The sequence below is a fragment of the Ictalurus furcatus genome, chromosome 6 (assembly GCF_023375685.1).
Source record: "Ictalurus furcatus strain D&B chromosome 6, Billie_1.0, whole genome shotgun sequence".
Taxonomy (NCBI): Eukaryota; Metazoa; Chordata; class Actinopteri; order Siluriformes; family Ictaluridae; genus Ictalurus; species Ictalurus furcatus.
Window position 1 is genome coordinate 9,515,660 of NC_071260.1, and position 60,948 is coordinate 9,576,607.

Sequence of the window (60,948 nt, forward strand, 5' to 3'; positions counted from 1 at the left end):
CTATGCAGTATTGAATACTGGATGGTAATATGAATGTTATTAAATGTATTTTGTGTAGTGGAATGCAATTAAAAATGGCTTTTGATATTTGACATAATCTTTTGTATCTTCCATGATATCAGGCTGCATATGTGCAAGCTCTATATTGATTAACCCTTTGAATGACTCTAAAAACCACATGACATTATAGCATGAAGACAGTGTGTTTTCAATACGTTGCTTTTCAAGGTATATTTCCGACTCTTGATGCTTGACTGAGTTTAAGCCATTACGAACGGTTATCAGCAGTGTGAAGTGTTTTCATTGCACAAAAGATTTGCCAGCAGCTTCAGTGACCTGCACGTAATTTCACTTGTCACACTGATGACTTAATGCACACTTGGGGGGAGAAGCCTCTTTATGTCTGCCATGGCTGACACTTTAGCTGCAGTAGATCTGTGCAGGCAGCTGCCTCCTCTAAAAATAAGCAGTGGTTGCCTGTGAATATGAATACAGGATTTCCATATCTCTGCAACTCCCCTTTACAATGCATCAATCACATCTGACTTGAGTTTTAACCATGCTTCCCTGTAGAATCAGGATCCTTGAATGAACAAGTAGGGAATTTCCAGCTCAAATACAGGTGAGGGTAATGATGCTTTGCAAGAAAATGTGTGTGTGTCTGTGTTTATAGATTCACACCTGCTGCTATGTTGAACGTGCATTTACTGGATCTTCCCGTATCTATAAAGACAACATAAAAGTGATTGACTGGATATTTATTTAGAGGAACAGGTTATGCTTCTCAGCAGTACATCACTGAACACACTGCCTTTATGAATTTTATATCTCACAGTCTGACTCTTAGTGTTGCTGTATTAGCATATTGAGGTGCTTGAGAGGGCTGCATCTCATTACACTTCTAATTCTTGCTTTGGCCTGATCACTTTATCTAGGGAGAGAGTCCCGAAGGACCCAGTTCACCTGAAGTTAAAGTTGATCTGCATTAGTATCTGTGTAACTATATATGCACTTATGCAAATTTATATTCAATTCAAGTGCACCTAATTGAACTTGATCACATAACCGAATAGATGTGGACAGTAGAAATACACTATATGGTCAACAGTTTCTGGAGACCTGACCATCAAACCTACATGTGTTCCTTACCCAAAATGTTGCCACAAAGCTGGAAGCACACAATTGTATAGGATGTCTATGTATACTGTAGCATTACAATTTCCCTTCCCTGGAACTAAGAGAACAATGCCCCTGTGCACAAAGCGAGTTCCATGAAGACATGGATTGCCAAGATTGGAGTAAAAACTGTAGTGGCCTGCACTGACCTGCATTGACCTCAACCTCACTCAACACCTTTGGAATGAAGAGGAATGGTAAGTGAGCTCCAGACATCCTCAGCCAACATCAGTGCCTGACCTCACTAATGTTCTTGTAGCTTAATGGACACAAATTCCCACAGCCAGTTTCCAATCTCTAATGGAAAGCCTTCCCAGAAGAGTTACTTACATACTCAATCCTCATACTTAATAAGGCTATTTCTTCCCAGAAGTATGGAGGTTATTATATATTTTAAATAAACAAAACATTAGCTCTTAATATTGACTATTTCCCCACTGATAGCAAAATGACAGTTGCCACTGTTTCTAAAGAGCTGTTTAGTTTAATACATTTGTTGTAGCTAACTGAGCCATTGACAAAATTTATGTTCCAGTAGTTAAATGTCCTTTGGTGCAGTGCTACACAGCAAAATCCACAGTGATAAATTAATGTTCAGTTGGACACAAATTACCTCTAAAAGAGTTAAAGCAACACTGTAGGAGTTAATTCAGCACTGTGGATTTTGCTGTGTACACTTGCTGGATGAATGGTTTTGTTTCCTAAGAGACAAGCAGTGGTCATATTACTATTATTATTATTATTATTATTATTATTATTATTATTATTATTGTTGTTGTTGTTGTTGTTGTTGTTGTTGTTATTTTTCATCTTCCTCTTCTACTTATTATTATTCTTATTTCAAATGGGATCTGGGTTCAAACTATGCAGAGTGAACTCCAGTCAGTCTGAAGATGTAAAAATATAAGAACAGGAAAAACCCTAGTGTTACACTCCCACCGGCAGATGGCACTGCGGCGTCGACATGCACGAGCGGCTTTAGAGAGTGCTTGTGCACGAGACTCTTGTATATGGACACGCGCCTTTGTTTGTTTTGGTTCTCCCCCTGTTTAAGCACTGTTTGATGTTCGAGGGTGTGTCTTGATTTACTCCAGGTGTCGGTGCTTTAGTTTGATTGTAGTTGTTATTTAAACTCCTTGTGTTGCTGTGCACTTTGCGCAGTATTGTTTGAATGTAATGGTGAATGCATTACGCATGCTAAGCGGTCTTCTTTTCGTGTCCTGTTCTGTTCCCTGCCTCGCATCCAGTTTCTTGTTTTAACCTCGTTAATCTTGCTCAGTATAGACCGCGTTTCCTGTGTTTCGTCTGCTGTGTAAAAATAAAGACGTTGATCTGCATCTGCTCCCGCTTCCAGTCCTGTTTCGTTACACCAAGTTCATAGCCAAATGAATGTGACTGATAGTAAATATTAAGACATTCCCTGAAAATGATGAACTCACTGGGTTTTGGAGTTATATGATGTTTGCTTGGCTCTATCTGAAGGTTGACACTATAAGCCTTAGATAAAGCAGCTTATCCAATCTGATATTGTTAGAGATATGCTAATTTTCATTGAATTATTCTCCTATATACTAATCGGTACAAAAGCACCAATATATCAGCATGCAGAAAGTTGAGACAACTCATTAAAGAGTTTTAATATACTGTAGCAACCCAAGTCAACCCAAGCAGCAATAATTGGTCAAAAACAAGAGCCTGGATAGAGTTATTCTTTGCAATGCAATATTGTGCTAGAAAAGAGCAGTTCACTCAGATATCCTGGAGCAATTATACAGTTTCAGTCATTATAATGGTGGTTTATGAGGCCAGAATACCAAATATGTGTAAGAAGTGATTCATCATAGTGTGTCAGTGTCCATCCATCCATCTTCTACCACTTAATTGCAGGGCACAATCACATACACACTCACACACCCATTCATACACTACGGACACGCCAATCAGCCTACCATTACATTTATATACATTTAAACCTATACATTTAATGGAGTGAAGAAATTTATAATGGCATGAAGAGAAATTAGCATATCTCTAACAACATCAGATAGGATAAACTGCTTTATTTAAGGCTTATAGTATTCTCTGTTTCTTCCTACTTCTCTAAAACATGCCAGTAAGTGGATTGGCCAACGGACTGACATCCCATCCTGCATGCATTCCCAGTGTTTCCAAGATAAGGCTGCAGTTTTGTAATCAGAAGCTAACCAGAAGCTATTGTTCTCATAATGGAGATCCAGATGTCTGTATACTTTAAAAGCAACTATAACTATTTGTTGGTTCATTTATAGAAAACAAGTTCCAATCCAACATTAAAAAGAGGTTTTTGCTATGCTCTTAAGATGGGCTTACACTTTATGTCTTGGCATGGTTTATATACAATTTATGTTCACACGTGGTACAGTGCAAGCAGGAAAGATTTCATGTAGCATTTCCTAGTTCTTTGGTTAGTCTTAAGAACCATTCAACACGGTGTTTCCCCTTTTAGAGAAGGCTCCAAGTAGAAACACTTTAGAAGGTCTAGAACACTTGACCAAGGACAAGCTGAAGAATACTAAAATGGATTTTAATAATGGCGGTGTCTGTGTCTTGCTCAGCAGATTTTGAAGGAATTTTTAAAAAATTAGAGTGATTTTGTTGGAGATTATATGAATGAAGGTTTAAGAAATTCTCTGTTCACTGACCCAGCCCATTAATTGTAATGCTTCTGAATTATATAAGAATATTTCATATATTGATATATGTGAATTCTAATGAATTTGCAATTTTAGACTTTATTGGATAGTTGGGATAGCGCAGAGGAACACTTATATCCATCGTTTTTCTACAAAAAGTGGTTTAAAATGATGTGACTAAGTTTAACTGTCAATTTACAGTATACCTAGGTATATCAATATGATTTTGTGGTGTTATTTTTATACTTTTATACACACTGGGCCTCATTTATGAATCAGAATATTAACAAAAGTATTAGTAAATCATTCACATATGCACAAGATATGGGGTATTCAAGTTTGTATCCTACAAAAGCTGCTGAGTTTGTGTAAATTTATGTGTAAGGAGACTCACCCTGACTGATAGACTTTAAATTGTATAATTGGTGATGAGTTCCTGCAATTTTATTTATGGAATTAAGAAAAGTCGGTGAAACTTTCAAATTAATCACTTGAAAGAAAGCAATCCAGAACAAAGCCATAAATTAATAGCAAGAATAGTAGCCATTCAATTCAGACAAAATAGCGATCTATAAAAACAAGGAAGTTAATGTGTTAGTTACAGTTAGTGTGTGTCTTTTGTGGCTGAACTGCTTAACTGGAAGATTTCGAATATTTAGGAGGCGCTCCCCATTTCACCGTTTAGTTGTCATTTTGTCATTACCAGCTCTGTGTGAGCTTTGCCTTTTATAGAATTTTAGCAGCGTCCCTAAATTAAAAATCAGCAGTGCTGTGAACAAGCTTGGTAATTTTGATTCATGATTGGTATTCTTCAACATTTGTGCAGGGGGGAGGAAATTAGTGTTAGTGGAAAATAAATAGTTCATTTTGAAATTTTAGTTCACTTTGACTGTGAAAACATTTACACACAGCTTTAGTAAAATATTGAGAAATGAGACCCATTCTTTGACAACACAATGAGGTAATTCACTGTTTTATTAAGAAGTTGTACTGGTTTTTAATTGCTTTATGAATTAGTTTTCTTAAATGGTGGCTGGGCAAGCCTAAAATTCCTGGACGCTTTGCATTTCTGAATATTAAACAGGTTTATTACACAATAGCAACTTTAAACTGTGATCCTGACCCCTTTACTGCATGCCTGATGGCATTATTTTGTGTTGAGTGAATATTCATTTTATTACTATAGTGTATCTCCTGCAGCATTGAACATCCATTAGGTACATGATACAAACTTTCTTGACTAATCATGAACTTTGTTAGCAAAAATATATATATCTAAAACCACAGTAGTCTGTCTGAGTGGTCCTGTTCATCTCAGTTGTGGCTAATTATGTAATTTTCACCAAAAATTGTGTACTTATCTTCAAAAACATCCAATAACACAAAACAGTGGGTCAACATGAACTGATTGCTTTGACCACATGTAGCTAAAAATCCCACTGGTGTAATCAGTGCCATGACATGAGAAGTCTTTACTGAAAACAATAAGACCATTCCTGGCCATCTTACTGTACCCAGAAAGCAATTTAAGATGAAATAGATTTCCTCTTAACAATGATTATAATTGCTTGATGCCAAGCCTCCTTTCTTCATAAATGCACAATTAACTTCTGCTACGTTGAGAATCTATGCCATCTCTTGTTTTCTTTATTGCAACTTTAATCAGCCTGATGCAATTTCTAAGCAATGCTAGAGCTGCTTATGGGGTTAACTTAAAAAGTAAACTGCTCCAGTTGATGTAGATGATGACTTGGTAGAAAACACCACCCACCCCCATGTGTCCTGATAACCATTATTATTTGCAGAAGAGAATTCACTGCAGGAAAGGTGTTCAGTCTTCAGAGGTCTGAGTTAGGTACTACTGATAATACCTTATATATTAAAAGCATTTGTTTACAATAAATAAGCTGGATCATAGTCAGAAAAAGGAACATCCACAAAAGCAATTTAATCCGTTGCTGTTGCCACAAGAGACAAAAGCAAAAGAAGACACGTTATGCATACCATGTTCCCCAGCACTAATGGTATTTCTTTTCAGAAGAATGAATTAAAATGGTCCAAGTGGTGAACCGCAGAGAGCTAATGCTGTTTCCTCTTCACTCTCTGATCTGCTTTGGCATTGCTCCTCTGAAACAGAGCGCCACTATAATCAAGGACACTTTTAGCAGAAATTGAGTGTAAATGAGGTTTCTCAAGGAGCGCTCTTAATAGCAAAAATTCATGAGTACATCTTGAGTGGCTCAGTGATAGATAGTGAAATGGTGAAGGAAACACTGCGAAGATTAGAATTATTTAGAAGGCACTAAAGGTCACAAGGGTCATACAGTAGATGTTCTCTAATCTAGAGACACAATTGTTCAGGCTTTTCCATGTGCTTTTTATCAAAGTGAACTTTCCAGTGGACATATTTCACCTTTCACTGTTTTCTTCAAGCTAACTGGAATGTGCATCTGAAAATAAGTGCAGGATGTTACAGAAAAAGTTAAATGTCCTTTATTTTAGATGTAAGTACAGACAGTGCAATCGCCTACATTTGAAACACAAATGAAGGGTTGAGTTTGAAATATTCTTTATGATTGATGGATGAATGGATGGACAGATGGACGGATAAATTGACTTTCACTGGTGGACAGGGTTGTTAGGTCTAAGTAAAATTCCCACCTACCTCAAACTAGACAAAAATGTCAGCATTGAAGAAGAGAAACATATTTTACTTCTTTATGGAAAGCAAATATTTGCATGAAACAAGTTCACTACTAAAACAAGCAAATTTCTGAATTGCTGAAAATTTCTGACAAACAAGCCCAATTTGTAGTAAAACAAAAATGTCAACCCTGCTGGTGTGACACTGGATAACTGCTCTGTATATTGTTGACTCTCAACTGCCTATTACAAGTTACTCCAAAATTTCACTCCCTAGTAGCATATAGTGTAAATCAAGTGTGATAGCCTCTCAAAATTATGTTTGAGGCTATGTCATTATTAATGTTGGCCTGTCCCAATAAAATCTATGGCCACAAGCCACTGCTGCATCTCATGTAGTATAAGCAATATTTTATTTTATTATTGAATGTATTGTCACTGTCGAATGTATTGTTCAGTACACAGACATAGTATAGAACTGAGCCTTGTATCGAACAATATTCGAATAACAATTGTAACAAATAACATATTGTTACACACTTTTGGATGGATGGATGGGTGAATCCTGTAAAGGAAATTGCTTTATTACCTACATTAACCAAGAAATACAATATAAATGCTGTGCAGGTACAACAAATTGCACTCATGCTGACCTACAAAGTCAAAAACTGTCACTTATCACACCCTGCCCTGTACAACGCTCCCCTTGAGCCTCTAGCACAGCTTGACCAGACCCACAATCCTTCATGGTACAAGATATATATGTATAAAGATTGTTCTTTATGCTGGCACCCAGGTGGTGGAATGAATTTCGTCTGGCTGTCCGAACAGCTGAGTCTCTGACAGTCTTCAAACGAAGACTAAAGATCTATCTTCACCAACTTGAATTAGCACTTATTTAAGCTACTAAAAAAGTTTTCTTTTCTTGCTGTACTAGCCTCCCCTAACAGGGTATAACTTGATGGCATTCACTGACCATGCCATTGAACTAGCATGTTAAGTGCAGATAATAAAAAGTCAGACAGAATTCATTTGCCAATAACTGGTATCAATAAATGCAAAAAAAAAAAAAAAAAAAGTATATCAATATTTAATTGCCTTAAATGTAAATGTGTTGTATGATGTATGATGATGTATTTGTACTTGTTCATTAGCACACCAAGACAGAGGATTTCCTCTAGAAACAGACTGATATTACTGTCCAATTCTGGATTTACATGAGATGTATTGTAAAGCCTAAAATCAGTCAGTAGAAATGGTTTCTTATCCCACACATTGTTACACCATAGTGAGGTTGGACGAGCCCATTATTGAAGCTACTTCTCAAATTGACAAGCACCCCATGTAGAGTGTGGAAGACATTGTCTATAGCAAAGTTTCCATCCACTTTTTTTTGCACTTTTCTGTTATCGACAAAGTGAAAAAAAAAAATAATTTTGAGAAATTTGCTGTCTCTCAACTGTTTACATTCAATTGGTCGTTTACTGATAAAAGGGTGTGCATCATGATGTCATCCTTAAAAAAACAAACAGTTCCATAAGTTTTGGTGTATCGCAAAAGAAATCTCCCCTTTAACTGTTTCCATAAATAGTTTGGTGTATATTGTAAATTGTGTACCTTTTGCATCCCACGTGTCCTTAAATGTTTGTAAAATGGAGATAATATTGAGACAATTAATTGACACTGGCCAGCTTACTGTCATTTTAATTTCACAAATAATAGCAATTGTACGAAATATCAGAAAATGACATCAGAATGGAGTAGTTGCTCGTCTGATAGGGTTCCAAGTAACTGCCCTTATGTGATGAAGCCACTCAGTAGAGAGACACTTCACAGAAAGTTTCTGGCTGCAACATTTTAGAATGTCACGGCCCACATTTGAGATGCTGTGCCAATTAATTGGTTCTGATGTTGCGCCCATCGCAGGTTGCCATCGACCACCAGTTCACTACCGCCCTGTTCAAGCTGAGAACCTGCGCCAAGTACGGAGTAGTAGGGTTAGTAAAACGACCGTCCATCAATGTGTATATGCTGTGAGCACAGCTATGAAAGAAAAAATAACGCAGTGTTATATCAGGCTGCTGAACGTAGTGGAGACCAATGAAATTGCATACCGTAATATCTTGGCGCATCTTGTGAATCAGGTTTATGGTGCGCTGGATGGCAAACACATCCCTGACGGATGGATAAATTCTGTTATGTGACCCTTTTTGAGTGTATGCCATTTTTCTCGACTGTTTCCAAACTATTTTTTTCAAAACATTTGAAGTATTGACATAGAAATTATGTGTTAAAGTTAAATAAAAAAAAAGATGTCAACACTTTGCAGTTTGCATATAATTTGCATTTCCATCAGCTATATTGGTAAATATTTCAATGCAATAAACCTTTTTTTTTTGTGCAAAAAACAAAAGTCCTTGAATGGAAAAATAGCTTATGAGAGTTATCTATTTGGATACAAGTCTAATTTGCAGCACTTCCATAAAGTCTTGATTCAACCTAATGACACAACTGGACTTAATGAGTATTTAGCAAGTTAGTCTCTTCACTTTTTATTTATTTACTTCAGCAGACCACAGCATAGAAAATGCCACTTGCTCGCAGAGAGTTATGAACCATCTGGTGCAACTTACAGCAATACGTTCAAAGAGAGAGAGAGAGAGAGAGAGAGAGAGAGAGAGAGAAAGAGAGAGAGAATAATTTCATTCTCTTTCTGTACCTCCATTCTAGTGTCCATTGTTTAAATGTAAATTTGGAATTTGACCCTCACTGCCAATTTTCTCAGCAAACTATATATTTTTTCTGAACCACACTATTTTTTTTAGAAGGCAATAATGCATGGTGGTAGGTGTATCATAACTCTTGCATGATTTATGAGTATGGACATCAATGTCTTTTCCATATACTTTTAAGGGGGCATACTGCAACTCGTCGTTTCTATAAAAAGCCTCAAGTGCTGGCTGTGGCATTTTACCTTCTGAAAGAATCTATGAATCACCCAACCCAAACAAATAATCCAGTGGCAGAACAACATCACGTCACTGTTCATGATCCCATACCATTATCTAATCTGCAAAAATATGAAACTGTTTGAAGCTCTCTTGAAGTAGCCAAAGCCTCCTGGAAAACTCCAGCAGAGGAAACTACAGCCATTCAAGATGAAGACCGACTGCAACTCACATCACATTAGTCAGGAAGCCACATGCATGGAGACATCCAAACACCGCTTGTGTAGGGGTGGATTTGTTTCTTTCCTTAAGTGGGCCGTTTGCATCTGTCATATATAATTTAAATCCCCTTTGTCAAAAAACTTGTGCTTATTATAGAGCACATACCTGGGTATTATTACATTTGCTAAGCTTGCTTTGTTAGAAGTTGGAATTTTTCATTTGGAGGAGGCGAAGCTAACACGCATTGTGTCAAAAAATCCATAATGACACATTGACGGCCCCCCGGCGCTCCTCCAGCTGTAGAAACAGGTCTGGAACCGGCAAAGGTTCATTACTCACACACTCAACACCGCAGGAGGAGATGAGAGCTGAATATCAAGCTAGTGTGAAAAAAAAAAGATAGCGTTTACCCAGCACCCTCTGGCTCCTGTCTTCTCACCCAGAGGGGAAGCGGTCTGTTCCTTTTGCTGCAGACGTGGCTGACGAAGGTCATGTCCTTTGGCAAATATTTTTGCCTAGACAGTGTTTACTTGGCACTGATGAACAATATGATGTAATTGGGCTGAAAAATGAACAATCTTACATGACACACACAAATACATTATTTAGCACATCATGCAGGCAAACTATCCATACTCTGCAAACATGTCATGTGTCATCGTCCATGATTGAAAGAAGCAGGCAGATTAAATAGATTATTTATTTATTGGTTTGGACATTAGTAGTATTGCCCCCTGCAGGATTGGAGATGTGCAATGGAGATATCCATCTGACGCTGAAGGGTGTTTCTGAGCTTGTTGTATGCTGAAGTCTTAAAAACACAAACAAAGGGTTTTACCTCCTACAACTTCAGAAGTACTTTGCTTTTCTGTTACTTTTTACACAACAAAACCTTGTTTACTACCCCAGAATATTTTCCGCATATTTATCACCCTGAATTGAAGTCTGAGTGGGTGTTAGGAGATAATGTATAGAGAGAATGAGAGGGCTGTGTGTGTGTGTGTGTGTGTATGAGGGTGCATGTGAGAGTGTGTGGGTGGGTAGGTGGAATGTGAGCCATCAACCCATTGTGTCAGTCAATATATTGAACACATGAACTTACAACAGGGTCAAACATCTTCATGTTGAAGCTATTAGACCCAAATTCCCTACATGCCTACTGTACCCACGGCCTACAGATATACAGCAAATGTTTAAAACACGAATCTGTAACTTGAATCTGTAACCTCTCTCAAATAGAGTTTATGCAAAAGGCTGGCCATTAAAAACATCAGACAAAGCAATGCTGACACCAAGTGCTCAAAGGTGGATGTGCAGATCAGTATCTTCAAAACATGTCTATTATTATTTAGATATTGTCCAGTTTGATATACACTGAGAAGTTCGTAGAAAGCAAAATCATCAAAAACTCTTCCAACTGTTCCTTTTGGATGGACATTAAAACTTTTGAGACAGGAAATAAATCTCCAGTGGCTTTGAGCTTTGCTAGCCTGCTATAACTAGCCAGATTTCTTTACCGGTATCATTTCACTGCATCCATCTGGGCTTGGGACATTGTATTATCCCGGGTGGCATCTCAATTTTTATCTATCTGGGATGAGATTTTGAGCTTTTCGAGCTCTATTTGTTTCAACAAAGTGTGACTCTTTGATTTACTGTATCTAATTAGCTCATACTCATAAATTGAATCAGATGGTGCCGTTTATGGTTGGAGCATCTGTCTGTGGATGCAGTGGCCCTGGAGATCCCAGGCCCGAAATCGCTAGAGGCCACAGGATTAGTTTCCTTTTTTCCCTAGCAGATGGTAAGGGAGATTGTCGTCTCTTTGTTCCTCATCACTTTGTGCTTCTCTGAGATGGAAAATGTCCAAACCAATAAATAGCGCTCATTACTCTGCCATGGTATTACCATTGCATAGACACAGTCACACTGAATTAACATATTTGTCTTTTGTCAAAAGACTTGAGAGTTTTAACTCTTTGCCCTTGCTCTATTATTCTGTTATTCATTTTAAAGCATATTCACTACTATTTCAGTAATTGCATTAATACTAGTTGAAAAGATATGTAATTATGATCCTTTACTAATGAACTTTACATATAATGATAATGAGTTTGTTACAGAAAAATATCACAAAGTATGCTCCATCCATTCAGCACAATGCACAATGTCAACTGAAACTTAAATGTGGATAATGCTTTTGACCTTGAAAAGAGCACGAGTTGTTTTGATCCTCTCTTTGGTTATACAAAAAAAACTTCAAATATCTTTATCGTTTGTTCCACGAAATCAATGCAGACTACATTTTCTTTGAGCAGCCTTCTCCAAGCAGCCCAGCACGTATGACAGAGTTGTTATCTTATTACACGCACAGTGATTTCTTGCGATTGCCCTTGCACGTGAGTGCTTTCAAATTAAGATATCAAACACATAAGCAGAACCGGAAGATTCATTTGTTTCATTCTCCAGCTTCAAATGTACCGTGTTCAATGAGGACTTGATATGAGGAAGTGATATCATTGTTACAGGGAAATCCTTTAGTACCTGATTTTAATGGTGATGAGGTTGTTGTTGGTGATTTAGAAAACAACTTAAAACCACACTCTCTTCACACTCCCACTGAATACAGCCATGTATGTTTTCAACATTTGGCATTCAAATAAGATAAATAAGCAAGGTCTTGCTCTTGCCAGTATGAGATCTTGTGAAATAAATATCCACATTATAATTCATTATAATAAATCATCTCATGGAGCTAATTCTTCTATCTAATTACTTTATTCAAGTGTGAGTGCTATTTATGACTTTATACATGCACATTTTGGAATTAAAAACAATTCCTTTTCAAATTCTTGGAAGTCATTGATCAAACAGTTCTGCAGAGCTGGAAGGCCGCTAGCGGGCTTAGGATAATCAACAAATGTTTGTTGTTCATCAAAGAACATCTAACGGAGAGCACTTTTCAAATACTCATCAGGGGGCATGAAAGGCGAAGCAGCATTTGATCTCTGATTGCTACGGCAATTGCTCTCCAAGATCGATATGTTTGCACATGGAGGGGACAAGAAAAAAAAGCTTGGCTCCATCAGTAGCAGTTCATCACTTTGACATTGCTACAATTCCATAAATTCCTTTTTACCCTTTCAGGAGAGGTGTGACAATATGTGGACATGAGAATATGGAGGAAACATGGAAAGAGTTATATTGAGGTTATATTGATAACATCTAATGCATAATTTAGATTGCAATGCTCACAAGCACTCTAGCAGCTGTAATGCTTTGGTTTAAAAAAGACAGGTATTTGCGGATGTAATATTTCCTCTTTATAGCAAATGTAATGCACTAATTCATGCACATAATGGGTTAAGAGCTTCAGTTAATGTTCACATCAAACAAGGGAAGAATTGTGATCACAGTACCTGTGGAATGATTGTGGGTGCCGGATGGGTTGGTTTGAGTATTTGAGAAACCGCTGAACTTCGCATACAACATTCTCTCGAGTTTACACAAAATGGTGTGGTAAAAAAAACAACAACATACAGTGAGCGGTGGTTCTGCGGTGGTAAAAGCTTGTTGATGAGAGAGGTCAGAGGAAAAAGGCAAGGTTTTTTCAGGTTGCTCTGTCTACTTCAAAACTAATGGAACAAATCATACATCAGTCTAAGAATCTGATCTTAACCAGCCATGCTCTTTTTACTGGAAGGTTGGAACTCGCAAAATACTGCATTATGTACACTGCATATCCATACTTTTTAAAAGAACATTTAAAAGAACGAGAAAGGGTAGAAGAAAAAAATGTGAACACGAAGTCCTTCTGTCCATAAACATGCAGGTAGGCGGATTGATTATGTTAAATTTCCCCAAGTGTCAGCGAGTGTGTGAATGTGTGTGTGATTGGTGTCCTGCAATGAACGGGATGCATGACAAGCTTAGCGACTAAAATGCAAGGCTACTTGAGGCCCTTTTTTCCAGAGGGGATCAATAATGATTAATTATAAATGCGTTCATTAACTGAGCTCTTTAAGGTGAGAGAGTGTTTCTGCACTGCATGAAATTTCGACTGTTCTAACACTGCATCAGCATACAGTATATTGTCGCAATATAAAACTGATATCTGTGCAATAGCATATATATATATATATATATATATATATATATATATATATATATATATATATATATACTGTATGTCTTTGGGTACTGATCAGAGGGGGTTCTATTTACTATATAGTTGTTCTTGTTTTCTTCTGTTTTGTTTGCTTCTTTTTTTCTCAAACAGGGTGCCTAGTTTTAAAGAACAGTAGACTCACAGTGAAGCATTGTGGTGGTAGCATCATGTACACAGTTACACAGTGATTGGTTTCTCCAGTACTAACTTATGGGGTTTCACACCAACAACGGTGAATACTCATGTAATCAAACTTTTCTTTACTTATTTGTAAATCATTTTTCAAGCTTCAGTTAAATGAATGTTATGGGCTGTTTGGAGTTTTCATAACATCTCTGGTAGGTTCATGACATATAATCTTTTTTTCAGTTTAAGGTTCTAACACATGTGGAAAAGTTCAAGGGAATGAATACTCATGCAAGGCACTGTATACTGTATTATTCTGAAAATTATGATGTGTACTATATGGTTATCATTCTGAGAATATTTCACAATTTTTGGACACTTTTTGAGGACATATTTTGTAATAAAATCATGTTTGCATGAATTCATAAGCAGTAGCTTTTATTACAAGTCCATGGCAAAATCCAATTTGTAAAAGTAGAATTGACCTTCTTTTATGAAAAGCCAAGAGGCTCAGGGAAACAAGGCAGTTTGTGACGTGCTCAAGGCACGCACAGCTGGCTACAACTCTGCACTCATTTCCGGGAACATGAACAAGTATAAGAAGGCATCCTATGCACAAGGAGTCGTCTAAGCAGTGCTACAGGGATAAATTGGACTGTCAATTCCAACAGCATGACACCAGGGACATGTGAAGAGGGCTGAGAACAATCACGGACTGTAAGAAACAGACTGCGCACATGTTGGGGGCTGATATTTCTCTGGCAGAGTATTTAAACTGCATGCAAGGATTTTCTCTGTGTGGTTTAATGCTGAGTACTAGCATTAGTGATTGCACTAGCACTAGCCATCAAGCTAAAGCAGTGGAATGGAGATTGTCCATGGAAGATGCTGCTGCTGTAACAGGAGAAAGTCTGGCAAGAGTCAAAAAATGTGTTGCCAGGAGAGCGTTCAGGAGGGTGAATATATGGAAAGCCAGGCCTGAATTCAAGGACGTGTCTTTAAGCACTGACCAGTTAGCTGCCACGTTCAACCCGTCCACCGGTTCAACAAGCTTCCAGGGCTGGGGTTTAATTCTAAAGATATGTGTTGTAAGCTGATTGGCATCTCTAAATTGTCCATAGTGTATGAATGGGAGTTTGTGTGTGATTGTACCCTGTGATTGGTTGGCACCCCATCCAGGGTGTCCCACATCTCATACCCCGAGACCCCTGGGCTAGGCTACAGGCTCCCCGTGACCCTGTGTAGGATAAGCGGTAAAGAAAATGGATGGATGGATCCATCCGTCCATGAATGTACACAATGTGTACAGCACATATCAGACACACTTGCATGTTGCAATGTGCATTCTCTTCTAGAATATTTCTTATTTATTGTTTATTGCACTGTATTATCCTGTCTTAAATGTCCTATACATAATGTTTGCACAGTTTGGGTAAACGTTTTTAGGTAAAAACACAGTTTATTAAACTTTTTAAGAAGTTCACTGCAAGAATTATACACTGTTACTCTCTTTACATCACAAATAAAGAACTTGAACTACCAGGGTACTTCTGAACAGTAAACTGGTAATCAGTACAGGATAAAAAAAAATGACAAAAAAAAATTCCTGTAAAACGACCATGGCCAAGGCCCATCACTAGAGGGAGACAGGAAGCTGCCTCCCAGCAACTAGGGTAAGCCGGCTCCACCTGCATCTAGCCTATTTAAGGGCTACTTACAGGTTCTGCAAATGCTCAGCCTTGAGTTCAACCTGTGAGGGCAAGACTAAGTCTAGATTGATATTTTGAAAATGGGCCTTTCTATTGTGCCGCGTTGCCCTCACCATGTCAACCTAGCCATCCTCTCAAGGCTCCATCTGTTGGGGAGGGGAAAAAACTTTTGTTTCCTGGTTAGCTGTCTGTAGTAAGTAATCAGAGGTCCTCCCGTGATGGTTTTAAGTTTATGCCTTTAGTTTCTACTTTGTTCTCATTTTCACTTGCTCATCTGGGTTTTTGTTTTGGTTTGCTGTTGGGTGAGTCTCAGACCTCATACCTCTAAAGCCTAGCTCCCCTTTTAATTTTAGTCTTCCTTGTGATGCATTGGTAATGCATTTGCTTTCTAACCCAGAAGTCATGAGTTTGACTCCAATAGCAAGCAATCTTTATTTTGTGCATTTTTGGAGAATACTTTTTCAGTTTGCAACATTCCTCCATAACCACTGCAGAGTATGTTGGCTTGAGCTTAATATATCTTTCCCTTTTTTCTGGTTTCTGTTCAGCCTCCTTATCTGATCTGCACTTGGGTTCTATCTATTAAGTTTTGGTTGTGGCTCACTCAGTTTGCTCAGGTCTCCAGTATACTGTGGCCTGGGTTGAATCTGGTGTGGGGTGAGTCACCACATCACGCATACACAATGACAAAGAAATCAATGTTAAATCACTGATTTGTACAGAAACTTGTTTTGCAATAGCCTCTGGTATTCCAATTACATTAATATTGTGATGCATTTATGTATCTTTTAAATAGGCTTTTCCTGAAGAACTGAAAGACTGAGTTTTCTAGGACTTTGTTTGGATTCACGCTGAAATTGCCTGTAATTTTTTATATAATGTTAAGAGCTGCAAACAATAAGCAGAAAAGTTAGTCTCTACAAGACCATATTGTGCTTGTTACTGAAGAGTAACATTTGTATATGCTAATGTTAATTAGCTGAAAGTTTCTTTATGCAGGATGTCTTGTATGTTAATGCTTGTTGCAGTTAAGTTTGATGTGGCGCAACCCCCATCCCTCCCCCCCTCCCCCCTTTTTTTTTTTTTTTTTTTAAGAGAACTGATGCTATTGCAGAAGCTGAAGTGTAGTAAGTAATATGTAATAAGATCATTTTAGGAACTTGGTAAATTAACTATTAAAAATAAAGGTGTGACTTTAGTACTGCCCATTCATTTGGTCTTGTTTCATTGGCCACTTGCATAGAAACCCTGCTGCTTAGATCTCTCAATGAGATTTAAAACACCAGGAAGTGATTAGTAAGAATTGGTGCTAACCAGGACATTGAGTTTCTAGAGACCTCTAGAGGGCATGATGTTTATTACCATGTGCTGATGTGACACAGTGTGAACACAGTGTGAAGTCTCCTTTGCCCAGTTTATTGTGAAGATGATTGCACACAGTAAAAAGGCTCTTGCTGTGTAATAGTGGTGCTTTGCCTTAATGACACTGTGTGTCTCCTTGTTTTCAGAGGGGCTGCTTAATTATACACGAAGACATCAATCGGGGTCTTTAAGGAAACAGCTGAATGGTGCTTCTATGCCAGACGTCATGTCTATCCATGGTCTTTACTGACGTGTCAGCCAGACACAGAATGTGTTCTTCCTGATAATGAGTGGTGGTGTGAGCTAGAGGGACTTGCTGTGTATTTAAAAATTGTGGCCTTCGAATGTGTGTAATGAAAGTGTAAAGTTAGCTATATAACTTTGTGATGTACACCCATGAGTCATAACTGTTTAACATTTGGTCCTCCACTATGCTTGTTAAACCTGGTACTATACTAGCTACTATAGACTAATTGGGCACATGCAGTATGGTAATTAATCACTGGTCAAAAACTAATTACATGCATCTTTGCTGATGAACATTGTTTATTCAGTGTGACATGCTGTCAGTGTATAAGATGAAGCATTTTTAAAAGTATTTATGTAAAATCCCACCCCCTCCTAAAAGAAATGAATATTTTTTTCAATAACACTTAATAAAAAAAAATACTTTCCTTTAATGGCCAAACAGATTAAACATGTAAACAAGAACAGTATTTAAAACCTTCTGTACAATAATGATTCATTGCATGTTAATGCTAATTTGTATTGTATGCACTGCTACCTTTGAGAATAAATGTAATGTACTATGTAACCCTGAAGTATATGGATTTTTATCGTATACGTGTGGAAACTCAACTGTATTGCATCTGAAAATGTTTCTTCTACTTCGAATCATTTACTTGATAAAATCATTTACTTATTACATGAGTATCCAAAAAAAATCTTCAGTCTCTATTTTTGCATAAATATTGGAAGTGGCTCATCACCCTTACAGTAGAGGTCCAACCAAAAGTCCACCACCACCATTTGTTTTATTGCTAATCAAAAATGGATACAAACTTTTTTTCAGTTGGTGCTTAAAATTTCAGAATAGATTATATGAAACTGAATATTTTAGCTGTTTAAAAAGTCCAAAAACAACCCTGTGTTCTTATTTCAGTAAGAACACCTGTATACATAAATTAATGTTGAAGAATATAAGAATCTATAGGAATCTTGTATGGTTTAATAGTTATAAAATCAATTATGAATAACTGATAGATTTCTAAACAGTTCTTGATAGCTTACTTGGTAATGCTTGTTTGGCCTAGTTTTTACCATGTGCGTTTGTTATTAACCATACCATTAAAAAATTAAACTCAAGTATGCATTCAAATCTGTCATAAAAGAAATGTACAGTGTAAAAGCTTGGTGTCTCTCATTTACTGTCTTCTAAAACAAATTTCAAAGCATATTATGAAATAAGTAAGCTAAGGTACACATTCTTATGAAGAGGATCCACCATGTGATGCTCCATATTTTGGGGGCAAACCACTCAGTGATGTAAATCACTCTGAAAAAGGTAACATGAGAATGCTGCAAGTTAAAATTTATTTGGACTTTGAATGGTAATTCCAAATTAATTACAGCACTATATTTGACATACTTGGGCCTGGTTTCATGCTCTATTTCTGTCAAATCTGTGGTTTTCAGGGTCGTGGGTGATATTGATGTTATTGTGGCTATCCTGAAAGTTGTTAAGGTGCTCATTGTCAGTGGTTGAGTAGTCGTCTCAAGCAGAGAACAATGCTGCTCTTCTTCTGTGGAAAAAAAAAAAAAGTTCCATTTAAGAATGGAAACTTTAATCTCTCAAATCAAAGACTACATGTGAAAAACATTTCAGTGTACTGAAGGTTAATCTGACCCCTAGAAGAAATGTTAATGTTGGCTTGACGGAGACTCTATAATGTTACATTTTTAAAATGCTAAAACACTGTTAATGTTAATATAAAGTAATGATACAATGTTAAAATGCTACAAGGTGAAATCATTAGGAAGTTGCCATATGGTGTATATTTTATGTGGTTGAGAAGGTGGTACTAGGTGGTGGCTATGAAATTTCAAGTGGTTGCTAGGTGGCTGGTAGGCAGTTGCAGGTAATTTCAAGTGGTTTAAGTGTGTTGTTAGATGATTTGCTATTTCATTCCAAGTGGTTGGTATTGATTTCCTAGGTGGTTTCTTGGTTGTAACTGAGCAGTAGTCCAGGAATCGCAGATGGTTGCTAGCATGCTCCAGGGAGAGGCTAAGGTGTTTGTAGGCAGAGTAATGCAGTTTTAACTGCCTCAATTATATATGAATTAGCACGGCCTCAAATCATGTGATTGCAAAACCAGTAAAAAAAAAAAAAAAATTGGAGTGTTGCTACACGGCAACAGTAATTTCGATATTTCCTCAAACATACAAGCACCCCATTCTCGAATGGGATCTACATCTCTGACAAATTTTTCTGGTTCTACGCAAAAAACTGTGACCTGTGGAAATGATACAAATTTGCAAATAGAAGAAGATCGAAGAAGATAAAGATCGGAATATTGCTTCTATCAGGCCAACATAATTAAGATATTGTGGTTACATTCAATGAAAATGTTCACAGAGCTACATGACACTGGAAAAGTATTTCATTGCAACTGACAAACCTACATAAACATTTATAAAGGCATATTCCAACATGGCAGCTGTACTAGACTGCGTTTATTAAGTCTGATATCAAGTTGACTTAACACTTGCGTCAACAGACAGCATCTGTCTGATACAAGGTTATGTTCTGATATTCATCCTGCTGACTTTTGCTAGAATATGAATATTTAGTATGACAAATTAACATAACCCCGCTGATGATGTGACAACCATGACAACTCTGTCATTACAGTGGCAAAACATTTTCATAAGTAGTCACTAAAATTGGACTTTTTATATTTCTCGTTATAACCTTTATACTGTGTAATCTTATATTGAACATGTAATAAAGGTATCCTGGTGTACATTCATATTTGATTCAAGTTTAATAAATAAATTACTTGTTAATATATTTTTTGTAATATAGAATGGTATTTAAAAACTAAACTAAATCCATTTGAGCAGAAATCATTTAATATGGTGACACCTTACAGTTTATTAGGAGGGCTTTTTTCAGAGAAAACCTTTCCACTCAAAATGGAATATTAATCTATATACAATCCCAGCAGTTAACTGAGTGGAAAAAAAAAATGTGAAATGTGAAAAAATAAGTACACCCCATGGAAATTGTTGGCTTTTTTGGACAAGCAAACATTTCATCATCCTTGAAACAGTGCCCTTTAATAAAGTTGATATACTTGAATGAAACCACAAGGAAAAATATCTTTTTCAATCATTTATTCAGCAGAAATATGTGATATAAAGATGTGATATTCTTCTGTGGAAAAAGTAAGCACACCCTTGGAATAACTTCTTGTAGGCGTTCTGCATAATTGTCCACCAGTCTCTGACATTGGCTTGCTGGAATTTCTGACAACTCTTCCATGCAATATTCTTTCAGTTGCAGGATGTTTGAGGATTTTCTTGCATGTACTGCCCGTTTCAAATCTCCCCACAACATTTCAATGGGATTCAGATCTGGGCTTTGACTAGGCCATTCCAAACCCCCCATTTCTTCTTTTTGAGCCATTCCTTGGTGGATTTGTTCGTGTGATTAGGATCATTATCCTGTTGAAATGTTCACTTTCGGTTCAATTTCAATTTTTGGACAGATGGCCTGAAATTATCTTCAAGCACTGTTTGATATGATGCAGAATTCATAGTTGAATCAATGATTGCAAGCTGTCTACCCTGAGGTGGTGAAGCAACCCTTAACCATAACATTTCCACCACTGTGCTTCACAGTTGGTATGGGTTGCTTCTTCTGAAAATCTGTCTTTGATCTGTGCCAAACATGTCTGCGGTTACTGTGGCCAAACAACTCCTATCTTTGATCAGTCTGTCCAGAGCACATTATTCCAAAAGGCCTTTGTGCAATCACTTTCTGATTGTAGATGCATGCACTTTGACAACAACAATTTCAAGACTGATTAATGGATCCTGTGATGAACTTTAGGGGTTCTCTGAGACTTCTTTTTGCATTAGATGGTTCTTGGGCTGAATTTGCTGGGATGGCCAGTCCTGGACATATTGACAAATTGGTCACTTGAAATCTGTGCCAGTTGTAGATTATTTTCCTTACAGTGGAATGATGTATTTCAAATAATTTGGGGATCTTTTTTAAATCCCCTGCCAGACTCATAGGCACCCACAACCTTTTTTTTCTGAAAGCTTTATAGAACTCTTTAGATCTTGGTATGATGACACCACACACCTCAGTAGCATTGGGAATCAGTTTTTTTGTCAACTTAAACTGTGAAAATTACTACAAAATGTACATTTTATGTCATTTGATAGAGTGTATCAGCTTTATTAATAGGCACTGCTTCAAAGAGGATCAAATGTTTACTTGTCCAAATATGTAATAATAATAATAATAATAATAATAATAAAAATACAATTCGAAAAATAAAAATTCCATCGCTTGTATAGAGTATAGAGGAGGTGCAAAGTAGAAAATGAAGTTTCCATGATCTTTTGGGAGTTCAGACATTTTTCACTCTCATACCTACATATATATAGATGCTGAGAAAATCTGGAGTCATTAATAAATAACATTAAAAGATATAATTAAAAGATAATAATAATAATTGCTTAAGAATTATTAAGTTTCAGAAAAACCTAAAACTGACTCTAGTAGTACACTCCTGTTACAAATCAATGCTTTCCAGAACAAGAACAAACATTTACACATATTTCTCAAACAAGTCCCCCCCCCCCCCCATTTTCCACCAAAACATTATTCAAAATTATATTACTTTCTGATAACTGATAAGATAAAAACCAGTTCTTGATGATGGACTCATCAGTTTTGTCCCTACTACATTATACTGAATCTGAAGAAAGTCAGCCTACCTGCAGATATGATTAATTTAGTCCACTTAGTGTATGATCACCTGCAACTAAATACAAACGGTACTATAACATGCTTAAAATGTAATGTTGAGTCACCTGTATATGGCATGACTCATTGTTTTCTATGAAAAGCAGAAGAACTAACATCATTTTTGAGACCACTTGCTCATTTCAGATGCTGCTAAATGAGGCTTCAGGTATAGCAAGGACAAAAAAAGACACTTAAAATTCAGACACCTTCCTGTTCTTAAATGTAAGGTCAGCAGTGTTGTGGCAACCCAATTTCACACAGGAAACAGATTCACATGCAAATAATCTTTAAAAGACTGAACCTTGAAGTGCTTTATCTATTCAGTAGTTAGACAGTCTATCACAGAAATGGACTTACTCAACACTTGTGGTTGAAGATCAAGTAAAGAAATATACCTAATGACCAGTGTGTTGTGAGGTTAAATATACAGTGGATATAAAAAGTCTACACACCCCTGTTAAAATTGCAGCCTTTTGTAATGAAAAATTAAGCCAAGATAAATGAAACCAAGTTAAATCATGTGATGTATTTTTCTACCTTTAATGCGATGACAGCCAATAAAATTCGAATGAAAAACAAATAGCAACATTTTAGAAAACAAACAAGACAAAGAAAAAGAAAAACAACATCCAGTAACCTGGTTGAATGAGTACACATAGCTTTTTTATAGTGGGGTATGTGAATGCTCATAATTAAGCAATCACATTCTCAGTCACACAACTCATGTTCAAAAGGAATAATCATACACCGGTAATCAATTAAGTGATTCTGATTAACCATAAATAAAGATCAGCTCTTTCTGTAGGATTTTCATGACATCTTCTTGTTTTTATCTGACTGCTGAAGCCATGATCCACAAAGAGCTTGCAAAGCATGAATGGAAACTCATTGTTGAAAGGTATTGATCAGAGGGGTAGAAAAGAATTTCCAAAACAATAGATGTACCACAGAACACTTTGACATTACCAAGAAACAGATGTCCCTCAAAAATATACAAAAAGAGAAGAAGAAAACTCCTCAGGGAGACTGCCAAGAGACTTATGGCAGCATTAAAAGGGCTGCAGTAATATTTGGCAACTCCTGACCACTCCCTACATGTGATCACAAACTCTCATTTTCTTCACATATCTGGGCTATGGGGTAAGGTGGCTAGACAGAAGTCCTTTGTCAAAAAAAAAAAAAAAAACTGAGAAAAAAAAGCATCCAAGAATGCCAAAATCACCCCAAATCATGTCTCAAAATTTGTTGTGGTCTGATGAGACCAAAGTAGAACTTTGGGCATAATTCTAAAAGATACAGCATGTTTGAAACAAAAACAGACAGCTTATCACCCAAAGAACACCATGGTAAAGCATGGTGGTGGCATGATCATGCTATGAGGCTGCTTTTCTTCAGCTAGGACTGAGAAATACCATATTTCTGAATGGCCCAGCTAGAGTCCTTATATAAATCCTATTGAAAACCTGTGGAATGACTTGAAGAGGACTGTGCACAGGACATCCTCTCGCAATTTGATAGATTGGGAGCATTTTTGTATGGAAGAGTGGAATAAAATTGCCAAATCTTACCCAAAAAGACTGAGTGCTATATTATGCTTTAATAATGTGATGAAACAGGACTGAGTGGATGCAGGCGCAGATCAAAGTCTTTATTAATAAACCAAGCAAGCAAACAAACACAAGGAAACACGGTCTAGCCAATCTGGCTTTAAACATGAACACTGGAAACGAGAGCAAACATGACACTAAGACCGCTAGCATGCTAAACGCTATGATGTTCACACATTTACCAATCTTCTTCGTCAACGTAACATCAATACTGCGTAACGTGCACAGCAACACAAGGGGTTTAAACAGCCAACCTAATTAAACTAATACAATGACACCTGGATTAAAATAAAGACATCCTCAAACAGAAACTAATACTCCGGCAGGAAGCGAATGAACCAAAACCAAGTCACGTATACACCCTCTGCCGTCAGTGGCATAACAAATAAAGTATTAGTTAAGGGATGTGCACACTTTTGTAAGTAGATTATTGTATTTTATCCCCATTTTATTGGTTGTGATATCACATTAAAAGTGGGGAAAGATCTGAATGGAACAAACTTGGTTTAATTTTTTTTACATTAAAAAAACCTGCCATTTTAACAGTGGTGTGGAAACTTAACCCACCTTTTCTTACCAATTTTATTAAGACATAAATATCTAAATAACAGTAAAATACAGAAACAGAAAATCTTCACTGTACAAATATGGTGTTATCTTCACTATGTAAAAATGTATGGTGATATTTTATTATGATATAATCAGTATAAGTTTTGTATAGAACAATATGTCTTATTTAGCATAAAGTCCCATTGCATTTTGTTTCTATAAAGAACATGCTATAAGAAGCGTAAAATATATTATTCAATAACTACTCTGAATTGTTCAGTGAAACTGAAAGGCTTGCAGTGTGGAATATATGTTGGGAATAAAAGTCCTGAAAACATAAAAGTTTCACATAATATTATAGAAAAAAGGAAAAAATGTCTTATATCACACCTACTTTAAAAGATTATATTCCAATCAGTCTGTATTGTTACACAGAGACAATGATTAATGGATGATTAAGGTTTATGATTAATGAATGTCTTTTCAAAGATTTTGAATGACATCTAGTGGGCATGTTGTGGCAGCTCAAGGCCTATAACTCCATTTACTTGGAAGTTTCTTATGACTCAGTGACCAGGATGAGAAAGATCACAGTACCATCACCCTGCCTCAGGCTGTGGATTGTGTTATGTTGGACATATCTATGTGTAATGTGTTGTAATAGTAAGAACTATTTCAGAAACAGGAAAATATTTTTGTTCTTACTGCTAAGAACACTCATTGCTGGAATCTTATGACAATATTATCAGTGTGTGAATTACATATGAACATTTTTTTTGGGGGTGGGTGGGTGGGTGGGGGGGGCTGTCAGCTTTTTTCAGTTTTTCACATTTCAGTAACTCACACCCTGAATCTTATATGACAAACCTGTAATAGAATATATTAACTAATTAAATATGCACAGTACACTTGATAGTGAACTGATAGTGAACAATAATTTTGGATCAGACCATAAAAGAAAAGAAGCTAATGAATGATTATTTTCACTTAAATTGTGGTTTTCAATATACACTCACCATCCACTTTAATAGGAACACCTGTACACCTGCTCGTTTATGCAGTTATCCAATCAGCCAATCATGTGGCAACGAAATCATGCAGATACTGGTCAAGAGCCTCAGTTGATGGTCAAATCAAACAAACCAATGAAGATCTCTGTGTGTGAGCTCTGTGACTTTAACCGTGGCTATGTTGTTCATGCCAGATGGGCTGGTTTGAGTATTTCAAAAACTGCTGATCTCCTGGGACTTTCACACAGAACAAGAGTTCACAAGACAAGAGGTGTCTCTAGAATTTACACAGAATGGTAAAAAAAAAAAAAAAAACAAGAATTCTGATGTTTCATATCAACATTAACTGAAGCTCTTGACCTGTATCTGCATGTGTTTTCCACTGTGCTGCCACATGATTGACTGATTAGATAACAGCATAAATGAGCAGGTGTACAGGTGTTCCTAATAAAGTGGATAGTGAGTGTGTTCATGAAAAGAGTCCAATGAAGTGGTAGATTTATATCATGTTTATACTGTGATTGTTACTGGAGTACCATAAAAAAAAAAAAAATTAAATAAATAAATTAAAAAAATTCTAATATAAACTCATTCAGACCAAAGGGAAAATCAACAAACATTCCATGTGCATTTAAACAATGGAAATTATTTGGAATAATGACTGGAATAATAAATAATGAAGACTATTATCTGTCTATGAAAATTATGTTTATACATCTTGACTTCTCTAAGCATCAAAACACAAGAAACCTCACAAAATATCTGTCATATATTATATATATATATATATATATATATATATATATATATATATATAATTATATATATAATTATATATATAATTATATATATATAATTTATTCATTCATTCAACTTCAGTGAACACTTTATTCTGGTTTATGCTCATCCGCAGCCTATCCCAGGAACACTGTCAGTTGGGTGGGAATACACCCTGGTTGGGACTCCAGTCTATGGCAGAGCACTATGCACACACAAATTCACACCTAATAGTAATTCAATCCACCCACTGACATATTTTTGTACATTAGGAGGACACTGGAGCACCCAAACAAAACCATGAAGACAATGAGAGGGAAAATGTGAAACGTCAGCTCATGGTTTCTTGATAAAAAGTATTCAGCATTTTTACTATGCACCCAACCATCCACTATTTCTATGCACTATTTCTATGTATGGCATATTATATGTAAGAGCCTATTGAAACCATTTCGTTTCAATTTCTGTTTATTTGCTTCATGTCCACTAGAGAGCACTATAGATATTATTAATGCATTATTTTAAAAAGGGCTTTAATTACATTTGACAACATAAACTAAGACAGAAGAGAAAGTTATTATAGGTTTCACTATTTCAGTAGATCACTCTTGAGGTGTTTATGGGCCATGTATTAAGTCGTATAAGACTATTTAAATAAATTGTACAAGAGTTTCTAAACCTCATTTGAAAATGGAAATTGTGATTTTGTTGTAAATCATGTCATGCATTATTTTGCATTATATATGAAGACAGAAATGGTGTTAATGTTTTAGACGTACGTCTACATTATATATAATAGGTTCCCATTAGTGAATAAAGTATTATATCTTTTTAAATACATTTATATATATATATATATATATATATATATATATATATATATATATATATATATATATATATATATATATATAGTGTGTGTGTGTGTGTGTGTGTGTATGGCAGGAGTGGGCGAGGCATACACCGGTTAAACTGTCAATCACTTTTGTCGCCAACCAATCATGTAGCTTCAAGTCTGAACGTGAGGAGTAGCAGCGGAGATGTTTGTACTTGTATCAGCTGAACGGCGCGTCTCTCTGTGTCTCCTGGTGATATTTACCTGAAAAGTGGAATTTGAAAAAGTGAGTGAACTTCTCTCTCTCTCAGTTTCATATTTAACTTTTAATCCGGCTGTTATTGTTCTTAGCGCATTTGTAATAGTGTATAAATGCTGGGTGTGTGTTGGTTTTATGTTGTTGCGCTCGCGAGCTGCTGATGCTGTTTTACTAGACAAAGCAAAAGTGTTGAAATCATGCAGGTAGAGTTTTACACAAGTCTAAACTTTACACCGTGAAATTTCAATTCAAGGTGTAGGTGTGCAGTCAACAATGGAAAAGTTACTGCTGGTAAATTACTGTTCCTCATGAATAGACTACCTTATGAAGTGAATATAATGTGGATTATGATTTTATAAAATAATTTATTGTGTAAAAGAAAATCTGAGAGCAGTAAAACATGCCATTGTATCATGCTTAAATTTTTTTTACAAAGCTTTTATGTTAATGTTAACCTGCACAATGAGTTTAAAAGACTTGAAAACTTAAAGAGCGTATTAGTTTGTTTGTTTGTTTGTTTAAGTGCTGTTTGTTAACTGTGCTGGGGGGGGGGGGGAAACAATAGATAGCCTCATAGAAGTTGTAATGGTTTTAATGGTTATAATGGGTATTGTATTGGTTTTAATGGAAGTGTTGTAATGTAATGTAGTGGTTCCTGTGGGCCTCTACTGGTCATTTGTTCCCTTCGATTGGTGGTATGTTACATCTAGTGGATACTATTAAGGACCAATACTGGTAATGGTTTTAATAGTTAGCTGATGGTTTGTAATGGTGTTTGTAGTGGAAACCATAAGGATTTCTGTGATGGTTTCTATTGTTTTGTTTTGTTTTCAGCAGGGAAGCTGCATATGATAACCATACAACCTGATATCACAAACGTCATGTAACCATGCAGTGGCAATGATGTTCGTGGATGTCCACTTCTCGGTTGGTCCGCAACGCTTCCAGTCTTTTTGAATATGTTAATACGTTTGGCAGCAGTGTCGTGTGTGTGATCTGCTCGCCATGTTTCCTGTTAAAGTCCATCGCAATCGTGCAACAGCTTCTTGATTCAGCCATGAGAATGATTTATGAATATCTATGTTCTTCAAAGAGAAAGAAATTGAAAGTAATATTTGCACCTGCTTTCATCACACTTTATACAATAGACATGAACAGAACATAGTAAATTTATACCTCATTATATTTTGTACAGGCTAATTGCACCTAAACGTTAATATTTTGATTTTGCATTTTATGTGTGTGTATTTAGTTTTTTGGAGAGGTGGAAATCTTTTCAGCGGGTAAGAGCGATTCACCCGTTATAACTGTGCGATGGCACGAGAGTAGAGCTTTCAGGAACTCATCACAAAGGCATTTCCTCTGTGTTTTCCTGCCACTTATCCATTCATTCAGACTGCAGACTGTCTCTTTTATTTACATTCCCCTGTCACTGTACTTTATTATTAAATGTATGCTTTTTGTGTTGGATTGGAAGTCAGATCTCCTGGAGCTGACCTTTTCATGATTGCAGGTAATAAATAGCATTCAGACTTTCACTGGGGCATCATGATTTCTAGCAAATGGCTGCCTGTAAGGCTGAGATCTGTTTCCCAGCTTCGCAAAATAAATTTTCACCACTGCCAGTCATTCTAAAGTGAAATCTACGCTTCATAGAACACCATAATGTTGCCTTTTGAAAGAGAAACCAGTTTGTAATGAAATCAAAAGTAACTATTCGATGTTTTGTTTGCATCATGTAGTGCTCCTACTAATGCTGCTATTAATTCTAATAATACTTCTATTAATGACAGTAGTGCATTTCATTTATGCTACATTGTGTAAGTATGATATCAATGCTTGAGCTGGTTTCATAAATCATTTTATGAACAGACACACATATCATTTGCAAATCCACAGTGTTGACTGAGTAGTAGTTTTCTCAACACACAGTTGTATGTAAATTAGGAGTGGAAATGTATATTGATGATAAATGTATATTGATTGATACAGTAACTGAACAACCCAATATCACAGTTTTTGGTATATTGCGGGACTTTTATGTCATAAAGTCACTGATGTTACCATGCAAGGATTAGTCAGTTAGGAAAACAGTTAGGAAATGATTTCATTTCAGTAGTTTATTAAGACAAAACAGAAATGCAGTTTTCTCTGACTTTCATGACTGCACCACTATTTCAGATTTTGTCATCACAGTACTGTATACTGCCACAGTGGTATATTATCAAAGCGCTTTCTCAAAATATGTTTCTTCAGATTGTGATAATTAAGAGAAACAATTTCTTAACATTCCTAAAACCCAAAGTCTCCTTTTTATCAGGGTACTCCTTCATATGGGAGGAAATCCTGTCAATCTAAGGAGAACTGCTTGATTGATGGGCTTTAAACTGGCTTTAAAGAGATTAGCAGCTCTAGTTTTTTCGATCATATGATTTAATGTTCTGTTGCACAACTTCGGAGAGTCCTTTCTCATTTAGATAGTTAGCACTGGATAAGAGCAAATGAAGAGAAACAATGGTGTCAGCCTAGCAGCTTTAATTATTCTCAGATATGGCACATGCTCATATTTTCATAATCAATTAGTTGACCTATTATTATTATTATTATTATTATTATTATTTTTATTATTATCCCCCCCGATTAATCGGGGATGGGGGGTGGGGGCAAACTTTCAGTACCATTTCTTGTTTATTTTAAATAAAATACACAAACTGAGTGTTACACATATAAACTTCAGACTAAAATTTTTCAGAACTATTTGTCCAATTATATAAGACTGAAAAGAACCCAAACCACACAGACACACACCAGAATGTATATTATTAATTAAGGACTGTAGTTTAATTCAGTGCTTTTTGTGCATCCATAAAAATAATGCATAAATACTTATATATAATATAAACTAACATATAAGTTTATATTATATAATAGTATTTATGCATTACTTTCTATTAAAGGTAATGTTGACATAAACAGCAAACTGAAGAAAGTCATTGTTGGTGACTCTGGGTATCTGCTAAAGCTAGCGGCATCACATTAAGTGCGTATGACATCATGCGCCGTCGACTAGGAAGTGGCTTATACCTGTAGTGTTGCATTTGAGATGATATTACCTTTCTAAAATTCATACACTAGACAGTAGAGTACGTAGTGCATAAGTGTAAGTGCACAGTACGTCATTTGGAACACTACTTTCGTATTTACTCTCCGAAGCATGTTTTCGGAACAGAAGTAACATAATAAGTAAACGTACCCCGTGCCGCGTGCAGATCAACTAATCGATAATGAGATGTCGTTGACGATTTTCATAATCGATTATTATCGAATTTCTCGATTAGTTTTTGCAGCTCTACATATTTTCAAACGCATTAAACAGACAGTATATATAGTATAATTTTTTTACATTCTAGTGCTTTGACAATATGCCCAGGCTTTGGGAGTAACGGAATACATTTAATGGCGTTATGTAATCAGGATAGAAAAAACTGGTGACTGTAATCCGTTGCAGTTACCTCAAAAAACTGACACCATTTTGAACGCTATTAAGACACGGAAAAAAAAATGTGTCTAACCAACTTTTGTGATGTAATGTTACCCACATGAGGGACAGTGATATTTTATTTATTCATTTTCTTAAAACAAATCGAAATATTGAACATGTTTTTAATCTCTAAAATAAGCTCCAAATAAAAGTATTTAAGATCATGTTGCTTTTCTCTTGACTTTATTTACATATGTGACCTTGAAGTACTCCAAAAGTTATCAGATTACATTACTTTATTGTGATACTTGGGTTACGTTACTGATTTTTTATTAAGTAATTTGTAACTGCAACAGAATACACTTTTAAAGTAACCCTCCTAATCATGCCTATGCCATTGTCTTACATATGCGTATGACCTGAAATACAACTAACCCAGTACAGTATACAGTACTTTACTTGCAACAAATGGTTTCAAAGCATTTTTTTTTTTATTTCAACAATCTTCCACATATTTGTGCATCTCTTGCCCTCTAAGTTCAAGAGGCTTAATCTGTGTCAATGAAACTTGCCTATACAGTTACAGAGCGTGCAAAGAAATAATAAAAGTGTGTTTGTGCGAGTCCTTCACACTGCTACACTCGGGTATTTCTCTGATGGTCCTCTCATAGAGATGTCTTTCCTCAGCGAGGCGGTACCCATGGAAACTGTCGACATGTGCTTCTGAAGAGCTTGCTGAATCTGTGATCAGGTTTAAGAGGACACTACCTTACATCTCAATCATTTCGCTTACATTTGTAGCTGTTATTACTTTGTAGTTCAGTGGTAATGTATTTTTTCAGGATATACTTAAAGCTTTTGTTTTCGATGCACCACTGATAATAACATGGTGTCTTTCAGTTTCTTGTAACACTGTTGTACAATACAGTTGGTCTAACCCATGAAATTTGAAGTTTGTGTTGCATTCTTCCTTCACTGGCTGTATTATTCTCACAGTGGTGTGAATGTAGGGGTTTTCGCCATGGTTCTGCATACCTCTGCGGTTGTTATACGCAACTTGCCCTCTAACTCGAGCTGCAATATAGTGTAGAGAAAAAAACGATGGCACATGGTCATTTCCAATAGTTTCCCCTGCTTTCTGATCTGTGTTCACTGTATATTTTGTTAGCCAGTTTGTGCAATGCTCTTGTGAGTAAATGTGGACAAATTTTCGCATCCACGTTTGAAAATCTAGTGGAAGGTCTTCCCAGAAGAGTGGAGGCTGTTGTTAAAAGTTGTGTGGCTGTTTAAATTGCCATCAGCCCCAATGAAAAAGCATGTAGATAAGATGTAAAAATCAAGGCTTTGTGGTTTGGGTAAAATCACACTGTTATTATAGCTGTTAATGAGAATTTAAATATTAGGGAAAGCTTAAGTATCAATATCAAATCTCTAATAAATTATGGTTGTCATGTCATGATCCTGCAACAAAACAGGGACTAGGCAGCGACGTCATTTGAAAGCTAGAGATGATTCAGAAGGCTTTTGTTCCTGTTCCAGTGCAATCGTGAATTTCAGGAATGAGCCAAGGAAACTTGCTTGGACATGGGCATGCATTTTTTCCCTTACTGTGTTTTAGCCCACGACATGTCACGACAGAACATCACACCATTCGTGGTTATGGCGCAAACAGCATTGCCTTATGCAATAATAGTGCAGGTTTGTTTATGGGGTTTTTTTGGAGGTGGGGTTCTTTCAACTTTGACTGTTAGAATTTTTACAACTGAAAAGTCTATTTCAAAATGTTGTTTTGTAACCACATTGCTGAATATCACAAAAAAAATATCACAGAACATTGTTTTGAATCTTTTTTTTTTCAGTTGTAGAATGCCAACTGTATCATTTTACACCAATAGTTTTAAACACACTGGAAGATATCCAGGCATCTGTATTTGCTTGCACTGGGTGTAGTCAGTTCACTGAACCATGCACAGTTTGATGAGCAGTGTGCGACAGTGATTAGTCATTGATCTTGGTGGCAGTTTCACAGATATATATATAGGTTATATATACATATATAGCGTTTTTTTTTCAGTGTAATGGGACAAGCCTAATGTGTTAGTTTAATGGGATTATGTGACAATATTACTAACTTCACCATAAGAATTTGCTAATAATCGTGTGGAATATCTCAATTGAGTTAGATCTAGAACAGGGGTGCAAAACATACGGCCTGATGATTCCATGGGGCCCGTAGGCCAAGTAACGGAAATGTAATGCGGCAATGTAATGGAAATGTAAAGAATTATCTACACAAAGATTCAGTTATTTATATATCCACTAGAGGTCCTCTTGTTGGCATCCTTAGGATATACGTGCCTACTGTTGCTAATGGTTACTTGTAATTTTTGGGTATTTCCAACGTAACTTGATACCGTGGGTATGTGAAAAATGTCTCTTTCTAAAAGCAGAAGATGGATTCTGAATGCCGTATATGCCAAGAAAAATGGACAGCAGAATATTTATTTTGGGAAATGAATAAATATTTGAATATATGAATATATGAATAATTATAATTAAAAATTTATTTAATTTGCTCCCAGCAAGTGGCAGTCCTCAAAGAATTTAATATTCAACGGCATTACGATACAAATCGTGCAAAGAAGTACAGCCATCATACTGGCCAGGCAAGGACAGACAAGGTAATGAGTTGGTTGCAGCACTTAAAAAGTCTGTTGTCTTCCTCTTTTCCTTGAAATTAAAATTTCTTGAAAATTGAGGATGAAGTACTTTTGAATTGTGATGAAATGATCAGTCTGGTCTTGTATCAGTTATGTCCTTAATATTGTCTGTTAGCCTAATCCTGCCTATTATGGCTATTATATGAAAATGTACCTCACAATTCAATTTTTTTGGTGATAAATAAGTGTCAACTTCAGTTTTAATTGTTCTGATTGTTCTTGGCCTGCCTAAGGTGATATTTTATCCAATGTGGCCCCCTACCCCAGATGAGTTTCCCACCCCTGATCTAGAAGATAGTACAGTCCTGAATTCTGAATTTAAACTTTTCATGGGAGTTTCTGGTGGGATACACATTTTAAAGGAGACCTGTTATACCTTTTTTCAAGTTAATATGAGTCTCAGGTGTCCCCAGAATGTGTCTGTGAAGTTTCAGCTCAAAATACCCCACAGATCATTTATTATACCATGCTGTAAATGCCCCTTTTTGGGTGGAAGCAAAAACATGCTGTTTTTGTGTTTGTCTTTTTAAATGAAAATGAGCTGCTGCTCCCCGGCCCCTTTCCGGAAGCTAGTGCTTCGGATACTACATTAGCCCTCGAATCTTCTAACAAGCTCATTCACAAAGAGTCTGGTGTAAAATGATTCGCACAAAACGTACACAGTTTTCAAAAAGACAATTACCTTATTGTATTGTGCATAATAAAGGTGTGGGTACGAATTATACAGACAGTAAGCATTTTCGGGATTAAAACAAAAATGATGACATAGCTCTGGTCTCCGTGAATACAGTCAGAGACAATGATAACTTTAGCCACATTAGCCGTGGAATCTGCTAACAAATGCATTCGGAAAGACGATTAACAAATATTCACAAAATATAAAGTTCGATGCTTACATCTTCTGGATATAAAGCTGGATCACAAACAGTTAGTACTGATCCAGGCTTGAGAATCAAATTTTTAGCAAATCCTGCTTTATATTGACCCTCGTTCACAAAGCAGTCTGGTGTAAAATGATTCGCACAAACATACATGAATTTAGCTATTTTGGGGGGCACATTTCCTTCAAAAAATAAAACTTCTCCACAGCATCTTGTGTGGCTCTGATGCCGTGAGTACTTGAAGACTCTTATGTTAATTTTTACAGCCAACAACAGAACATTTACAAAGCTTATGAAGCTGAGGCATTCTTCTTATCATTATAGCTGGTAATGTGTGATAACACACATTTGTGTTCAAACACCTTGTAAAAGTGAAATAGGTTCCCTTTAAGCCAAAACAACACTATAGCCAATAAATATCTGGCCTTTTTTTTTGTTTGTTTCCCAAGCAGATCGAATGAAAAGCTTCTGTTCACAGTTGGGATGTGAAGATGGATCACACTTCTTGACAGAGAAAGGAAATATGCTGCAGGAAAACTAAGCATGGCTGCCCATCGAATTCGAACAACTAATAACAACAATGCAATACCTCGCTGCAAGTCTGAGGGAACACTTATTGAACTAAGTTCTGGAGTGTCAGAAGCCACCCTCTCTGATGTTAAAGGTTTCTCTCATGTTTTTCTACCCTGCATAGAGTGATTAGAACATGAGTATTTTCTAAGCATTTTTTTTTTTGTATTGACTTAATTCACTCTTTTTTTTTTTTTTTTGCAGTGCCTAGCCCAAGCACTTTACGACTGGAAGCTACTGCTTCAATTGAAGCTGCAAGAGAAGTCATTGCCATTAAAGATTATTGTCCATCAAACTTCACCACCCTAAAGTTTTGTAAGGGAGACCATCTTTATGTTCTTGACACATCTGGTGGGGAGTGGTGGTATGCCCATAATAACACAGAGATGGGATACATCCCAGCAGCCTATGTCCAGCCTGTCACGCATCGAGAATCTTTATCCTGTGACAGTGGCATGATTGACAGCCTAGGAGACATTTCTAATGATGGGTCCAAAGTGCTAGATCAACGTGGAGAGTGGTCAGAGCACAGAACACCTACAGTTCCTCAAAACGGAAACCCTTTTGTAATGAAGCGGATGTCTCTCAACCCATTCCTTGATGGCTCCTTGCTAACTGATCAAAACAGTATCCAGAGTTCAACAGACCGCCTTGGTTTCAATATGTCCTCCTCTCCAGACTCAAAAAACAGCAGCAGTATTAACTTCAATAAGTTTGGAAGTAATGTTTTGGATACATATTGCTTAAGCCCTGGCACAGAGAAAGGTCCAGTTCTTAGAAGGAACAATCCATTTTATAGGAGCAAGCGTTGTTACAGTTTGTCCGAATTGTCCATCTTGCAATCACAGGCAGATGCACCTCCAGAATTCTCTGGTTTTTTTAATAGCTTGAAAGCCCCTACACCTGAGCAGTTTCAGAGTAGAGAAGACTTCAAAAATGCCTGGTTGAACCACCGCAAGTTTACAAGGTCCTGCCATGACCTAGATTCCATTGGCCAAAATCCTGGATGGGGTCAAACACAACCAATAGAGACCAATATTGTGTGCAAACTGGACAGCTCAGGTGGTGCTGTTCAGTTACCCGACACTAGTATCAGCATCCTTGTACCTGAGGGCCATGTTGCACCAGATGACACTCAGCAGATATCTTTAAAGGCCTTGCTGGACCCACCATTGGAGCTTAACAATGACAAATGTACTACTGTGAGCCCAGTGGTGGAGATTAAGCTTAGTAATATGGAAACTAAAACCACTGTAACATTAGAGATGAAAGTATCTGTTGTAGTCAAGATGGAGAGTCGACAAACGGCAGAAGTGATCTGTGTCCGCAGTGACTGCAAGGATGGACCCTATGTTCCAGTTCCTCATGTTTATATGTATGGAGATACAGTCCAGGTAACCTTGGACAATTTAGAGCCATGCATGTATGTATCCGTTGTAGCTCAGGCCCAAGTTGTAACTCCATATAGCACAGTCTGGGAGCATGTTGTAAAGAAAGTTGCACTTGGCGTATATGGTCCCAAGCATATCCATCCATCCTTTAAGACAGTTGTTGCCATGTTTGGCCATGATTGTGCCCCAAAAACATTATTAGTAAGTGAGGCTAAAATGCAGTCACGCTGTATTCCACCAGTATCCCTCCAACTCTGGGGAAAACACCAGTTTGTACTTGCAAAGCCTCAAGATCTTAAGGTTGGTGTGTATTCCAACATCTCAAATTTTGATGTGAAAATTAGTGAGCAGACAAGAGTGGTGAGGAGTTTTCAGCTGAAACTTGGCAAAGTATCACACCTCATCTACATGATATCTGCTCGAGATCCGGACAGCATCTCAGACTTTACTTTGCGCATTCAGGTTAAAGATGACCAGGACTGCATCCTTGCCCAGTTCTGTGTTCAGACACCACCTCCTCCACCGAAGGTTGAAGCAAGCTCGGTGCAGAGGCGCTTTCTAAAGAAAAAGGAAATGCACAAATCTATACTGTCACCTCTCATCGGAGTCACAAAATACCCTGTGTTTCAGGACAGACCAGTCAAAAATATCAAGTTTGGAAAGCTGCTGAAAACTGTCCTTAGACAGACAAAGAGACAGTATTTGTTGGAGTATGTGAAAGGGGATGTTGTGGCACTTCTAAGTGAAGAAAAACTCAAACTAAAAGGGCATCTTTGGACCAAGGAGTGGTACATTGGATACTATCAAGGCAGGATTGGATTGGTACATGCCAAGAACATTCTTATAATGGGAAAAGTCAAACCAGTTAATTTCAAGGGGGCTGAGCTTACCTCTAGTGTTCTTCTAGACCAAATTCTAATCCCTTGCAAATGTCTCACTTACATGTATGCCTCATTGAGGACTATACTGATGGAAAATGTAAATAGTTGGAGAGCATTTGCTGATGCCTTGGGCTATGTCAACCTTCCTTTGGCACACTTTTGTCGTGTAGAGCCAAACGGTGAGGCAGAAAAAGTGGCCTGTGTTCTTGAGAAGCTTAAAGAAGACTGCAACACATCTGAAGTAAAGCAAAGGAAGTCTTTCCAAAAGGAGCTCCTTATGGTACGTAATAATTAAGTGTTTTAAAATCAAAATGTGAATGTATAATTTGATTTGAATTAAAGGTCCTGCACAGTATTTCGTTTTATTTTTACTCAAAGTCTTAAAGCTGCTAGATTTAAGATTTTAGAATGTTGCCCTCTCTGGTAGAAAAATGCTATTGTAAGCTACTTGCAGAAGAACATATTGTAGCATGTTGGTGTTGGCCTTTCTGTACCAGATGGATCAATATCCACTATGCAAATTAAAAAAGGCAGTATACATTCGGAGAGAAATCAAAGCTTTATCCCAAACTAATGGTGTACTGACAAACTATTTAGTATGGTCGTATGCAATTTTGGACATGGCCCAAGTTTTTATGACTCCAAGGATATAACATCTGCTACAGCTGTTGTCGTTTCCACACCATTACAGAGACTTTATGAGAATTAAAATGCTCTGTTATGCACATCAGTGTGACGGTCACATTTATTGAGTACCAGTAAAAGAGAAGAACTGCTTGTTTTCAAGAGAAGCTTGTATTTTAGCTTTTATCATCTGGTTAGCATACTCTGTGACACTGCTGATTCTGCTGCAGTCTGCCCATGCAGTGTAACTGTGCTTGTTCTGCTTGTTCTGCTTGTTCTGATGAATGCTGTAGCTGCCTAATTTTAACTTGCAAGCTAAAACATAAGCTCTAGTTGAATGGGAAAGGGATTGCTTTTCACTAAGCTCTGTGTATCTCTCAGGCGAATAGATGCTATCTAGCTGGCTAGCTAAAATACAGTGTAGAAAGCATAGCTTACAAGCTCCATCAGTCTCGCTATGCCTGACAGTGTAGGCAGGATTACAATTTGAGATGGCACACAGTTACAGACTCTAATTTTTGGATAATTCTAGTAAATTAGTTTTGTCAATCTCATCACTTTTGTGTTTCATAATATACATACAGGAGAGAGGTGTAATAGGAAAGTTAAATACAGGTGATAAAATCATGATGGTCTGAGTCCATAGGACAACCATCTTAAGGAGATATAGTAACAAATATAGAATCATGATATTTGAAGACATTTTCACAATACATAATACGTATCACAAGTTTAATTTATTTGAGGTTGCATTGTAAGTGTTCACGCTGTGACATTTAGCAAAACATTTATAAAACAGTGGTACAAAGAGTATATCAATGCTGGAATGGATCTGGATTGATTATTTTCAGTTTCCTTCAATAGAAACTGCTTTTAAATGTAAAATTATGTACATGAAATAAATAAACTTGAAAACTTCATTTTTCATTCAAATAACACTTAGTATTTTATTTAGATTTAATACAAAATAAGTTCTTCTCCTCAACCAAATATTTCCTACCTTTTTGCATGCAAACTGGTTTGTGTGACTTCTTACAAATTGCTTATAAAAATAAAAATAAAAACCTTGGGACTTTGTTGTGATAACACTGAATATTAGTCTCCTAATTAAGAATTAATAATAATTGATGGTATAAGTGAATGATATATTAATAAATGTAACCTAACAGATCATTCTAAATGAACAGCAGCAAGAAATTTTGAATCGATATGTTATATAACAGTAGAGGCTAGATGAGCACACGCCATTGTCTTGCTTTGAAAAATTTTGTAAGATCTCACTAAGATCAGACATTTTAGGTCAGTTGCAATTCATCAGCTGACATCCATATGGAGATTTCATAATCGACATGTTCTGAATTTCTTCACCAAAACCAAGGGAGCATATTTGAGTGCATGACCAGCCCAGGCCAGCTACTGATTAGTATTCTGTTCCGTATTGGTGGAAGATGGAAGAAGGCCAGGGTGTGTCAACTTGGCTCAACAGATGTTTCCTTTTTTATTGTTTGCATCTAAACAGGAGGGCTGCGAGCACAGCAGGAGACGCCCCTTGTTCAAACACACAGTTGTATTTGGACCAGGCCAAGACACACAGAGCCATTAAGTTCATCTTAATGACCATCTTCAGTTCACTTTTTAGTAATGGATGGTCTTATTGATCCAGGTCATCCCTTTAGTGTTTACAGAACACAGGGTTTAAATATAGCCATGTGTTCCAGCTGTATGGGTGTTCCAACCCTTAGTGAAATAGCACTGGAAACAAATGTCTTGCCAGCCATCTCTGGGCCACGATTAGGACTCTGCAGCTTGGATACTGAATTCTGTCCAACATGCATATAATCAGCTAGCAACAACGTATAGTACATTGTGAGGGCAGTTGTGGGGCAGCGCATCCTGTCCCAGCAGACTACTATAATGTGTTGACTTGGTATTGGCAAAGAGGTCCACCTGTGACTTGCTAAAACTTCCCTAAAGCTGGGAACATCACTTCTGAATACAGACATAGCTGGTTGACGTGTTCTGATCTCCTGTGAGCCTGTGGCACCGCACTGTTCCCAAGCGAGTTAGGGAAGTGTCACTAATGGCATTTTAAAATGAAAACGATCCGCATCCACACTGGCGTTTCCGCCGTGTTTCAGAAATGATCTCTGTCCACACTACATGACCGAAAGCGCATTTCACATGACCATTCATGCACACTGGGCATGCACATACAAGTAAACAGGAAGTTGGTTGCTAGTCCAAACCTGGCGTTCCATGTAGGGCTTACACCGCTTGAAATGAGATTTGTTGCCGATTGCTCTAATCATAGTTTGCCTCTTGTGCATGTAGGCAGCTGCAGTATTATAAAATACAGAATTTAACTGCACAGTGGCTGCTAAGAATTACAACAAAGCCAGCAAAGCTTGTGGTTCAGTCTCCATGTTGTATTCAATCAAGCTATTGTAATGGTCATATGGTAGGGGCTTGACGAATCAGGGAAGGATACCCAATGATCCAGAAGACCCAATCAGGGAGCAAATGTGGGTAGCCACACCTTCATTTTCAAAAGTCTTCATTTTTCAGAGTTCTTTGGAGTTTTCAAACTAAAACGTGGCGTTTGGCAGTTTCCAAAAGTCTCGAGGGTCGAAAACGCCAGAGTAGTGTAGACAACAGGCATAACCGTAGCAAAAGTAATGCATTATAAAATGAAAACGCACTAATGTATCAGGGGCTCAGTGTGTGTGTGAGGTGTGTGGAGGGTGGATATCTCCTGAATGGCCAGCTCCTTGGTGGGGGAACAAGGATCAAGTTGTCTTAGTACCAGTAGTATCCTGATATTGCAGGCCATCATGCATCTTGAAAACACATGTGGCACTAAAGAGAGACCCAAGGATAAAAGTGAAGAATTTTGAGTTGGAATGCCTGACCTTGGAAAGCAATCATTGATAAGCATCTGTGTTCTGGGGAGATGTGAACAGGAAAATAGGCATTGCACAGATCTACCTATGGTATGTGAACCAGTCCAGTGGTGAGACAGGATGAAATACACCGTATAACCTTAATAACCAGGTCTTTAGTAACCAGTTTGCCCCCCTCAAATCTACAATTGGATGGAATCCACTATCCTTCTTGTGAACAAGGAAGTAAGTGGAGTAGAAACCTTTTTGATCATGCCTTTGTCTAACTACTTGGATCTGAGCAACAACTTTGTTTAGGTGTGATATTAATGAGTTTATGAGCCATGAGAATTTTGGAAAATGGAGTGGTGTGACACTCCTTGCCTGAGAGTTGCACAAGGTGCAAGGAACCTTGGTGGTCATTAGAATATAAAGCACTGATCTAAAAGTGAAGTGCTGCGCAGATAGAATTTGGCCATGATAGTGTTGTGATTCTGAAACCTGTGCTGGGACTTCCCTAAACCTTTTCATGGGTAATGAACATCTTAGAAACCCCAACACAAAATGGGGATCCACAGTGTTAGCACAGTTCAGCAGGAAGTGGTGGAGATCATGATGAACCTTATCCCGTATTCATACAGGATGCTCAACACACACTGTATACACTATTGGCATGACAGTGTGCTTCATTTTTATCAAGATAAGTAATGTCCAAATTTACAGATAAACATGTCAGACGGGGCAGCCAGCGGTATTTACAGCATAGGTTCATAAAAACATGATTATAAGAGTAAGACAGTGAATGAATATCTAAATGAAATTAATCTTATTACTGTTAGTACCCACACTTATTACTAACACAGTGGAAAGGGATGTCGGTAGGGAAAAAATCAGAAGAGCCAGTTTCCTATGATTATGTTTTGTTGTAAATTGTTCCTCTTCTTTTAGCTGGTTAGTACCAGAACATTAGGTCATTTTCATTCTGTTGTAAATTTGAGTACAGTTATGGTAAATTAAAGAAGAAAATCATTCACCCAATCAAATCTTGAACTCGTAAAGTTGTCAGAGCTGGTCAGGAAAATTTCCCAGCAACATGCCACTTTTTTGCTTCATCTTTACCTCTACCATGAAAACAGACGGCAGTTTTACTTGCAGGTGACATTTCTAATATGAAGCTAATCTCCAACAAATTGAAAGTACACATAAATGGTCCAGCTGTGTAAACATGTAGTGATGCATCTTATCACTGGAGGATTTGTTTAGCAAGGCACCAATGCTTTGAACCTGTTTTACATGTTTAATATATATGAAGAATACCTTCATTTAACCCATCACTTGGTGAACAAAAAATATTTTAACTGGAAGGCTGGAATTCAAAACTTCTTGGTCAAGTAGATCCTTGAGGTTATCAGACCTAAACCTTCCCCCAATTTCCTCTCATACCAAGCATTCCATCCATGCAACTGGAACCGTGAAATTGGACATCACAGACCTCATTGAGTGTGTGTGTATGTGTATACAAGGATTGGAATATCTGATATTTTGACCTTGTGGGGACATTTAGCTGGTCCTGCAACTTTTATTTAATCAATTCATTTGGTTACTGATTTTTTTAAGGTTAGGATTACATTTAAGTGTAGCATATATTTTATAGTAATAATTATGTCAATGTAAGATCCTCACACGTATAGTAAGACAAACGTGTATGTGTGTGTGTGTGTGTGTGTGTGTGTGTGTTATGCTTATATTTCTTTCATTAGCACCAGATGTCCCCATAATGTTAGGAAAATGTGACAGGTTTTACCTTGTGGAGATATTTTTATAACAAAAACTACATCTTTAAAAATGTTCTTTAAAGAACATTTTTAACATTTTTTTTTGTTTGTTTCAACGAGGTAAAAGATTACTTTTAAGTCAGCATTGTGGTTAAGGTTAAAACTGAGTTGCTAGATATGTGAGACATAGCATTGTTTAGCTACAGTAGCACAGAGGTCAATGCAAATACCCCACAAAAATGTGGGTGTGTGTGTTAGCATGTGTCCCGTGCTGTAGTGTTTACATGGTATAAAGTTAGCCTGAGATTATTTTACTTTGAATGCATTCAGCTCTTGCAGGAAAACTGCAGCATAAAATCACTGAAAACTCTCGCTGAACTTGACTGAATCTTTCTGAAGCACACAGCAGAGAGAAAGAGGGCGGAGGAAGCAGTAAGCCGGGTTGAACCAAACAAACACTGGTCTTTTTTTCCATCCACCCCAGCCGGATGTTCCTATTTCCTCCAGTGTTTCCCAGTTGGATGGGACTCGAGGGCACGTTATGCTCATACTAGCACGTAAATCTCTCACTGAGAGCCTTATCTGCAAGTTCATCAAAGCACATAGTCGCTATAATCAGTTGTATAACTGAAATAGCTCGTCCTGTGTGCCAAGGTGCTGTGTACACATGCACACATCCATGCTTCAGCTCAGAGGATTTCATTTAACCAGCTAGTTTATTGTAATGTGACACAATACACTCTTCCCTAATATATTTAATATTTCCTTTCATTCAAGTATAAATGCTGTTGAATTTGTAGACTGCACCAGGGTATTCTTTCACTTTCCCTGGTGGTTTCTTTTGGTTGTGTGCATGAATGAATGTGTTAGTTTGATGAGTGCATGTCACAGCGTGTGCTGTAACTGAAAACAGTTCAGTACCCTGCACGATAAGTTCTGCAGTAGTTGTCTCAACTTGCAGCAATATAATTACAGCAACACACGTACAAAAATACAAACATACATACATGCATACATACATACATACATAATAGATGCTATATGTAATTTTAGGCTTGAGTTCAGGGTGAGAAACTTACCATCATGTTACCATCATGTTCTGATCACTGTTTTGCAATTAGTGGCTCACTAACCCAGGTCATGTATTTGGATTTTAAAGTTTAAGAAAACAGGGTGTCCGCATTCTTGTCAGGAATCAGTGAGAGTAAAACTACAGTTTGCGCAAAGCCTTATGATCCATTTCAGACCCAATCCATTGGCATGTCATCTGAACACAAGCGTCGATTTAAGAGATTAGGCATGAGGAAAATCTGACCTTGTGTACAAAGCATTTAACATAGTCAATATAGCATTTCTTTATAGCATTTCTGTACATGTTCCCAGTATTTATTATTTTTTTGTGTGATTTCAGGCCCTGTTGAAACTGGATTGTCAGGGGCTGGTGGCTCAGTTGCTGAAGGATTTTGTGCTTCTCACTGCAGCAGTGGAAGTGGCTGACCGCTGGAGAGAGCTTGCGGAAAAACTGGCCAAAGTGTCACGCAAACAGATGGATTCTTACGAGGCTCCTTACCGAGGCACGGATGGCGTGATAGACAACGAGGTTTGGCGCAGAAACACACACACATATGCACAATTAAACACAGTCAAAGGTAAAAGTTAGTGTCCAGCTCATTCGTCTTCACTAAGTGCTTTATCCTGGTCTGAGTTACAATGAATCCGGAGCGTATCCCAGGAACACTGGGAGCAAAGCGGCAGAATTCCTCTCGCATTACAGATTTTCTTACTCGATTCATATAAAATCCAATAAAACACAATTTTTTTGTGTGAGATCTGGTTAATGTGTTGCACTTTAATAAACTGGCAGGCAGATATTTTATATTGGATACTGTGTTATGAATATATGCATCAATATCTAAGAGTTGGAAAAATAAAAATATTGCCATTCTCTTCATTTCTTTTACATCCTCCCTCATTTCAGGCCATGTGGAAGCCGGCATATGATTTCCTGGTAACGTGGGCAGCCCAGATTGGTGATAGTTACAGGGACATACTCCAGGAGCTTCACACTGGCCTTGATAAAATGAAGAACCCCATCACCAAGCACTGGAGGCACTTAACAGGAACACTCATCCTCATCAACTGCCTGGACCTGTTACGGAGCACTGCCTTCATCACCACCCCCCAGGACGACTGCGCCGTATAGACATCACGGATGCATCCGAAATGACACCCTTTTCACAATATAGTGCAATACGTATATGATATACATCATGTTCAAAAGCATAGTGGCAGACTCCATGACATAGCATGTAAAGTTTACCCATAATCCTCAATGCTGTTAGTAGATGAAATAAGTAATGCTTTTAAGCATGCCTTCATTGATTTCCCTTCGCCGTTTCTTCTAGCTTAGCTCCCATCGGCATCTTAATAGCTGTTTCACGACTCCTGAGACGACAGAGGTATCCAGACCACATGACTGTAGATACTCTTTTCAAAATATAATAAAACAGTGGCATCTATAAAGGCATCTATAAATTAGCTAGCTAATTAGCAAGCTGATAGAGTCAAAAGAAATAGACTGCACTATTTTGTAGAGTCAAGAACTAAATCAAATTCCAGTTGTCCAGAGACCCTTAACACTATGATGCAAGTGGCCACTCCTCTGATACACACTTCCTAGTCAACAGGGAAAGTCTGCAAGGTAGTGGTGCAAACAGTATTGGAAAGCAAGAACTGTGGTTTTCCACTGGGGCTGAATCACATTGAAAATTCACACAGACTATTTCTTTGTCTATTGATGAAATAGGGGTCATTCCATCTCAAGTGGTCCAGTGCAGGTTGTTCTGTGTAGGTTCATGTAGTTTCCATGAAGGTCCTTATTTTTTTAGCTGGGGTTATTTCGTTTTGTGGCATGCTCTCATAAACTGAGTGTAATTTAACTAACTGAAAACGTGCAGAATCCATCAGTGGCATTGTCAAACATGTTGCTTCGCTCCAGGAAGTTCATTATGTGCTTTTCAAAGGCAGCGAGAGGTTACAGTAAGTGAGGATGATATGTCCACCAGGATTTTACACCGCCATTAGTTTTAATAATATTCAATTATTATATAATTGAAACTTTTACTCAAAAATGCCAGTGTGTATTAGAGCTGCGTATTTACACCTGAGAATGTTCCGACACGGTCTCACAGCACAAGTTGCCTAAGGGACCGTCTGGCAATTCCACCCACTGAGTTAAAACGTCGACGTTGTCCACATATTAATTAAAATGCCATAAGTTTTAATATACAAAAGTCATTTAAAAACATGTTTTTACATTCCAAAAGCTGTAGCAGGCTCACAATTAGATGCCTGACTTATTTACAGGCGAGATCTTGCCAATAACTCTTTTTATACAAATACAGTACAAAATTATTTAAAAACAAATAAATAAATCACTATATTTCATCTAAATGTTTTTTTGTTTTGTTTTGTTTTGTTTTGTTTTTTCACATTCCAAAAGTTGTAGTGTCCAGACTGATGTACTATAAGTGAGATTTTGCCAATACCTCCCTTTGCTAATGGTGGTGTTGATATCCGTGTGACTGTCGCCTCTATAGAATAAGGAAAGTGGCAAGTGAATATCCAGCGAATAATGAATCTAAAACGAAATAACTCCAACTCAGAAAATAAGACAGAGAGAAACTATAAATGAGGCATATGTGAAATATTTAAAATTTTTGAGCAAATTTTTTTTTAATTAATTTTAATTGGAGTTAATTAGTAATTTAATTTTCAATATTTAAAAAAAATAATGAATGTGTCATAATTTTATTTTATTTTTCAATTTTGAAACCAAGAACGAATGAATGCAACATACACGGACCCAGGTTGCTTGACTGTTTTTAATCTTACTATTTAATTTTTTGAGTGATTACCTCTATGTATTGGCATTGCAAAATCACCAGTTTTTTTTTGTTTGTTTGTTTTTGTTGTTGTTGTTGTTGTTTATTTTACTTGGCTTAACATGGTACACAACAAATTTTGGTTATACAGCTGTTTACCGAAACCTCAATATCTTGGGTCAGGATGGTCCTAGCTCTTTGGAACAAAAACTGATCTCTAGAGCACATTACAATGCGCATGTATATATAAACATTTTGCAGATTCTTGTTCCTTAGACTTAGTACTTAAGTCCAATTGTATTGCTCAAGATTGCTCACAGTTCCACTTATAGAGTCAATTTATAATGGTAAGGATTCAAGTCTCAGTCTTAATTGTTTTAGGGGGTACCTAGTATAGTGTGCATGCAGGACATTTCAAGTATGAGACTTCTCTCATTTATTTTTTATAGGTGCTAAAAAGTGCCTTTTTTTTATTCCCCTCACTTTCAGGTTGAATATCTCTGGTGGGGGACCAGATACGAACCTCTATAGTAGCATGTAAAAATTGTGAGTTTGACATTAGAGGTCAGTTCTGCAGGACAGTGGATCTCGAGAGCCTGATTTAAAGAACCAGCCTGATCTATCATGTTGGTACAGGTTTACAATTGGTATGTGTGAATAGATATTTTCTAAATATTGATTTACAGTGTTCAGTTGGGTGTGTTATAAATGAACAGTGTCAAACAGAGCCATGGTGTTGATTCTCCTGTGATAAAAACAGTAAGTGACTTCTGAGCTGTAGCCACTTGCTGCTTTTATCACAGGAGAAATAACACCATAGCTCTGTTCTGTTTGTTCTTTAAAAGCTGAAATGTTCTGCATGCACACAATACTTCCCTAGGTACACCCTAAAAAAATTAAGACTGAGACTCGAACCTTCCCATTATAAATTGACCCTAAAATTTGAACTGTGAGCAACCTTGAACATTAAATTTGAACTTAAGTTCTAAGTCTAAGGAACATAAATGTGCAAAATGGTTATATATGTACATGCATCTTGCAATGTGCCCTAGAGATCAGATTTTGTTCCAAGGAGCTAGGCCCATCCTGAGCCGAGATATCTAAGTTTCCGTAAAAGCTGTATAACCAAAATTTGTTGCATGCCATGACACAAAGATGGCCGTCGGAGTTAAGTAAAATGTTTAAAAAATTGTGGTTTTACAATGCCAATACATAGAGGTAATCAATGAAAATAATAATAATTAGAAAAATTAAAAACAGTCCACTTGAGATGGAATGACCCACAGGCTTAGTGAAAAATGTGCTTACTGAGATAGTAAGGAATCCCTGACTGAGCAAACCCTTACAATTACAGCTGGATAATATGAAGGTCTAATATCTAAGTTGTGATCAAATGCAGCACTGTGCACTTTTCTGTTATCATGAGTAACACCACTACTGAGCAGCTTCACTTTTTACTCACAGTAAGAACTAGTTGATTAATTATATGAATATATTTTTGTATTGGGCACAAAGGTGCAGCGGGTTGAATTACCTTCACAACTGCTCCAGGGTCCCTGGTTCAATCATGAGTTTTGCAAGTTCTCTCCATGTCCATGTGGGCTTACCTCCGTGATTTCTGGTTTTCTCCATCACCAACCCCCCACCCCCCAACCACACACAAAAAAACAACAACATGGTGGTATGTGAATGAGTGTGGGGGTATGATGCCCTGCAAAGGACTACCGTCCCATAAACAGTGTACCCGTGCTTTGCACCCAGTATTCCTCAGATAGACTCTGGATCCAGCACAACCCTGACCAGGATAAAGCCCTTACTCAAGATAAATGAATTAATATGTTTGTACTTAATGTTTGGTTTCCCTGCCATTTCCTTATTTCCTTCAGAGTTTTGCATTTTAACATGCTCTCTTTTGCAGGCTTGGCTTGCAAATTTAAATATCAACCTCTGCATCTTGTATCATATTTTTTTGCCACTCATTTTGCCATTCATACAAGCCATTGGCATGTACAGTATGTTTCAGTGAAATAAGCAATCTGACAATAGGTAATGTCAAACTACTGACTGAACACTCATCATGTAATAAAGTTCACACTGGGCTTAATTTAATTATAGGCTCCTTAATGTTCACATGGCTTTAATCAAACATGTGATTAAATTGTGTTTTAATCATGGGTGTTTACCATCACGTCTATCAGTTTCACACATACCACTTAATTCAAGCATGATGTTAACTCTAAGACTGTTGATGCCCATGAACACAAAGCCAAAACACATTATGTTAAGTATTGATATTAGTTACAGGTTATTTTGCTGTAGATTTAGAATTGTTTGTATAGAGCATGTCAAATCCTGTTTTGACACTGCACATATTTGTTACACATTCAAATGACTGAAAGAAACAAATATAATGCTTGAAATATTGTGCCAAATACTGTATTTTATGTAAATGTATGTCCGCCCATTGAAATTGAATTGTATATGTACATGGATTTTTGCAGATACTATTTCATACCATTTATCAAGAATTTTTCCACTAAGGTTCATACTGACCACTGTCTAGAAATGACGATTTAGCAATATCTCAATATGTCTCTACTGCACCAAATGAACCATTTCATTTTATTTTCACATGTAATATGCTTAATACTTTTTGTGCTACTGATGAGTTGATATTTTCCCAAAGCATTTTTCTTCTTTGACTTACTTGTTTGATATACACATGTAAATGCATATTCATATAAGTGTAAATATTATGTCTGAATCGACTGACTACAAAACTCTTCTTTTTTTTCTTTCTTTTTTTTTTTTTTTTTTTACAAAAAACACTGTACCTGTCCTCACTGCATGTTATATTATTTTGATTAAAAGGACACTGTTGTCTTGTATTGAATGTCTTGAGTATGATTTGATGAGAAGACTCCAACATAAACCGCAGCTTTGAAAATACTGTATAACATATAACATGAAATAAAACCATGCTGGTGTTTATGTTTGAAAGACATAAAGCGCACTAATTAATCAGAACGAACTCAGCCTGGGAAATTAAAATGAGAAATAGGATAGTTGACTAATGACTTCCCAGTGAAGTCTGCGTCAAACTGTGGGAGGAGCCAAAGCTTGTGCAATAATATTTACCACTTGCAGGCACATGGGAATAGATTTTAAGTGGGTGTGACTGCCAACTGAATAGAAAAGTATAGGGGCTCTTGTGTGTCTGTGTAATCTATCAGCCATATCATCCCGCATTGTGTTTCATAGCCACGGTAAACAATTCATGACTTCTTTCCTGTTATATGGCTCGACACAATGCAGTGCAGCCAATTTAAACACATTATCACTGGATTCTAATGATGTGGGTCTATTGTTTAGGTTATAATAGGCCTATTCAGTGCATATGTGCGCACACAGACACACACACACACACACACACACACAGGTAGCCTAATAAAACACTACCAACAAACAAACCCATTAATGTTATGTAATCACACACAAATTCATACACTACAGACAGTTTGGAGATGCCAATCAGCCTACAGCGCATGTCTTTGGACTGGGTGGGGACCGGAGCACCTGGAGGAAACCCCAGGGAGAACATGCACACTCTGCAAACACAATAAAATCACATTCTCCTTTCTGTTTGCTCTTTTTGATTGCGAAATGTTTGGATGGCATCACTGCTTTAGAAGCTCTAATGAAACCACCTTAATACATTTTCTCATAAATGTGCTCAACAAATAACAAAAAATACTGTATATTCAACATAACCACTGTTGTAACCAATGTTTACGCATTATAGTAGCCTAATATAGGTTGAATTTTTTTCATGTTTTTAGTTTTTACAGCTGCTGCATGCTATGCTGACATGCTGCTTCCCTGTACCTATGACCACCTGGCCAAGATTTTTCAGTGATGGATTTGATTTCACATAAGAACAAGAACAACTGTGTAATAAACGCTGAGTGCTTCACGCTGTCCATCACCCTAATCGTAATCGTTAATCAACTTTTCCTCCACGTTGACTCATACAAATTCTTTGGAAACCAATCATTGAGAAACTGCTGGAAATGAAACATGAGGTTGTTGTGTTCTTTCATTTCTCATGCTTGTCATGTATCTGAACATTTTCATCATTGCTTTCTGCTCTCGTTTCCATAAAGCTGTTTTGTGAAGAAGATGGTTAGAAAGTCACTACTCCAAGGGGTTTAATCTCATAAAAATGTTTTGTGGCTAAACGACAGTGGCTGGTAATCAATTCAAAAACTGTAAAGGGGGTAAATAGAGAGAACTTGCACTGTAGTTCTGTGCGACTTTTTCATTGCATGTCTGAGAGAACAAATAAATGTTTCCAAAACAGATGAGTTTCAGTTTGGTCATTTTTTGCATTTATTCAGTTGTATTCCAAACACACTATATGGCTCAAAATTGGGCTCTTTCCAAGAAATTTTATTATTAACCATTTAATTAATGTTCATTCATTCATTCATTCAATTTAATCTTCAGGAAGCACTTTATCCTGGTTAGAGTAATGGTTGATCCGGAGCCTATCCTGTGTACGAGCCGGGAATACACCCAGGAATACTGCACATAAGCCAGGAATACACACTGGATGGTAAGGTAGTTGGTATCAGAGCACCATGCACACACACACGCATGCAATTGTAGGGCTGTTAATCTTAGCCAGTCCACTTACTGGCATGTTTCGATAAGAGAACATGCTTAAACTCCAGACAAACATTAACCTGAGCTCAGAATCAAACCAAAGACCCCACCAGTGCTGCCCCACATGAACCATGACCATAAAATATATTTTAGATCCTGTTTTTATTCCGAATAAAAAATCTTGCGTCTCAGTTTTACAGAATTATATCATACCATGCAACACCCGACAACAATACACACACACAAGAAAGTCTGTAGGAATCACAAGCACATTACAAAGAGCAGATTGTTCTCTCCGTGTGTAAGTGAGTGCGTGTGTGTGTGTGTGTGTGTGTGTGTGTGTGTGTGTAGGATTAAAGAGGTAGCAGGCGAATAGGAGGGAGTCAGACCGAAACTTGACGACCCGAGCCTTGGCTGGGTGCAAAAATCTCGAGGTAGTGGGTCTCTTCCCTCCTTTTCATACTTATGTATACAAATTTGGCATATATAATCAATTATCAATGTACTGTAGATACACCACTACATTTATTTAACACACTGTAGATCATGTACATGAACACACCACACAATTTCTTCCAAAACCTGTCTTTGTTACTGTGACAATGTCATCAGACCATCAGACCATTGGACCATCAGGTATCAACCGAAACTAGGAATCTTGATTTTATCCTGTCAAAAATGAAAAACAAGGATTTGTGCAGTCTTAATCATCACGTGTCACTGGAATATATTAGAAATAGCTCAGCGGATGAGACAGGAAGATTTGACAAATCCAATCGCATACAGAGCGAGGATTTGGGCCAAATACACCAGGTTCTGTAACAAACCTCTTTATCAGATCAATACACCCCAATATTTAACACAATACTGTTCTCCTCGACAGGTTAAAATACTGTCGTTTTTGTTACTCTTTTAATTTAACTAGATGTCATTCCTACTTTCCTAGTTTATACTATAATGCAAACTTAAATATACGCCACAATTAGCCAGCTACAAATGGTGAGCAGAGATTTTATAAATCTGAGAAGTAAACATATCATACAGATGCAGAAGTGAAAAGATATGATGACAGTTCATACCCTGCTTCCCTTTTCGGTTAGAACCGTACCTAGTGAACAAGCAGTTATATGTAACACTACTAACCATGATCAAAATTTGAATTCACATAACATTAAAATGCAATGTCAGTAAATGTCCATCGAAAAACAATTACATCTACATCTAACGTATTTACACCTTAAATCCGATTTTCCGAGTACAGGTTTTTCCTAATAAAGTGTAATTAAGCCTGGCATAGAACACAGCTTCATAATCAATTAGCAGAACTCTAACATCTAAACTCCCTTCCTCCACTGGGCTCCCCAAACATCCAATAAATTATTGACGACTGGTAGAACTCTGGCAGTTTTTAAGTTCAAGGGCTAATCAAAGCACAAAAATTCCTTGTGAGACCAATATTTTTTTTTCCCAAAAGACTGTGTAGTTGAAATGCATGCAAAATTAAAAGTCAAATAAGCAAGAAAACAAAATAGTGCATGTTCTTGTGGAATGTAGATACAGTAATTCAGTGTTGTGTTTTTGGGGGGAGAAAAAATAAATACATTTTCAAGAAATCATGTAGTCCATCTGTAGACCTTTTTGTATTAAAGACAGATATGGAATTGTAACGGTTAATACACTCTTATTTACTACTGTTGAATAGGAATGATGTGCAACTTCTGTCAGTCTAACTGAATGCTTTTGTTGTTGTCATGAAACTTCCCATTCAGCTCTGCACTGGCCATGCCCCTCAACATTGTTTGCTCCTGTGTGTAGTTTGTCTCAATTTCACTCAGGCTATAAATTCTCCTCGAGTTGGCCCATGTTGCTCTTATATTCTACAACATCAAGCCTAGTTGAGCTTCTGAGAGGTTAGGGAAAAAGAAAATAAAGTCATATAGAGTTATGTCAGATATTAAGTGGACAGGTGCTAATTTAAAGGCTTGCCTATGTTCCTTTAGCCATTTAATTTTTTTAAATGATTATTTATTGGTCAAGTTGATGTTGGATGATTAGTAGATGAATATTATTACATTTGTAAAATTGGCCTAAAACTATGGAATGTTGACACGGGGATGGGTGGGGTGATGTAAGGGCCTTCATAGCCTCCCATGGCACAAGATTATACTTGCCCATCCTACTTTGCAGTAGGTATTTCGTAAGGGTTAATGGTATTTAGTATTAACCCCAACCTTCAGGAGCATTCTGTTATATTTGATTTTGTATCAGTATTGTACTGTACATATTCAAGTTTATAACATTCTACTGTTTTCCCATGGTAGACAATCTAAACTTAAATAAGCTAGTCACACATGACTAAACAGTAGTAATGTAATGCATTAGTAAGTGACTTTGTTCATTTAAGTTACCGTAAATGTTTTAGTCTGCACCAGGTTCTCCATGTAATCCATTTGCTAATGGTAAATTCCTGTCTTATCTGTGCTTCATAGATTCTGTTGGCCAAAATGGTTGCCAACCTAAACAGTCTGTTAAAATCTGACCCACTCTGTTCTCCACTTCAAAAGCATATTAAAGCTCTTGCCTGAAAGCTGCCTTTACATACACTCTGGATGAACATGCATGGGTCATGCTGTTCAATAAAAAAAGATGATTATTTTTATTTTAGGCAAGTCAAAAATGCTAATGGCACAATATGAGAATGCTGATTTTAGGTTTAGTCATTAATTTGACTAAATACAAGGATAAATGACTAACTTCAGTTATGTTCGGCTAACTACCTAGTGTGTTCAAGCCTAACCAGCTAGCAGAATAAAATAATTAATAAAAAGTAAAAATTATCTGTTGGGTTTAGATGGAATAATTGGCTACAGCAAATCAAATGATGAAATACCATTTTACTGCTCCTGTTTACAGTTGTAAAATGCCCCTATTTTGCTGTTTTGCCAGAGAAATTGCATCAGGTCACAGTGCTTTCTGTGTAAATTCTGTTTAAACTGCAAACATTGTTAACTCAGTCTCATAGGCCTCCAAGGTGTCATTTTAACAAACTATACACTCGAGCTAATAAAGCACTGAAAAGGCCCTTAAGAAGGCAACTGGGAGTCAACCAGGGGAAATGGTGAGAGGGAGCTGATGAGGACGTGCTGAGAATAATACTGGAATGCAGTTATATCCCACCATGCATTTTCTAGTGAATTACCTAAGCATCAGCTATCTGCTATCTTTCATAATTTGTGAGTAGAAAGTAATTTCAGAGGTTGTGTCTGCAGTGTACTGTATTTCTTGTCAAGTGCCCACAATTGCATTCAAGTTAAGGCATTTTAAATGAACATGACAGGTACTCCGGTGCAAATTCTAAATGTGTGTGTGGTGACTGGTACAGCCTGGCCTTGAAGTAAACTGCATTCCTGTGCACGGTGAAGGTATGAGCACTGCTTTATCAGGACAGTGTAAAGATCAGGGGTGCATGTTACTCCACACCACACTGTGATTTATAGTTGTACAAACAATGATTGGCCTATTTTATTTGAAAAAAAAAATTGTGTTTGGGGGGTTGCATTCTTTTGATCAAAATAATTTGAATAGCATAAATCAACACCCAATCATACACAATTACACACTGGTATCGAGGGGAAGTATTTATATATTTAAAAATTCTTTAGTATTACAGTAATGATGAATGATAAATTGTGCAGCCTGAACAGTACAGCCATATGGTACTGGCAGTAATTAGATTAATATTACACCGAGTTAATTTAGAGCCATGACATTACACTAAGACAGCAGACATTTTCCCAGACATCTTCTGAGTGCTAGTGAGTGTCTGCCCCCTAGTGGACAAAGAGAAAAAGCATTACAACAACAACAACAACAACAACAATAATAATAATAATAATAATAATAATAATAATAATAATAATAATAAATAGAAGTTGAATATGTTTTATTTTGCTTGTTTTTATGTGACATTACATGAATATCTTGTAAATGTATTTTAACAAGAAGCTTTTTGCATTTATGTCACCAGAGATGATGTGAAAAGTAGTAGAACATAAAACGAGTTATTTATCAGGGTAGACTTGTGTACAGTGGCGAGCGTGTGACTCTCGACCTTCCTAATGTGGTGGGTGGTGTTGAAGTATGAAAGTAATTAGCAACAGCGACTACAAGTGTAGGTTTCGGTCAGAATTGCCTGCTTGACAAAAGCAGCCCAATGGCCAATCAAAACCCCTACACATTACATATCTGACTAACTTGCAGAGTTATTATTTTTCCACACCACGATTGAACTCACGAATCTCACTGGTCAGAAGGTGTTCTACAGATAAAAACAAACACAGATTTTTTTTTTTTTAATTATTTTTATTTTAAATATGCTGTTATTTAACAAAGAAAAACATCAGTTAAGATGGTGAATCTGTAAGGAGTCTCGGGTGTGTTTGCTTTGTAACAGTAAGTTTACCAATGCAGGAAATTCTTCAGGATAGAGGACTCTGTAACATGAGAAGCTCTCTCTCTCTCTCTCTCTCTCTCTCTCTCTCTCTCTGTGTGTGTGTGTGTGTGTGTGTGTGTGTGTGTGTGTGTGTGTGTGTGTGTGTGTTTTATTTAACTTCAAAAGAAAGAAAAAAATAGAGGCTGGTGAGGAACTGCTGTTTATAGACACTATAACCCGAATAAAAACAGGAACTAACTTGTCTCACAGACGTTCCTCAACATTCTGTCTAGTTGAAAGTATGACCTTTTTAAACTTCCCATTTCAGATTTAGTCTCTTTTGTACTGTGATAATAACCTCCACTCTTCTGGGAAGGCTTTCCACTAGATTTAGGAGCGTGGCTGTGGGAGTTTATGTTCATTCGGTTACAAGAGCTTTTGTGAGGTCAGGCACTGACGTCGGCTTGCAGTCGGTGTTCCAGTTCATCCTAAAGTTCTTCAGTGGGGTTGAGGTCAGGGCTGTGTGCAGGACACTCAAGTTCTTCCACTCCATCTTTGGCAAACCATGTCTTCATGGCATGACACTGACGAATTTAAATCTTGCCTTAAGACACAGCTTTTCTCCTTGGCATAGGACTTTATCTAACCCTTGTTTTTTTTTTTAGGTCATGTGTCTACTTAGTCATTTTAATAAGGGACTTTATTTATTGTTTTTTGTTTGTTTTTTTGTATTTTTTTTTTTTAGTGTTAGTAGTGTTACCCTGTCTTGTGCTGTAATCTTGAGGTATCTTTTTAACATCAATTCCTCTCAGCTGTACAGCACCTTGGTCAGCTTCGGCTTTTTAAAATGTGCTCTAGAAGTAAATTGTATTTAATTGAAATAAATTGAATTGAAATTCATGGAGCTCGCTTTGTGCACAGGGGCACTGTCATGCTGGAACAGGTTTGGGCCTTTTAGGTCCACTGAAGGGAAATTGTAAAGATACAGCATACAAAGACATTCTATACAATCGTGTGCTTCCAACTTTGTGGCACAAAATGTGGTTTGGAGAAGGAACACATTTAGGTGTGATGTTCAGGTGTACACAAACGTTTGGCAATATAGTGTAACTTAATACTGCTCTATGACTCTAAACACAGCCCTGCTGAAAAAAAAAAAAATAGGAACCATTACAGAAATTATAATTTCCACTAGAAATACCATTACAAACCATCAGCTAACCATTAAAACCATTACCATAATTGGACCATAATGGTGTCCACTAGTCATAACATGCCACCAATAGAAGGCAACAAATTACCAGTAGAGACCTACAGGGACCATTACAATCTCTATTAAAACCATCCATCCATCCATCTTCTATCGCTTACTCCTTCTTCAGGGTCGCGAGGAACCTGGAGCCAATCCCAGGGAGCATCAGGCACAAGGTGGGGTACACCCTGGATAGAGTGCCAGTCCATCGCAGGGCACAATCACATACACACTCACACACCCATTCATACACTACGGACACTTTAGACACGCCAATCAGCCTACCATGCATGTCTTTGGACTGGGGGAGGAAACCGGAGTACCCGGAGGAAGCCCCCGCAGCACGGGGAGAACATGCAAATCCGCACACACATGGCCCCGGCGGGAATCGAACCCCAGACGTGTGAGGCGAACGTGCTAACCACTAAGCCACCGTGCGCCCTTCTATTAAAACCATCACGAATTATTTGAGGGTTTCTTTTGCTTTTGTTGTTGTTTGTTTGCTCAGGAGGGTGTCTGTAATCCTTAACAGCAAGGCTGTAACCACATCCTGAACATTTGATTGGGGTGGGGTCACAGATGTAATGATCCTTTTTAGTCCTCTATGTAATGTAATATATATATATATATATATATATATATATATATATATATATATATATATATATATATATATATATATATATATATATAATTCAAGACCTTTCTATTTAGGACCAAAATGACAACAGTAAGGTCAGTCTGCATTACAATACAAAAACAAGTTAGATTAGATGGTTGGGGAGGCCTTTCATCTTATTATGTACATATGTAGTGAATAATATGTTACAGTAGCGCAGACCAAATATGAAATGAAAAGGTTGTTTTCAGTGGGATTTGAACCCCAATCTCTCAGCCGCAGTGTCAGTGTTCTTCCTGAGTGAGTTAACTCAAGACCATCCTAAACAGCCTTTTTTCTTTTTTCTTTTCTTTTTTTTTTTTCCTACTTACACTTTTTACGGCCCTGCTTAACGGTCTGTTCAACTGCAGGTGGCGCTGCAGGCTTGTACAATGATACTTGATGCTTTTCTGACGACTTTATTAAAGTGCGTCGTATTATTACACTTAAATGTGTTTATCACACATAGTTTATCACAGTTTTCCTCAAACCCTGCTGTTATCAAACTACTCAAGAAAATAGTTTTAAAAAGAGTGATTTCTGACTCAGAATATCCCAATGACAGGCTACACACGGTCGTTTGCAAAAAAAATAAATAAATGTATCTTTGTGTAAATTTGATGCACACTGTCACTAAATAAACATTCACAAGGCATTGCTGATTTTAGACGGCACGGTAAAGCTCTGACTCATCCATTGTGGATGTCTGTTTATTTTCTATGTGGTGTGTTTCAGTTAGAGGAAGAAATGGTGCAGCTAGGCGACGGCAATGGGCGGGGCGTATGGGGCGGGAGGGGGAAAAACAAGCCTTGTTTCTTTTTGGTATCAACCAATCATGAGACGACTCCGGAGTGTCAATCACGCGCGTTTGTGTTGAACGGCGCATGTGGGCGGGGTCTCAGAAAGCCCTTTGGCCGCTATGCAGTTTCTTTCAGCATTCAGTTCTTGAGGTGCTGAGACGTGTTGTGTGCTCCGACTACTGATTTGCCTTTAGCTTCGCATATTCGTTTACAGGGATTACGGGTTGTTGTTGTTTTTTTTGTTGTGGTTTTTTTTTAGGATTTAGTCCACATAAGAGCGATGATTTTATTATTTGAAAGGAATCATGTTTAAGAAAAAGAACGAGTTTATTATATATAGTATGGAGTGATTTGGGAGCAGAAACCGGTCAGGCTGGAAAAGGAAAGATGGCGTTTTAACCTGTTCATGGAGGAGAATGCAAATGTAATCTCAATACTGGCACGGGAAAGGTGTGCAACCAAGGATTAAGGACTTTTTAAGAACATTTCTACCACGACTGCGTTTGATCATCTTCTTATAGCTGCCTCAGCCGAAGCTAAAAGCTGTTAATACTACTGCTACTGAACAGCTACTACTGAATCATTCCTGTCAGGTACTTAGTATCAGAGGACAGCGAAAAGAAATGGGGAACAGCTTTTCCAACATATCTGCCTTCCAGTCCCTCCACATCGTGATGTTGGGGCTGGACTCAGCAGGCAAGACTACTGTCCTCTACAGGCTTAAGTTCAACGAGTTTGTGAACACTGTACCCACGATTGGATTCAACACCGAGAAGATCAAACTGAGCAATGGTGCCGCAAAGGGCATCAGCTGCCATTTCTGGGATGTCGGTGGCCAAGAGAAGCTCCGTCCACTCTGGAAGTCGTACAGCCGCTGCACAGACGGCATCATCTACGTGGTGGACTCGGTGGACGTAGACCGGCTCGAGGAGGCCAAGACCGAGCTGCACAAGGTGACCAAATTTGCTGAGAACCAAGGAACACCGCTACTGGTCATCGCCAACAAGCAGGACCTGCCCAGGTCTCTGCCCGTGGCCGATATAGAGAAGCAGCTGGCGCTCAATGAGCTGACCCCATCCACCGCATACCACGTTCAGCCCGCTTGTGCAATCATCGGCGAAGGGCTTCACGAAGGCATGGACAAACTGTACGAGATGATCGTGAAACGACGGAAAGCTCTAAAGCAGAAAAAGAAGCGATAACCCATGTTCACGTCAAGGACCTTTTCCCCCTCATTCATGCCTTCCTGCAAGCCTGGGGCCCATCGTCATGTGCCAACGCAATGATGCATCGCTTGGATTATTGATTGATTTGGGCAGTTTGTTTGCTTTCAGTTGGATTTATGTTGAACTTTGCAGACACTGTATGGCTTGCTGGGTGGTTTTGAACCACAGTGAACTTACAGGAAAGAAAAACTAACTAAAGATTAACTTGACTTTGCTACAATGAAAAAAAGGGCTGGTTCCCTTTTCTGCTGCTGTTGACTTACTGTGCAAGTAGCCTCATCGTCATACTGAAGGAGCTCTCTACTTTAGCACTGTGAAGAATTACGAACACTACCGTTTTGGTTCGTGGAATGCTTGATTTCTCTCTGACGACCGGTTCAAAGCATTACTGTGTGTATCACGATGATAATGTTGCCTAAATCCTTTACGAGTAACTCCATTTGGGATTGGTTCTGACCTGAGTGAGACTGAAGGTTAACTGTTCAGGCCTGCATAAGAGATAACGTTTGGTACATAAAGTCATGGACTTGGTGTACATGAAGACACTAAAGAAAATGATGTGTGGTGGACGGTGTTTACCATTTATGTGCTTGCAACCTCGGTCCACCACTTAGCACTTTTCCTTACCAAAACCAGTAGAGTTCAACACTGTATTGCAAAACTCAAGATTATTGTATTACACAGACAAAAGATGAATTCTGAAGTATTTTTCAATTAAAATATATTAAGAAAATGCTTTGTATGTGCTGTCTTTACTGTTTTGAGTCATTTAAAAAAATTGTCTGGTGTCCATCCACCCATTTTAATCTGTCCTTTCAAATTTGAATTACATCTGAAGAAAACTCAAAAAGTCAGAAATTCAAAAGTTTTTTTTTTTTTTCCCAGATTTCTCCAGTGTAAATGATCACATAGGAAGGAACTACGTATCTTCATGACCTGCCCTCTCCTGAAAATCATACAACAGTAGCTGATCGAAATATGCAAACTATTCACCTTTCCTTTTGCTTACTTTTGGCAAATTGGCTTAAAATTTGTGAAGCTTACTACAGCTCATGGCTGCTGTTGGGATCAGATGGTGGGGGGTGTAGGGCTGAGGTCAATAGATTGATGGGGGATGGTGAACTGGGACAACCTAACATTGTGCTTAAACTCTATTTAGTGCTTGCAGCCATTATTTTGTCAATGTAACACATAATAGCCTCCTGTGATACATGTAATGACCACCACATGTCAGTTATTGTAATCAGTAATTTAAAAGGCCAGCTAACTTTGCTCAAGTCTACTTTTATAGGGTGGATATGATCCTTTTGTTTTGTATAAAGATATGTTGAGCATGGCTAGGTTTTTCAAACAGATTCTTAAAGAGTTAGTTGCATTCACAGGTTCCCAGACTTCTCGCCACACCACATATTTACTTTATATCCTGATCTGAAAAGGGTTTAGAGTCATTGAAGGCCACCAGCCAGTCTACATTCTTGTTACATTACAGCTTCCCAACATGGCTGAGCTAGGAACTTAAGTGTTGGGTGTTAGCATTACCAGCTGTGTAGACATGTTGGGAGCTGAAATGTTGGCTGTAGGTGTCTATCTTTGGGGACTGTTGTTATTTCAGCTCACCAGTTCTCAGTAGTCTTTAGTGCCTTTCAAATCAAAATTGGGGGTTTAGAGTTTTTTGTATCTGTCTCTTAGTGTTATGGGCCCCAAATAATGTTTGGGAGATAT

General features: G+C 37.4%; 2 protein-coding genes across 3 annotated transcripts; both read left to right on the forward strand.

Moving 5' to 3' along the window:
• The first annotated feature begins 26,975 nt into the window (after positions 1-26,975).
• sh3bp4 (SH3-domain binding protein 4) lies at positions 26,976-49,835 on the forward strand. 2 transcript variants are annotated; one of them, XM_053626454.1, is made up of 5 exons: positions 26,976-27,134; positions 34,639-34,853; positions 34,964-37,311; positions 43,721-43,909; positions 44,288-49,835. In XM_053626454.1, the coding sequence occupies exons 2-5, from the start codon at positions 34,733-34,735 to the stop codon at positions 44,510-44,512; spliced, it is 2,883 nt and encodes a 960-aa protein (XP_053482429.1). In that variant the 5' UTR covers positions 26,976-27,134; positions 34,639-34,732; the 3' UTR covers positions 44,513-49,835. The 2 variants fall into 2 exon arrangements, with proteins under 2 accessions (XP_053482429.1, XP_053482428.1); XM_053626453.1 differs by having other exon boundaries at positions 34,642-34,853.
• Positions 49,836-57,796: 7,961 nt separating this feature from the next.
• arl4cb (ADP-ribosylation factor-like 4Cb) lies at positions 57,797-60,033 on the forward strand. The gene has a single exon (XM_053626455.1). It carries the CDS (start codon positions 58,624-58,626, stop codon positions 59,200-59,202), a length of 579 nt encoding a protein of 192 aa, XP_053482430.1. The 5' UTR covers positions 57,797-58,623; the 3' UTR covers positions 59,203-60,033.
• The last annotated feature ends 915 nt before the right edge of the window (positions 60,034-60,948 follow it).

Bases quoted from the DNA above. Each gene is read 5' to 3' on its own strand.
- sh3bp4 (XM_053626454.1), top strand. From the start codon at position 34,733: ATGGCTGCCCATCGAATTCGAACAACTAATAACAACAATGCAATACCT. The intron at 34,854-34,963 runs GTTTCTCTCATG...TTTTTTTTGCAG, and splicing joins CACCCTCTCTGATGTTAAAG to TGCCTAGCCCAAGCACTTTA. The intron at 43,910-44,287 runs GTTTGGCGCAGA...CCCTCATTTCAG, and splicing joins ATGGCGTGATAGACAACGAG to GCCATGTGGAAGCCGGCATA.
- arl4cb (XM_053626455.1), top strand. From the start codon at position 58,624: ATGGGGAACAGCTTTTCCAACATATCTGCCTTCCAGTCCCTCCACATC.